This window comes from Channa argus, chromosome 16 (genome assembly GCF_033026475.1).
Source record: "Channa argus isolate prfri chromosome 16, Channa argus male v1.0, whole genome shotgun sequence".
NCBI lineage: Eukaryota > Metazoa > Chordata > Actinopteri > Anabantiformes > Channidae > Channa > Channa argus.
The window spans coordinates 1,783,339-1,850,002 of NC_090212.1; the positions used below are offsets into that span (position 1 = coordinate 1,783,339).

General features: G+C 41.0%; 1 protein-coding gene across 2 annotated transcripts; it reads right to left on the reverse strand.

The window, feature by feature from the left end:
- Positions 1-6,702: 6,702 nt before the first annotated feature.
- bcl11ba (BCL11 transcription factor B a) lies at positions 6,703-53,033 on the reverse strand. 2 transcript variants are annotated; one of them, XM_067479952.1, is made up of 3 exons: positions 50,548-53,033; positions 41,697-42,182; positions 6,703-12,279 (listed from the first exon to the last, which is right to left on the reverse strand). In XM_067479952.1, the coding sequence occupies exons 1-3, from the start codon at positions 50,600-50,602 to the stop codon at positions 10,277-10,279; spliced, it is 2,544 nt and encodes an 847-aa protein (XP_067336053.1). In that variant the 5' UTR covers positions 50,603-53,033; the 3' UTR covers positions 6,703-10,276. The 2 variants fall into 2 exon arrangements, with proteins under 2 accessions (XP_067336053.1, XP_067336054.1); XM_067479953.1 differs by having other exon boundaries at positions 41,697-42,179; positions 50,548-52,322.
- Between the last annotated feature and the right edge of the window lie 13,631 nt (positions 53,034-66,664).

Genomic DNA, 66,664 nt, shown 5'->3' on the forward strand with positions numbered 1-66,664 from the left:
TCTTCTCTCTCCTATTTCCAAAGCTTAACTTCATTGTCTCAAACCCCACTCCGCTTTCATCTTAAGACAAAGATTTATGTAAATCTTTGGGCCGGGCGTTAATGCGGAGCGCCGTGTGAGAAATAGCATCCCTAAATCATGGCATTGTTGTTGAAAATGACAAGGCAGGCCCGTTAATCCTACAATGCGATCATCCAAATGTGTCATAATGCCGTGTGTAGGCAGGCGAATCTGAATATCAAAAAGACGCCACGCACCTCTTATACAGCGCCTTCAGTACTTCCACCACTAACACACTACTTCCCTCTATCTCCCTCCGTCTCTTTTTAAAGAACTCACCCACCTTGTCACTTCACTTGTGTTTAAAAAAGGGAATAAAACACATAAAATGCCACAATCAGAAGTTTGTTGCAGAAGAGAAATCCCCATCGCATTTAGCTTTTCTTTATTAGCTTGTTGTCTCCTACATATGAAAGCTCTGATTCACTCAGAAAATAACAAACTACATCTGTATAATTGTCTAAGTGCCTGCGATTGTGAGTTGAAATAAATCGATGGGTTCTGCTTTGTCACAAAGATGTATTTATTTCAGAAACAGCAATAGGAGGCTTTGTGGTGGAACAATAGGAAAACAAAGGACTGTATCAACACGTTGAGTCAAGTCACTACATGTATGGAGCATTTAGTTAACAATCAGTTACCTTGTATTCCTTTATTTAGGATCTGAAGAGGAGGCAGAGCCGCTTCGCCCTCTTATTTGTGTGCAGCGCTGCACTTCAACTTGATCAAATTGAGCCCAGTAAAAGTCTGATGAGGATTCATTTGCTGGGGGAAATTGACAGTGGAAGTGAGGCTGTTACTGAGGAGCATGATAGCTGCCTTTTTTTTTTTTTGGAAAGAGCCATGAAACAGGCATGTCAATCAATTGGACAGGGACAAGGCTGGGAAATGATAATGTTACTAATTATCAAGCATGTCGAAGGACTTTTCCCCGATTAGCTCTGCCATAACTAAAGCTCGACCGCGGCCCATCCATCCTTTCCATTCCAGCTTCACCTCCACACACTACGACACTTCCTCATCTGACCCCTTCTTTCTTTCCCCTCTAAACCCCCATCCACCTTCCTGCTATCATTCCTCTGCCTTCCAGTCAGGGAGGAGCCCAGCGGGGGGATTTTGTCAGGGAGAATAGCGGCGTTGATCTTGAAGGTTTAAGACCCTACTGTACCTGTCAACAGTGTGGCTTTGGCGCTTACGACCAGCAGCTTAAGTCATTTGAAGTTGCTTTTTTTTAATGAGGAGAGGAGGAGGCGCAGCAAGCGCCTGACAGCCAGTCAGGGTCTTGAAATAATTCCATTCCTCTGAATAACCAGAGGTGTCTGTCTGACTTAATCCAACACACCCATCCCTCACACACACACACATACGTACACACACAGGTGGAAGAGAGGGGAACATCATTGTCCTGCCATGATGTGGTTCAGCTCTCGACTGACTCAAGGAATCAAGTGAACAAATATGCATTTCTTAATGTCCTTTTTTAAATATGGATTGCAATTCTCAATTGGTCTCAATTTAATGTCAGCACAATACTGCCACATGCTTTCGATGTTATCACACAATACACCAAGTATTATCTGTTGCTGTCACTAAACTGTAGATATGGGCCAGTAGGTCTCTGCTTCACATGCTACTGGCTCAGTAGATCATTTATATGTGACTTCATGCACCCTCTGTTGGTTTAAGCACAAAAATAACATGCTTATTATTTTGTTTGGGCACCAAAACAAGTGTAATGGGGCAGTGGTTCAACTCTTAATTCCTTCTGGCTACACGTCTACAAGTTTCCTTCAATGCAAACGTGATGCAACATGACCATTTATTGTTTTTCTTTACATTAAATGTCACTTTGGTCCACTACATCAACTAGATGTCTCCAATTTCTAACATATCTACAGTGGGGCAAAAAAGTATTTAGTCATTTAGTCCGATTGTGCACGTTCTCCCACTTAAAATAGTGACAGAGGTCTGTAATTTTCATCATAGGTAAACTTCAACTTTGAGAGACAGAATGTGGAAAAAAATGCACGAAATCACATTGTAGCATTTTTAGAAGAATTAAATTTTAAAGAAAATAAGTATTTGGTCAATAACAAAAGTTTGACTCAATACTTTGTAATTTAACCTTTGTTGACAATGACAGAGGTCAAACATTTCCTGTAGGTCTTCACCAGGTTGTCACACACTGTAGCTGGTATTTTGGCCCATTCTTCCATGCAGATCTCCTCTAGAGCAGTGATGTTTTGGGGCTGTTGCTGGGCAACACAGGCCTTCAATTCCGTCCACAGATTTTCTATAGGGTTGAGGTCTGGAGACTGGCTAGGCCACTCCAGGACCTTGAAATGCTGCTTAAGGAGCCACTCCTTCGTTGTCCGGGCGGTGTGTTTGGGATCATTGTCATGCTGGAAGACCCAGCCACGTCTCATCTTCAATGCTCTCGCTGAGGGAAGAAGGTTTTTGCTCAAAATCTCACGATACATGGCCCCATTCATTCTTTCCTTAACACGGATCAGTCGTCCTGTCCCCTTGGCAGAAAAACACGAGCATGATGTTTCCACTCCCATGCTTCACAGTGGGTATGGAGTTCTTGGGATGCAACTCAGCATTCTTCTTCCTCCAAACACGACGAGTTGAGTTGTTACCAAAAATTTCTATTTTGGTCTCATCTGACCACATGACATTCTCGCAATCCTCCTCTGGATCATCCACATGGTCACGGGCAAACTTTAGATGGCCGTGGACCTGTGCTGGCTTAAGCAGGGGGACACGTCTGGCACTGCAGGATTTGATTCCCTGTCGGCGTAGCGTGTTACGGATGGTAACCTTTGTTACTTTGGTCCCAGCTTCTGCAGGTCATTCACCAGGTCCCCGTGTAGTTCTGGGATTTTTGGTCATCGTTCTCATGATCAGTTTGACCCCATGGGATGAGATCTTGCTTGGGGCCCCAGATTGAGGGAGATCATCAATGACATTATAGGTCTTCCATTTTCTAATAATTGCTCCTACATTTGATTTATTCACCCCAAGCTGCTTGCCTATTGTAGATTCACTCTTCCCAGCCGTGTGCAGGACCACAATTTTGCTCCTGGTGTCCTCCGACAGCTTTTTGTTCTTGGCCATGGTGGAGTTTGGAGTCTGACTGTTTGAGGTTGTCTTTCATACAGATAAAAAGTTCAAACAGGGGCCATTAATACAGGTAAGGAGTGGAGGACAGAAGAGCTTCTTAAAGAAGAAGTTACAGGTTTGTGAGGGCTAGAAATCTTGCTTGTTTTTTATTGACCAAATACTTATTTTACGCAGGAATTTATGAATAAATTATTTTATAAATCCTACAATGTGATCTATCCCAGGTGTCATAGGGCAAGAGGCAGGGTCCACCCTGGTCAGGTCTCCACTCTGTGTTAGGGTCAACACAGAGATTATTCAATTACACACGTACAGGCAATTTAGATTCACCAATCAACCTAACATGCATGTGTTTGGACCGTGGTCGGAAACCGGAGTACCAGGAGGAAGCAAACACAAGCACGCGGAGAACATGCAAACTCCAGAAAGAAAGGCTGCAGCCACCAGGCAGATTTATGTGAGGCAGCAGCATTAACCACTCCACCACTGTGCCGCCCCCAGTCTGAGTTGACATCTTCAAATTTTATGTTTCATAAATGTTCAGCACGTTACTCTGAAACACTAACAGTACATTCATATCCAAAGCCAACTAAGGCTTTAAACAGCTGTTTGCTTAAAAACATGACTCAAAATGATTAGTTCCCTAAATTTTAAACTATTTTGACCTGGTCTAAATGAATAATTTGTGATTATTTTAGCTGTAATCTTAATGTTAATGTCACTGCTTTGTTACACTTAAACTTTTAGGGTGTTGCTTTACCTGTGATACCATGTGATTCATATTTTATCATTTCAGCAATATTCAAATGATTTGTCATTTTTAATCTCTCTTTTAAGTGAGGCTTCACTACTTGCTTTCTCCCTTTCACCCCCCCTTTCTAGGTCTCATTACTTCGCGCTCACTTTCTTTTTCTTGGCTGGGATAATCCCCCCTGTAGGGGACTTCAAAGTGCAGGCCAGCCAGGGAAAAGCCTTAATTACCCATTTGCCTTGAAACTCAAGCCAAATCACAACTCGACCTGGTCCGTCCGACGCCGCACTCCTGCCTCCCTTAGACTAATTGTGGGTCTGGATTTCATATTCAATTTTTTTTTTCTTTTCTTCTTCCTCTTCCACTGTGGAAATGGAAATATCAAATTAAATCAAAATCAGAGAGAGACAAAATCTGAACCGAAGCAGGTGATGACAGTGTTAAAAACCTAATTTTTGGGAGCTAATTTGCCTCAATGTGCAGTCTTTGTTAAATATGGCATTTCTTACTAGTGATACAAAGAATCATTATTTCATAGACGGAACTAGTATCAATGTAGATTTTTGAATTTTCATTGTAAATGTCGTCATTCACAGTCATAGAAGGTGCTTTGTGAGATAAAAACTATAAATGATATGTACTTGTCTGTTTGGTGTTGCTTTTAATAGAACTCAAAACTTCAGCTGACCAAAGATTCTATCTGTTTCTTTAGAATCAGCTTTAATTATAAAAAACGTGTCATTTATTCATTGTGGTCTTTGAAAAATATTGAGCCCCACTGATTGATGGCGAGGTTCAACATTTTAACAAGTAGCACTGCCACCTCTGAAGTTTTTGACAAGAGATGTCAATCAGAGCAGCAAACAAGAGAAAAGAGTGCTACTGTGGATGATAATTGTGTTCACAGTGATTTTAAATGAGCTGAATAAACTAGAGGGTTAGACATGTTTTCACTGAAGGTTGCAGATTTAATTATAGACTCTCAGAGCAAATTCAAATCTACTTAGTGTATATGTATGAAAGAATCTTTTCAGTGACTGCAGTGCAACACCAACGAAGTAACAGTGAATTCTGAAGTGTTTACTGTTCTTGTCAGAACTATCTGATATCTGAAATAAATATAGTGTTAGTAGAGCTTTCACTCACCGTTTCGATTTAATATAACCATAATGTACATAGAAAAGCAATTTGTTAGTGACATCACTGCAAACTGCAAATATTTAAAGTATTAAATGTGAAAGTTGACCATTAAAATGTGTAGGTCACTCATACTCCATACTCCAAAGTACACGTGTGCTCATTTTTACTATACAGAGCATGGTTCATAAACCAGCTTCCATTTCTATACAACTAAACTGGAAAAACAAATACACTGTGCGGGGAACATAAATGGATTACACTTTCTTTTGATACAATGAGGATATGTTGATAATTATTAGATAAGTGACAAACCTAACATAAGTTGATAATGAACATATTAGTAAAATGTTTTCTTTCAAAGTAGTCAAACTTGTAGTTTAACATCCAGTTTGTTGTTCAGATGTCCAGGTCACGGATTACTATTATTACGTTTTTGGTGCAGTTTAGTTGCAAAGAAACTTAATTTCTTGGACACATGAATGAATACATATAATGTTAACAGCTGAAATTTTCAGGTCTAATTATAGATGCTCAAAAGGTTATAAAACGTACCTCAAGTTGATGTATTATAGTATTCTGATATGTGTGTGTGTGTGTGACCTGAATTTAGTAGTAAACCAAAGTAACAGTGAATGGAAGGAACAACTGGAGTGTTACAAGTTGCTTCTGGTGATGGATTCATGTTAAATTGAGATGCTCCGAAAATAAAAACTACACTCGAGATTTATTTATAAGTTATATTCTGTTACTGACTACACTACATTCATTGGCTGCATTCCACTGACAAAGCAGCATAATAAACAGCAATACTGCACACTCCTAAAAGTCTCCAACTCAGCACTGACCCCTTTGCATTTAAATATTATTACATTTAACTTTTAAAGCATTTAGCATTTTTTACGTTTAAAAGTACATTTTCTGATACTTTAATGAATTAGTTCATTTTTCCTTTGCTTATGGGATCAGATCTGAATGGGCGCCAATTCTTTTTCGAAACCTAGCATCTACAAATTATGTTTCTATGCGACTAAACTTCAAACGATTATGATGATTATGTTTTGCAGGGAACGTAAAGTAACCTACTAAAGTAGGTGTTACATTCACTGTCAGAAAGGAAATCACAAGGACGTTTGATCAGCCTGGTTTAGAGAAGAAAACACATTTGTGAAGGTTAGAAAAGAGTGTGGTTTAGTTTATTAGTTAACGACTGCTGTTAATGCCTAGAAACAGCAATTAATTAAGTTAATTAATGCTTGGGTGTTGCACTGCACCATAATCTAGGAACAGTGTATTTGCATCTGTCTATTTACACTAATTGTCAATGTTTTCTTATTATTTTAATAGAAACGTTGCAATTACATTCCCTAAAAATCTTATTTGCAGTTGCATTTTATTTCTAAACGTAAATATTTTTTAGGAGACATGGCTCTTCTTCATCACTTCAACCCTACTTCTCATGATGTTGGGATTTGCATAAGCAGCAGCAGCAGTGTGTTGGTAGTTTATTTGTTGTTGTATTTTCTGTGTTTAAACCCTTTTAGAGTGACACTGTGTTTTATTGTGTCCATGGTTCGTGTATTTCGGACCAGCTCAAAGAACAAAATAAGACAAACAAGCAGAGGATGGAGAATTGTAACAGCTTGTATTTGTGCTCTGTTCTCATGCCGAGAAATATCAACGGGCGTAGGCATGTGCCTGAAAACTGACATGGAGGTCACAAAAGTCAAAAAGAAGATCCCACATCCCCAACACACAGGAAGTCACCGCCAGTGCCAGTTAGAAATCACAAACAAATGAAAAGAAAAAAAAAAAATTTCAAACAATCTGAAAACAGTGCAGTCATAGAAAACTATGTACAACCAGTGGAGCGGTAAACAAAACATCGACTTGTGTTTTTGTCACTAAAAGGCCGTCACACAACCTTTTCTCTTGATCGTCTTTTGTACAACAGATTCATTACAGTACAGATTCATCAGGTTCTGGTTCTCCCCGCCCAGCGAGAGGGAGAGTAGATTGTGGCAGCCTGTGAATTGTATGTTCACCATTGGAATGAAGCAACCCTCCCCCAGCACCCCCAGTATAAGAGTAAGATGTCCGCAGGTACTTGGAGTACCCTATTCACAAAGGATGCACACAGCCTGCTAGTTAAAAAAAAAAGACAGCAAGTGCCTACACATGTATTTCAAACCATACATGAAGAATAATCCATTCCAGAAGAAAAATAAAATATAGATACAAGTCAGGATACTCAGTGTGTTTGTTCCTGAAAAACAGAACCAGTGTTCTGTCACTTCTAAGGGAGAAAAGCTCCCTCTCTTTCGAGCACCCACAGAGTCCCCCCCCCACCACCCACCCACCCAACCAAAATGCAAGTGTGTAACAGGTCAGTCATTTTTTAATTCATTTATTTTTTTATTTCATTACACCCAAGGCAGAATAAAGTTACTAAACTTAAGACTTTTACAATTACAGTGACAAAAAACATTTTAAGGGACCCACAATTTAAATTGGACTGCAAAATAAAAAAATAAAAAACAACCTTTTTTTCTATTTTTGTAAAATGCCCAGGCATTCTCCAATATTACAAATACTGGTATACTTTTACAGTAAACAAGAAAAATGTAATATATATTCATATATATTTATATATATATACTAAAACCCCGTCACCAAAAAAAAAAAAAAGAAAAAAGAAAAGAAAAGTAAAATAAAAAAACAATATACACATCGCCACTACGGCATTCAGAGAAACTTTAGAAGCATAAACTGGGAAAAAAAATTATTCAAAACACACATACACACAATTATTATTTTACCCTTTTACTTGTTTCAATACTGTAAACGTATTTTAAGACAGAGTGCACTAAAATCTTTTTTTTTTCTTTTTTCTTTTTTTTAAGTTTCAGCTGTTCCTGATTTTCCTGTCTCTCCCTTGACTTTTTCTGTGGCTTATGTCCCCTCCTGGAATTTTTCTGTTGAGGGACTTGTGTCCTTATGAGTGAGAAATTTGATATATATCTATATATAGGTTTGTGCCTTTATATGTACATATGCATACATATATACACACACAGACACATGAGTATTGTGCTGGGTATTCCTAAACCTAAAGTCAGCATTGTTTCATTAGCACTATTAATTTAAATAATTCTGTTGAAATGTCAAATTACATGTTTATGTTAAACAATATTTTACAATTTTCTTTTCCATATTCAATTTGATGCTTCATAAAAACCGTTGCATTTGTCTGAGACAATAAATAGGAAGATCGTTATTCAAGGCACACGCATGTCAAATTCAATGGCAGTATAAAAACTGTCCCAAATATATATATATTTATATATCTTTTAATCATTTTATAGTGCCAGCATTGGGAAAGCCAAGCCTAACAACCCTGGGCACTTCAGCATCAGGAGATCACAAGCTCTAGACCCTTTAGTACCTTTTCTGTCCAGGTGTTTGTGTGTGTGTATGTGTGTCTGTGTCTGTGTGTGGTTGTGTGTGTGTCGGACGGAAAAATCATAAAGTGCGGGTCTGTTGTTAAGAGCTCTTAATTGACAGCATTCAAATCAGATCAGATTTCAAAATACAATCAAATAAAATAAGTGCCACTATGAAAGAAAACCATGATAGGATATTGGAAATAAACAGAGTATGGAGCAAAGTAATGTAGGCTGCTTTTCTTAAAATTAGTCAGCACACGCTGATACATTTATCCTCTTCTCCCACCAGCATTCCACAAATAACTGTGAAACCTGTGAAGGCCTCCTAAATATGGAGAAGTGACTTGATTAATCAGATTTTATGATACAAAACAATGACTACTTATCCCATTTCAACAAATTGTATTATATTTTAGCACAAATGCATAGGGATGTTGATTTTATTTGTTATAAATTTTGTAAATAAAAACTGAGAAGTACACTTTCTGCAGAAATCCAGTTAAAGTGTATGTAACCATACGTCTAATGCTCACTACATTAATTATCATAACTGAAGCTGTGCCTACTTGGAAATGAGAGTAAAGCCTGGACTATTGCCAGGTAGAGTGGGGCAGAGGGAAAGAAAGAATGCAGCCCAGGACACAGCCATCTCTAATTATTTAAACATATCATGAAATGGAAATGACTCGGGAACATAGGAATGAGTGGGTAAATAAAGAAAAAGTAGTTAAGCTCACCCTGAGATGTCCCTATGCTCACTCTCGTTTTGCCATCTCTTAATGCATACTTTTCTTGCATGGCTTCATGCTCAGCTTACCCCTAATAAATAATATACCGTAGATCATATGGCTTCATGCAAAATATAATACATAGATGTATGAATGTAGGTAAGATGGTAGTAAGTGGAGGATGAAATGAAGAAATAAAGAAATGAAGGACGGTTGTCATAGCGTTGTCAGAGCTTGGTACTAAATACCAGTCAGCAGCTGCCTTATCTAGAATCTGTTTCTTCTGGCTGGTTGTGATGTTCTCAGGAGGAGACAGGGTTTATGAACCTTGGGATCCTCTTTGATTTTACATTTACTGTCAAATATGACACTCAGTGCTACATATCCAATTATCTCGACATGTTTTAGAGTCAGTTCATGCTACAATGCCAAAGGATTGTTGTCCGCGTTTCATCATCATCTTTATCATCATCATCACACAAAATAGACTAATTCTAGCATTCTCAGTTAACGCCACGTTGAAATTGAAGATTGAATTCTGCGTCTCTTCAAGAAATCTCACATTTAGCTTAATATACAATTTCCTACAAGCAGCGGCCAAAAATGTTGACTTAAAATGGATGTTTTGTCTTCTAGAAAACTCTCAGGATATCATGTGGTTTACAAAACAAAACAAAACAAAAAAAACAGATTAACATAAAACAAATTTTAAAACAAAAAAAAAAATGCCTAAATAAAAATGTACCTGCACATGCCAAAATACAAAATCCAATAAATACAGAAATTATTGCACAGTTAAAGGCTCCACATATGTTATAACTTAACTGATTGCTTAAAAAAGAACACCAAAGGAGGCAGTTCAGACAGCTTCGATTGGTGTTAGGATCTCTGTTTTCACTTTTTTTTCTCAGTTGGCAGTTTCTTAGGCAAAAACAAAAAATTAACCCAAAATTAATATTTCAGGGAAAGAGTATCCAGCTACCCCATTTTGTTTATTTTGTAAGTCAAAGAGTTTTGCAGAGTAGACTTTAGGTTCTCTCTGCTTGTTCAATTTTGACCTCATTGGTCATCAAATGTTCTCCATGCCACTTTTTCATATGTTTTTCCAGAGTGCTGTACACGCTGAAGGGCATTTGGCAAATGTCACAGCGGTAGACCTCCTTACCAAGCTGGCCATGTGTCTTCATGTGCCGTGTGAGCTTGGAGCTCTGGGCACAGGCATAGTTGCACAGCTCACACTTGTAAGGTCTTTCGCCAGTGTGACTGCGCCGGTGCACTGTCAGGTTGCTACAGTTCTTGAACACTTTGCCGCAGTATTCACACGTGTCGCACCTCCTGCTATCCTTGGAGCTAGGCCGGCCCGGCCCGGGGCCTCCACCTAGATGGGGTGTGCTGCCCCCACTAGCAGTGCCACTGCGACCCGACAGACCACCATCCAGCAGGTCACCTGGAGGCGTTGAGAACCGCAGGCTGCCGTTCTCTGATGAGTGCTCAGAGGAGGTGGCGAATGGAGATTGTCTGGAGTCAGTGAAGCCTAGGAAAGGGTCTTTGATGAAATGACGTGATGCAGCGTAACCCACTAACCACTGGGAATACACGTTCTCAGAAGGGATGTGGGGAGCTGGGGGAATGTCCAAGTCTTTCTCAATTTTGATCCTTTTATTTGAGGAGTTGGACAGGCTAGGGCTGGTGATGGGGGTGGGCTTACGAGGGAACAGGCCTGAGAAAGAGTCACCAGAACCACAGTTCCGGCCATTAATGGTTGTCCTCTCTTCCTGCCGGTGGTGGTCTATTTCGCCAGCCACAGAGTCCTCATCCCCAGTGTCCCGCTGGCCATCAGAGCCCCTCTTGGAAAAAGGGATCCTTTTACGATTGTCAACAATCAGATTATTGTACTGTTGTATAGAGTTGAGTCCCGCACCTTCTACCATCTTCTCAAGGCCTATTGATGACTTCTCCTCTGATGGTGGTTTAGAACCATTCTCTCTGTTCCGATAGAACTCAGACTCCATGCTGAAGTTAGATTCTGGTCGACTCTCATTCTCAAGTTCCTCTTCTTCTTCCTCCTCTTCTTCCTCCTCATTCCCTTCCCCATGGAAGTCTCCATCTCTATTCTTCATGGCCTCACCTGTGACATCACTGGTTCCTGGTTCTGGGGAGCTTGTGGTAGACAATCCATCATCTGAGCGCCCTGTTAGGGATCCAGCCTTATGCATGTGAGTCTTCATGTGGCGCTTAAGCTTGCTTGCCTGAGAGCACGCATGGTCACACAGCTGGCACTTATATGGTTTTTCTCCAGTATGGCTGCGTCGATGCACCACCAAGTTGCTTTGAAACTTAAAGGTCTTACCGCAGAACTCACAGGACTTGACTTTGTTCTGTGTTTGGGGAGGGGTAGTGCTGTTTGGGGGCATTGGCGGTAAGGGTGGTGTGCTAAGAAAGGGAGATTTTGGCCCAGGTTGGAAGGGGTTGGGGTTTAGTAGTCGGTGCATAGGGTTGGCTCTGCTAGGTGACAGTGGTGGTGTGGAGCTGTTGGTGTTCCCTGCCAACTCGCGTAATCGCCTGGAGAAGTCCATGGACTGGGACTCCATGGCCATGGGTGTTAGCCGCATCACCCGTTCAAAGGCACTAGGGTGCTGGGAGATGAGGCCCATTTCTTCTGCACTAAGGCGTTCCAGTCGATGGGGATCCAGATGGTGTCGGGGAGGCGGGCTGACGAATGGAGGCGTGTTGGGAAGGCGGTTTTCCACAAACCCTGGGGGAGGCTCCCGAAGCAGGGGACCCGTCATACCCAAGAGATGAAAGGGGTTGTTATCACCAAGAAAGTTGGTGAGGGGTGACTGTGGAATGGAGTCATTGCCCATAGGTGGAGGCATAGTGATGCGTGGGGTGAGGGCTGTGCTGGAGGGATTGGACTCCAGGTAAATGCGGATGCCATGGATGTTCTGGGCATGCTGCAGCAGGAACCAGGCGCTGGGGAAGGGCTGCTTACACGTGGTACATATATAGCTGGAAGGCTCGTCCCTGCCACCTGCAACACACGAAGAAAAGGAATTTAATATTGCAGCTGAGACCTCCTCAATCTTACTCCGCTCTTGGCTGCTAAGTGTTACTGCAGTCAGGGATGGGATAAGCACGTCTGACATAACAAGCATTTGTCAACAACAAAATGAAACTCAAACCACAATTGAAATTTCAAATAACTGATTTTTAGATAAGCGTATATTTCCCCTGGCTGAAAAGCAGTGCAATGTGATAAGTGTTGTTTTATGCTCTGCCTAATGCTGGATAGGTCGAGGCTATTCATGTTGTCACATAAATGCTACGTACTTATCATGATTGTGACAAGTGCATTTTCACATTTGCACTCAATTGGCCAACACTGAATCCCCTTTTTAAGAGCTGCTTAATCTCTCACTTAGCACCGAGTGGATCATCCACTACGAACTTCGGAATGACTACAGCATGTGTATGACCATGCATGTGTCTGCATCTGGACTTACACGTACAATAAGCATGATGGTAGAAGTACAGCATGTGAGTGTGTGTGTGCACTTACGACTGAGTGAATGATTTCAAAAGCATGGGAATTGCTCCAAGGAGAGCGTCTGTAATGTTTGCTCAAGTTAGAGATGCCAAAGTAATATTGGTGAACATGGAGGATGTGCAGCCTCAAGAGTTATTTAAGGAAAATTAATTACACACTAGCAAATGTCTCAGCTTCTTGGATGGAATAAACGAAAATAAAAAAATCCGGTTTCAATAGGTGTTAGAAGGCAAATACAAATGGTGCAAAGTTATTAGCATTCGAAAGGTGCTTTTATCTGTGTTTTAAACTAAATGTATCAGTCCTCATTATTTTATAATGTGGGTTAAATACAACATTTAGAAAATGTGTTTATTACCCTCCCTAACTGCCCCCCCCCCCCCCCCCCCCCCCCAGAGCCACCAGAGCATTTATAAATTAACATATTTATTTAGGACCCTAACTGGTGTGTACATTTTATCAAAAACTTGCGGGGAGACCTGGTGACCTAAACAAATTAAGGTTTTACATAAGCTCTATCTGAATAGGTGAAGTTGTATTGAAGTAAAATCTTAATTAGATGCTGTAAACAAATCAATTGATACCACAAAATGCACCAATGATCACATACGGTGAACATAATACAGCTTCCTAATTTCCTAGAATTATAAATTTCCTAGAATTATAAATTCTAGGGAATTTAAAAAGTAATAATAATTCATAGTATATAAGAAGAAGATCTGCTCTCTCTCACACACACCCAGGGCAGAGCATATTAAAAGAAATACAATGCAATACAAAACAATAAGACGCAACCAAGCTTATTAATACAACTAAGGAAGACTGAAAAGACTGAGGAGCAAGTGGATTATTGGAGGGGTGGAGGGATAGATAATGGTAATTGTACTCTTGTTCTCGCACTCATATTTATTAAATGAAAGCTTGTAGTCGTGACCTACTACACTAATTTCACATACTAGGGAAAACATATGCTGCTGTAATTGTTACACTTAGTTATGTATGGTGTTTGTGTGTGTGTGTGTGTGTGTGGCTGTGGCTGTGTCTGGAAGCTACACAGCACACACTTAATAAAGGCATGTGGGCTGTATGTAAATGTTTTTAGTGGTTTAATTATAGATGTGATGTCTACAACAAGAATCAAAGTCTGTGTATTCACACATCTACAGTAAGTATACGCTCTTCTCTGCTTAAGTGCCTGTTTGATAAGAGAGGAATTTATTTGCATTCCAAATGGAAAAATAAAATTAATGATTATTAATAAGATGCATATTGCATTTTTAAAGCTTGATAGATTAAAATTTGTGTTTATATGCTATTTACTACAAAATGCTTTGGAAAAGCATAAAAAGACACAAATCTATAAATCTATGATATTTGAGCAATATTTAATCTTTTTGGCTTAAGAGTAAACGCAGCGGAAAATCAAAATGGTTCCCTTAATAATTCAGCAATTGATAATTTACATGGACATGAAACTTCCACAGTAACGTCCTCTCATGGAGACGCTCCCTCTCACTTGCCTGTGTGTGTGTGTTAAGGAGTGAGAGGCAGAACAGCTGTCCACCTTCACAGTCCTGTAAAGCCTTTGACTTAATTATAGTGGACAGCACACAAACACACACACACACATAAAACACACGCACAACGAAAATAACAGCTCCCCATGTTTCAGCTTTTGTCCGCACTGTTCTCCGTCCCTATGTTCACAGACATGCAGACATGTTTTACTGCTGAAGACTCCAGACACACTTGTTCCCTTTTTCTCTCTGTTCGCTTGACTCCTTGATCCATGAGTATAACACAACAACAGTTGTGTGTGTGTGTGGGTGTTTGTGTGTGTGAGAGAGCGAGAGCGAGAGAGGGAGCGAGCACGCTAGTGAGTATTTCTGTATTTCAATGTGCCATTTCTCTCTGGCCACAGTGGAAGGAACGGGTCATGGTATTTGTTTGGTGGAGTAGTGTGTGTGTGCGCGTGTGTGTGTGTGTGTGTGTGCGCAATCCCGGGGGAAGGGAGTCCAACGCAGATGGCAAATAAAGTATGCAGCCTGAGGCGAGAGCACATTATGCTAATTCTAATGTCAGCTGTACTTTAATATACGACTCTATTTAATCACCCCATTATTTCCTATTTCCATATGAAAAAACAGAGCGAGCGGGAGCTGCTCATCACTTTATTTGGTAGAATGCAGAGACCCATGTTTTATGGAGTGTTGTGTGTGTGTGTGTGTGTGTGTGTGTGTAGGTTGAGGAGGTTTTGTGGGGAGTGGGGGACGAATGAGAAAACACACTCCCTCCTCTGCATCTGCAAAGAATACTTTCCTCCTTTCTCTTCTCTCCGTGTGTTTGTGTTTCACACACATACAGTCTGAATTATAACCTACTGGATGTGCATTTACAGTAAGTGTGGGCTTCGTGCGTGTGTGTCTGAGAGAGAGAAAGAGACATCGATAGGGATGGGGAGGTGCTGAGGGGGGTTGTTTGGGGCTCTCCACAGTTCTGTAAAGGTTATATGAGTTCACTTTCTGTTCCACACATCCAGCTTTCTCTTTGTAGAAATGTTGAAACTAGAAGAGTCAGTGCTCTGCTTTAACATCCCAACAACTGCAAATAACTGCTGAAACAGTGCTGCAATGGAAACCATTATCTACCATGACATCAGGGCTTCGGTGGTAACTCTCAAATAAGTTCAGTCGCGGAAAGTAACTAAAGAGTCAAGTAAAAGTCGAGTACAGTAAAGGAATTTCTACTTTACTTGAGCTACTTAATACATAGACTTTATATCAGAGGCAAATATACATTCAGTCCACTGAATTAAATACAGACAAAAACTCACACAACGAAAAAGTTATGACAAAACTATGAAACTGTACAAAAACAAATTAAAACACGACTTCCCGTGCTACAGGAGAAAAGAATAAATGTAATGTAGAGTAAAATAAACCAAAACCATATCATTTTTTTACTGTATTTTTGCAGTAATTGTATAAATAATGGCCACAAATCACATTAGCAGTCTTTAAAGCTAAGGAAACACAATAAGGCTGCACATCGTCAATAACCAAACAAAAAAAATACTTATAGTATGTAGCTTAAAAAAAGAATATAAATGAAATATTTGTTATTAGCTACACAAAATTTTGTGCCCCCCCCCCACACACACACACCCCTCGCAACCAGTTTGGATTAGCATCCTGTGTCTTTACTATGGTATTTCTGTTTGTTTGTAGGCTCATGTTACAGCCACCCAGCTAAAAATGACAATGACATGTCATTCTGCATAATTAGTCAATTTGCTTTCAGTGCTTCAAGTATTATTTCAGGTACTAACTTAATGCACAACTTTTGCTATTAACAGTATATTTCTGCTCTGTGTTAATACTTACGTTGTTTTTTTTATTGTTGTTGTTTCTTGTGAAAACCTGCTCTGAAGCATCAACACTCAAAGCTGTCAGCTAAATGTAATATGTGTGAAGCTCGTTAGCCCCACATTTAGTCATATCAGATATTAATTTATGTTCTGTGCTGTACAGACCGTTGCCACAGCTGACACTCTGATACATCCCAGTTGTAATTAACATAATGCATCATGTCAGTGAGATATTACATTTAAAGATATAGATTGGGAACTCGATTGAATGGTGAATGAATAGATAGAATAAATAAAATGCAAGACGTGAATAATTGGGATGGAAAACAGGAAGGCATGAGGTGTTTAAAAATGTTTTGTCTTCTTTCAGGCAGTGGAGACAAACTGGAGGACAGCAGACCAAGACAGAGGAAGGAAGTTAATGCATAACTAGTATAGTTGACATGACAGTAATAAGATGCTATCATGGCTTAAATATTTCAAAACATGTTGGCAACGTACCGCATGAGTTCATGTAAAGCCAGCTAAAATGTAGCATCTCTAAAAGCTATTAAATCAAGCCACTGACACTGAGAGATAATTAGACTCATTAATGCGTTTATGTACCCTGATATCATGTGCTACAATACCATATCATTTATATGCTTAAAAAAAATCATTCAGAGTTAGTTTCAAATGCCCATTATTATTATTAACTCTTTGGATTTTTGTAATAATGCAACTAGTAAAAGAACATTTTTTACAACAAATTGCAAAATAAATTATAATAACTGCTAACAATTGCTTCCAAATTTACATAATTTCTTTGAGAGGACCACCAAACCTTCCACATACACAGGTGTCAAAGCGTTTAGATTTTCGGACACAAAAGCTAAGAATATAAGGAATAAAATCAGTGTCACAAATGTAAAACATACGGTGCTGGCAGACAGAAGTGACTTCAGTCTGTCAGCGAGACTCAAACCAAATCATTCTTTTACATATCGCTCCTGCTGTGTGTGTGTGTGTGTGTGTGTGTGTGTGTGGTGCTTTGTAAGCCTCTCTCTGTCAGTGGAAGTGCAGCTTGGCCCTTTGCCTGTGTTTTGTTTGGCTCTCTCTCTCTCTCACACACACACACACACACACACACAAACTCACAGTGATACAGAAAGTGAGGGAAAGGAAAATGTGTGCTGTCGAGGGTGATAAAAGTTGCATTCTATTTCCCCTCACATTTCTTTAAAAGAGCTGATCATTTTATGGACACACACACACACACACACACACACACACGAACACATATTTTGACAGCTGAAGTTGTGTCATTGCAGAGTAAAAAAAATGTGATAATGTGTAGTCACAGTGTGTGAGAATCTGACATTATAAATATAACTGTGATGTTCTGAAGTGTGTGTGTGTGTGTGTGTGTGTGTGTGTGTCCCCTCCAGCAGCAGCCATATGGAGGAGAAACATCCAAATAGAAACAATATACAGTGACATTCTTCAGTGGCTCTTGCCTCTGTGCTCCTCCTTCCCGCTTCACTTTCACACAGTATAAAACTCTCATTACTGACTGATTCCAGTTTTCACTATGATTCAATTTGCCATAATTACTGTGGCTGCTGCTAATAAAAAAAAAAAAAAAAAAGGAAAGCGAGAGAACGGCTAGAAATCCGGTGCGAAGGTCAACTGGCAGTTAGCGGCGTTCATTTTCATCTCAGTGTATTCATCTGGGGCGGCTAATGGCCCAATTTTCTCCCCCTCGCTTCTCAATAAATATTGCTGGAATTACAGGTTAAATAGCTAAATTAAATCACAGCTATTACAGAAGAGGGAGGGAGGAAGAGAAAAGGAGAAGAGAGAGAGGCAAATATGGACAATTACAGAAGAAGAGCAGAATGCCTCAAAGTGTGTGATTAGTGTAGTCAGAGGAGTGCTGTCTGATTATTGCTCAGATTATTACAGAGATCACTTTTCATGAGGAGAAGACCAGCACTAACTGAGGGGACTAAAATTCATCTTTAATGTCCCTCTTACATGGACTTATCCCAAAAGTGCTGTTGCTTAATTTTTCACCTCTATTCTCAAAGGCTTTCATTAGTTCTGGGCGACTGGTTGACGGGCCCCGGTATTTAACTTCAAACACGTCCTCCAACCTTTAGGCCCACAGAGGTCCTTCGTCCCTGCGTTCTCATAAGACCATCAGGACAGAGAGACCCCTAGGGAGGCAGGCATCTGTTCAAATGGAACCTTTTTGGCACTAGATACAAACATGGCACTATTGTTTACCTAAAAACATTAAAAAATAGTGCCACGAAGAAACACTGGATTACGACTTGTCAAATTTAGGGGTTTGGTTATGGTCAGACACAAAGAAATGGCTGGGCTCAGGAAAAGGGGGCAGGTTGTGTCACAAATCACGGCTTCTTTATTGTCACTTGAGATAAGCCACTTGACTCCTTTCAAACTTTTGAAGGCCTAAATACTATACTAATACTGCTATAAACAGGAATTTATACGTTTTGCTGCGACAAACAATGTATTTACTTATGCTGTATTTTCATTAACACCTCAAAAGGTGTTGGTTATGTGTGTGACTGTGTGTGTCATTAGGGTCACGTGACTCAAAAGCCAATTTCCCACAACGACTCCAGACATTGGCCAGAGTTTCACACACGTAGCACACAACAGGAGATTGTTCGTATGAGACAAGTTTGCACTTACTGCAATTGGCCCTGACATCCTATTTCCTCCTAAAGCAAAACTTTTTTTTAATTTTACAGACACTTGTACTATCAATGAATTGACTCTAGTCCTGCTTAGTGTCTGTTAGTGTGTGGTTTGGATTAGTTTATTCATCAGTGTGTCTGGATGATGTGTTTTAATCGTTTTTTTGGCAACCGCATGATGTCGGAGACAAACAAGATAATCCAAGTTACAGATTGACAAATGGGAGTAGAGATGATTAATTGTTGGTTTTAGTTTCTGTGTGGAGATTCTTGAAAATATGATTAATTTAGAAATTCAAGCTGTGATTTAGAAAGATGTCTTTCAGAGACTCTGGATGCTTCTCAGGGTCATTTTTGCAAATTTGTATAAGAATCACCTCAGGTGCTCTTGTTAGGATGCCTCCTTCATACTCTATAGATCATTTTTAATCACATAATTTCTTTAGCTGCAGTTGTGGAAGGTACATTTAATTAGGTACTTAGGTAATATTCAGGTATTTCTGCTTCAGTCTTTCCATTTTTCACTTCACACCTAGACTTCACTACATTTCATGCAAACATTGTGCTTTAACTCCACTACATTTATTTGATAACTATAATTAATACTTACTTTGTAGAATCAGATTAGTAATACTAAATACAATTTAATAAGATCTGGTGTGAAATTCACGAGATACCGAGCAGTGTGTAGGATAATGAAAGTAAATCATCATTGCAAATAGTGGTTCACAACTTGGATAATGGGCTTAATCTTATAAACTTAGGAAACAGGGTGAAATATAACTCAAATAGAGATGATATAATTTTCATTTTCACAATTATTTGCCAATTTGTTGCAAAGTACTAGATAGTGTTACCTCATCAGGAGTCCAGATGCAATAAAATATGAAAGTATCTGACAACACCTATTCTTACAAAGAGCAACTCTAATAAAGTCTAAAAAAGACAGAATGAGAAGAATAAGAAAATCATACGCAGAGATGTTGTGCAGCCAGGTATGAAACAAAGGATAACATATCCTGATCACCTTTTTCTTTGTCCCAGGTTAGTGTGGCAATGTTCACTCCACCTTCATCCCTCGACCAGGAAGATTTCCTGTGTTGTACAGCAGCTCACACTCCCTCCGTCCAATCAAAAGAGGAGTAGAGACCTGAGCACCAATGTCAGCGCTGAGGTATTTACATACAGAAAAAAGCTGACATGAGCCAGAGATACAGTGTGTGTGTGTGTGTGTAGGTGTGTTTGTGTGTGTGTGTCCCTCTTGGCCTTTCATTGCACTTGTAAAAAGTTTTTTGACATTTTTTTTTTTTTTGCATTATTAAGCTAGAAGCATCATTAGCATGTATGTGATCTTGAGGCGCCCCTCCCCCACACCCTACCTCCACCAAGACACACACACACACTCACATAAAGACACACACTCACATAAAGACACACACAAAGCCACAAAGAACCCTCACCTTGCATGACTAATGTCTTGTTTATCACTATCATAGCAGAGCAACAATTAAATGCAAATCAGTGTCTGTATGTTTGTGTGTGTTTCCGCCTCTGCAGGCACAACACACGCGCATACACACACACGCACACACACTCCTACATGTGTACACGCTGTATACATCCATGCTACGCTGACTAGAGGAATCTTTTTCTCATTTGTTTGGGGAAAGTGCAGAAGAGGTTTTTTATGTGTGTGTCTCTTCTTAATGAGAACATTTCACAAAGCTGAGCGCGTTTGGCGTCGACTTTTCTAGTATTCTTTAAGTAGCCTGTTAGTTTTGAATGAAGTGGTTTGAGTGCTGGGTTTTAACGTCGTCCAACTGGCTTTTTGAATTGGCTGTAATAGCTCGCAACTAAAATCACTACAGGACCACACAGCAGCCGCTTTAATTAAATCGGCCAAACTGTACAGGAACGAAAATCTCACACTTTTCCTCTTACGGCAGAGTCAGTACAGGCTTTATCTGCTGTGTCTGAGTGGATGATTCACTACAGCTACAGTGCTTCGCAGCTCCCGGAGCTCTGCTCGGCCAGACTACAAACTCCTTCTGGGAAAACTGAGTCATCTCGGAGCTCAGCTCACCGCAGATGCTGTTGGCTAAAGACCAAGAGGCAAACCCCAAACTCTTGCTGATCCACGGGCTTTTTCTGTCAGCCTACATGCCATGAACTGGATTTCCATCTACCATCTTTCCTTGTTCTGTATTTGCTTTTGAAGAATTTAATGCTCATTTACATTTACATTTACTGGCATGTAAGTCCAGAAATAATAATAAAAAAACATCCATAGTATTGTAATTTTATATCGAAAACTGATCTCATACCAAGCATGTGAGCCCTGTTCTCTATCTCCACCTAAATTTTACCAAAACATAAGTCATAAATATTTTGTTATATTTTAATATTTTGTAATACATTGTATTTATGTGTCACAAAAGTATGTGAATTTCTAGGATTTTCTGAAGAGGAAATTAAAATCATGTGTTTTAATTAATGAGATCACAATCAGGTGTTGAGTGTGAGAGGCCCTGTCTTGTAAGAGAAATCTGGGGCTTCACTATCACATTCTGATCTTGATGACATTGGTTTGGAAAACTAGAAAAAGAGTTGTTGCTCATCAGTCTGAAAAGAATTACAAAGGAGTTTCCAAGGACTTTTGACTCCATTAGTTGACTTTTAGGTAGAAAATGTACAAATGGAGAACATTCAGCCTCTGCTACCCTCCTCTGCAGGAGACAAACAAAGGTAACGCCAAATGCAAGGTGTGTAGTAGTTCAGGGGGCCACGAGGAACCCCAGGGTAACATCTAAGAAACCAAAGGCCTTTCTCACTGTGGCTAAAATCCATGTGTATGAGTCCACAATCAGGACAACATTAGAAAACAATTATTAGCACAGCAGAGCAGCACGGGGGAGACCACTGCTGTCCAACAAGTACATTACTGACTACAGTTTGTTTAAGTCCATCCAATTCAATTCAACTTCATTTCTATAGCGCCAATTAACCACAAAGTCATCTCAGGGCACTTTACATAATAACGATACTTGGATACTTGGATGGATAAAGATACGACTTATGAATGCTGAGTTGTACAAGAAAATTTCAGAAAGCAAAAGAAGATGCTCTGCTAAAGACTAACTTTAGCAACGAGCCTGAAGTTGGTGTGGACCATGTAAATGTTGGCATTAGTTATTGGAAGCAGGCTAGAAGTTCAGCCTTTTTTTTTTTTTCTTTTAATGCAGCTGACTGACACATGCTCAACTCAACACTTTACTTTTAGCAGCATCTCAAAAGTTTTCATGAAACTGTCTTGACAGTTGGGTGGAAACAAAGCCAGTGCTGGCATCCAGCAGAGCTGGTTGATCTCACCAGGACAAACCTAGAAAGAAAAAAGTTACCAGGTATCACCAAAAGAATCAACATGAGTTGCATTTATTTTTACTCTCTGTCCTTTACTCTGCTTCCTTCAGGATCGACGCAACTTTCTTTCATCCCAGCATGTGTTGAACTTTAGCGTTAGCCTCATCTTCTCTGCATGTTATCAAGCCAACAAAGGATTATCAGTGTGTGTGTGTGTGTGTGTGTGAGCCCTGAAAGATGTGGAAAGACAAGGTAGGGGAGGAAGGAGGGGGCTTTGACATTCTTACTGTATGTGATGAATTTTAAAGGAAGGCTTAGCTGATCATAGCCACATTAGAATGTATTTAGCTCATTAGGGGATGAGGAAAAACAGCAGGAAGAGGAAGCAGAGACTCTCTGTCCCTCAAGCCACATGACAAGTAGAGCTGTAGCCAAAATTAGGAGAGTGACATGCAATCCAAAACAAACTACTGTAGCGTGTGTGTGTCTCCCTGTCTCTGTGCCCTGTTAACAAATTAGAGGGATTACCAGAAGAGAGAGCCAGAGCATAGCAGCTAATCCCATACACTGGCCTGCACCACCGCACCTGGGAAGTGTGTATGTGTAAGGGGTGTGGTGACAGGAAGGGCTCTGTGGGGCTCATCCTCCCCCAAAGCACCCCCTTCCTCCCTGCTGCTTTCAGTGGTTCCCTAATCCTTGACAGACACACACACACAAGTTGCACAAGATGCTGTGTGTGTGTGTGTGTGTGTGTGTGTGCGCGTGTGTGTGTGTGTGTGTGTGTGTGTGTGTGTGTGTGTGTGTGTGTGTGTGTGTGTGTGTGTGTGTGTGTTGATAAATCTGAAGGGGCCCATGTTACAGAATGTGCACTGATGCCTGATGCATGTGAATACACATCTGTATAATTTGAACAACATGTGAAGACAATAATTCATATATATTCTGCAAAAAGTCTCAGGCTCAATGTTTACAGTAATTTAATTTTATTTCTGTGTATTTTCATGTTATGGTGAGAAGTCATGTGACTCATTTAAAGTAAGTGGAACCAAGCACACACAGCCAGCAGAGACCAAAGCATTTGGAGGAATAAACGGCATATGGAAGACGAGCTGTGCCACCTTATTGTCATTTGTTTCAATAGCACAATGTATAAGACGCTCCTTCCTTGCTGGGTGCACTCAGGACACCTGCCTCAGAGTGTTTTCGTCTTCTGAGGTTTTAGTCATTGACATCTTGTCAGGTGAAGCATTGGCTTGGTCTCTGTAGCCACAATAGAGAAACTCTGCCATGAGCCTGAGTTGACTGGGACAGCAGTCCAACACATTTTTGGATACTTCTCTTGGTCCTCTATGTCTCCCTGTCGCCTGTCCCATCCAAATCCCCCCTCCCCTTCCCTCCCCTTTTATATAAAGCTTGTCCAAATTGCATGCTGCCAAATGGGAGTCTCCTGGAACATGTACGTTCACACACAGACACACACACAGTGTACACACTGGTGTTGCAGTGCCCTCCTGTCTGAGTAAGACATATTACAGCGCTGCCTGACAGCACCATCAAGAAGAAAATATCTCTCTCTCTCTCTCTCTCTGTCTCTCTCTCTCTTTTTCACTCTACCAATGAAGCACACAGAGTTGAGTGTAATCCCAGGTTTATGAATTCAACATTATGCCCTCTGATCAGATTCACCTTTTCAACATTCAGACGGAAGCAGAAAGCTTTCTTGGTAAATGTAACCTTTAGCAGCTATTTAAATCTATTCCTCCTGATCAAACGGACAGAGTAAAAGAAGTCATATTAGAGTTGTCTAACTTCACCTGCAGAGACACGAGCAGAGTGGAGCAGTTTGCTGAGGTGAAAAAGAAGGGATGTGAAGCAGGGAGGAGGAGTGGGGGGTGAGAATGAATGAGTGGAGCTTTGGGGTCTGAGTGTTATGGTCAGACTCCACTTGTTTATACAGAAATGGCAGCGAGAAGTACGAGCTGAAGGGAGTGTGTGTGTGTGCGTGTGTGTGTTTGAGTGTGTGTGAGGTGGGTTGGGGGGAGGTCGAGGACAAGAGCAGATCCAGACCAGATGGAGGTTAGAGGAGGGCATGGATGGAGGGATGGAGGGAGGGATGAAGGGACAGGTCTGTGCTGGAGGCCCTTATAAGGCTCGGACGACTGGAGAGTTTGGAAAGGCTGCAGTCACTGCAGAAAAATATACCTGCAGCCAGGGAGATGGAGCAGTGGGGGGGGGGGGGGGGGGGTCAGGATAAAGTCACTTTAACATCTGAATTTGGTTTGCTCGTTTCTTTCTGTACAATGTCACATATTATACCATGGTCATCCTGAAGTTTGTTTATATGTGTTTTCAGTGCTTTCCTGCTGAGGTAAAATGCTTCACATACATGGTAGAGCTCCTAGCTGCCTGGCCTGCTTTGTAATACTCGGGCTTTAGGCTCTTGGCTTGAAATTCTAACTTGGGTGTAACGTTTGAGTAGTATGGGCCATAATGATATAAATATGGTGGTCACAAATCTGTTGCTTGTGTTAAATTACACCGCGAGTCCAGCACACCCACCACATTATAAGCCATGTTCGTCAAAAAGTGGCCACGACAAGTCCACTCAATAGTCCGAGTGACAATTCATATTCAGCAGGAAACCAAAGCTGACACACAGGCCAAATCACCTGTGCAATGCAGTCAGTCAGCAGCAGGTTCAATACAACGTTCACATGGCTTTTAGGTGGCAATGTCATCAATCACTTGACTGGGTTGTTTGTCCTACAGCTCTTGACTTCTTTTTAACAATAGAAATAACTATTGTCGGCCATAATTTCAACAATAAGTCCCGAATTGCCCAATTCAACTGTGTTGGTGCATATTTTGCCCACTGGACATGGTGTACAACTCTATGTTTAAAAGCCTCAGATCCTATGTGTCTAAGTTTCTGTTATTGATGAGCAATCAATAAAGTGTTTATCCAATAAATACTTAAAAAAATTTTTTATAAATAACAACATTTAAGTCCCCATATGTGTGCTATACATGTATTTGTGTATAATAGACTATATACATATATTCCCAAACAATTCTGAAGATATGACTTGGCCCTTATTATGGCCAAGTTAAAAGCGTCACATCCGTGAAGGTATATTGTGTTCAGATGTGTAACATCAAAGGGATCTAATCATAAGCTAAAATGTTCCACTGTCACATTGACTGCTTTAAGTTTGTTTCTAGAAAGAGCAACTTGCTACAGCCTTTCTTCATCAGCAGTATCGTTTTGGCAACCGTCTATGCCTGCACCTCAAATTTTAGAGGATTTTTTTGTTTTATTGAAATGATCGTTACAGACATCAACTGGTTTTTCTTTTCCAATTCAACTCTAAAGTCTTTAAAGAAATGCATAGACGATGGTTTTCAGATAAGATTAACCAGGCGTGTTCAGACAACTACAACTCTATAGCCAGTCACTCAGACGATAATCCAGTTCCTATACATACGTATCACAGAAACGACTGAAACAACATGTCTTGCTAAACCATACTGGACCCTTCAATGGCATCCCATAATATGCTGGATCAAACAAGAATTGTAACGGTTCAAATTTTTAAAAAAGGCTGGTAATTAAGAGGTGAGAAGGAGCAAGTTTGAAGGGTCTAAAAAAAAGGAGCAAGACAAACTGGAAAAGCCTCTTTGTCATGTGAGCACATGTCTCTCAGAGAGGTCTAAAAGGACGAGGTCTAAAAAGAGCTCACACTGCTGAGATGAAGCTAAACATGACAAAAAGTGGCGAAAGGCTGGTGATGAAAGTAAAGAGAGCTTTTAACTCATCTCTACACAACACAGTTACAAACACAGTGTTCTGGTTAAAACAAAAAAGGCCAATTTACACAGGAAAGTTCTTAGCATCACTCTTCCTCAGCAACTAAGATCAAGTGAAGTGAAGTGTCTGTGAGGGAATTGTGAATTGTGAATTGCATTTTCACAGCACAGCCAAAGCCCTGGGAAGATCAGGCAAATTAGCTGCCTGGCATTAAAAGGGCAAAAGCTGACCATGTTTTAATTTAAATTCTTCCTTCTGAAAAAAAAAAAAAAGGCAGCAGAGTTCATTAAAAGATTGCTGGTCCCTGGGAAAGGATCCTGCAGTGGAAACAAGCCTAAATTAGGCTTAACTGGCCTTTAAGGTCACCTCTCTTTGTCATTGGACGAACCTTTTTAGGAGTTTGTAAATGTGATTTGTGTTCCTGGGCCACCGTTCTTGACCACAATACAACATGAATCTACAGAACCTGCATGGTGGAAAAAACTCCCTTAAGCTTTGTCCAAAACCAGAAGAAGCTTTGATTCTCAAGTAAGTTCACTGTTCTGCCATGTTCCCGGTAACCCACCTGTCCCACTAAGGTTTAAAGTACTGTAGTTCCTGCCCCACAAACCAGACCTGAGACAAGGATTTCCATAGTTACCATGCTGATCACCACAAACACAAACTACAAGGATGCAAGTACTGTGCATGTTTTGCATTTATTTAGACAGTGAATAATGTTATTAGCAGCGATGAGAATAGTCTACAAACAAAAGTGAAACTTGACATTTGCTCAAAGATTCAAAAGGAAACCAAAAACTGGTCTTAGACACAGATAATCCTGGCTTTTCCGATATGCATGTTACCTGTCTGACATTTCAGTGTATGAAGACCTCAGCACTAACTTGAACCTCACAGATGAAAACACCTCAGTTTCATTTCAAAAATTGCTTTAAATCCTTCTATTCTTTGGTTTCTTTTTGATACACCTAAATTTTACTTTCTTTTTTTTTCTTCTTCAGATTAGATGAAATAACAAAAGGGATTTAGTTCAGAGTCCTTAGTGTGTGTGTGTGTGCGTGTGTGTTTGTTGATAAAACTGAGGGGCCCACACACAGTGTCACATGGACAGATTGTATCCTACCTTACTTTTACTCTCTTTACTAGCATACATATATAACATGTCTCTCTCTCACACACACACACACACACACTCACTGAGCCACTGCTCATTAGACTCAAGTACAGACCATTTAGAACGAGACCAACAATGCTGAATCCACTCTCCTCATCTCTTTGTAAATGTGCGTTAAAGCTTTGTCTTGCTGATGTGGTCAAGCTCACATCAAGCTGCTCAAGATGCACTGATCTGATTCCATTCGCCTGTGAGACCCCTCACCACAGCCAGGCAAATGCCAGCGCTTTCCAGGCAGCCATAGTCCACAGAGTCCTGCTTATGGCCAATTGTGCCATATCCACTGACCGATAACAGCTTGGTTAGAGTGAGAAAAAAAGTCTTTGTTTTTGTGGCTGCTGTGAATGCCTGCATGGGTGGTCGTATAGTGCTGCAGTGTACCCAAGCATCCTGATGACATAATAATGTGCTGTGGGGCCGAGGGAGCAAAAACAATGGAGAAGCCCTCTTGTGAGCAACCAGCCTTGGATCGGCAGAGAGAAAACAGTGCGCCCACCAACCTGCAATTTCCTCCCAGGTATGCCTTTTATCTGCAAGCCTTCAAGTGGTGCCAAAGGGGCAGTTCAAATGAAGCTGTGTGTCATGCACATGTAGAAATGTGTGTGCAGACCCTGCAGCGCACAAGCATTCTTAGTCAGGGACACCCGAGAGCATATAAGGGGGCTTTGGAAATTAACAGTAATCCACCGAATCAACATTTAATATGTTTTGAGTAATGTAACACATAAAGTAAGCAAGTTATGAGCAGCTTTTTATTTGAAAACTCTCACTCCAGGAGAGTAAAATGAGAGAGTGGGTCCGCCTGGTTCTAATCACAGGGGTTGTTCTTCCCGATGTTGGCCGTCGTCCAGCATTGTTTGCTTGGCCAAACCCCAACCTTGCTCCGAATGGCAAATTACACCAGCGATGAGCAATTTTCGCCTAACCAACAGGTATAAAAGACTGTTCCCACATGGGTAGCCCCCCTGATCCATACACACATGCTCTAACTACCTAAATAGCAAAGTAGATATAATTTAAATGCATTATTTGCTTTCCTGGGAAACAGGACACAGGTTGCTTTCTCAAGAGAAAAAACTATGCATGTTATTGATTTATTTACAGATGAAAAAAGTGAGACAGCAGCAGCCCAGCTCCTCTCCTCCGGCCCTCTTTTTGTTATCTGTGATGTTGCCCAGAGAAATCAATAGAACAACTGTAGATAGCAAGCTTTGTTTATCTTTTGCTCTAAATGAATAATTCAGGGGTGTCAGCGGGGGTGAGGCGAAGCTTTGATACAAACGAAAGGGTTTGTTGTTCGGGGGGAAATCTATCCCCCTCCTTATCCCAGTCTTCTTCCCCCGAAAGTCCAGAGGAGATGAGAGATGCTGAAAGCAGTTAGAAATCTGTTTCGAGGTGAAAGACGGACATTCCTGTCGGCAGCGTTGTGAAACCAGAGCAGCAGCTTCTTACTGAATAAATAGATAAATATAGATGCTGAAGAAAGCAACATCTGTGAAGTATTGGGAGAAAAGGTAAGCAAGTAAAAGTTTGGCTGGACTACCATGGTGGAACGGTAGGTGCTAAGTGGTTGGAGGAGGAGGTAAAGGGCTTCAAGCAGTGCTAAGAGATACTACAGCATTGCATGGGGCAGCAAATGGTTCTACCGTGTGCTAAGAGTTTGTTGTGAAGAAGCTAAAGGAGCTGAAAAAGGGGTATGCTAGAGGACAGATTACAGGCTCGAAAGGTCTTCCAAACATATCTTTTTAAATGGGGTAAAGGGTGGTACAGACCGGGTGGGGTTTTATTGTTAATAAAGGGTCTATGAGGGGTTTTAAAGGATGGGAACTGCAGTGGACAACGTGAGACCGAACCATCTGCCTTTTCCATAATATGACGCAAACAGGAAGGCTTTAAATTGCTCTTGTGTCATAAGCTTTGATTGTAAGTCACCCATCCTTGTGTGTTAGTGTTACTATGTGAAACTAGGGAGACTTAAACCCTCCTAAACAAGGGGATCAACATGTATTTGTCAGGCTATGCCACCCTCGGCTGCATGCACATACATACATAGACACGACAAGGCAGCAAACATTTCCAGCAAAGTCGCTAAACCTCAGTGTCCCACCTTCACCGTGGACACACAAAAGCCTTCAGGCCCTTGTAATTGAGGTTTAAATCCTTTCTTCGTAACCCCCCCCCAACACGCACACATATCCCTCACTCTTCTCCAAACATGGATTGCGCCGACACAGGGCCCCTAATCCTTCCTAGTTTAACCAAGTGAGAAATTAGCTTTTGTTAAGTGGTGAGTTGGCCGGTGCCAAACGCCAACAGGCCATTGAAGAGGATAGAGGCAACATGAGTCCCTCCAACACAGCAAAATACTGTGGTAATCCCATCTTGACCGTGCGGCCAGGCTGGAGCTGCCTGCTTCTGTGCAGTGACAATATAAAGTTATTTTTAGTCCGGAGCTATGTATCTTTGTATCTGTTTTGTCTAGAGCATCACCTGTTCCTGAGGTATTATGTGTGTTTTGCAGCATCTACACCCTTCTCAGACATCCCCTCCCCCCCCCCCCCGACTTTGCAAAATCAAATCTTGTATTCAGACTTGTGATGAAAGGCAACACAAGAAACAACAACAGCAGATTTAGATCCTCAAGGCCAGAGACAAGACGAAGCACAGCAGGGAGAAAACTGCCACAGGAAATCAATGGGATTTGGTCTCAGCCCGAACAACACCAAGGAGTGAATTCAGAGAATTCTACAATTGCAGAAGAAGAAAAAAAAAGAAGAAGAAAATGTCCAGAAGACCAAAAACTGCTACAGAGAGAATTGGTGTTGACCTGCATGCCCAACATTTTGTTTATGGCCAGTCCCAGGACAGACTGTCAAGTTTATTCTCCCGCTGTGGTAGATGAAGACCACAGTTCTACTGAACATGGAGGTACGACACAGGGAGTATGTCTTCATGTGGAGCCCCAACAACATATATCCTGTATTTGGCAAGAATAGGAAAAACATTTGTTTTCAAAATTAAAGTGACTGGTCTCGTCAATTCATAAACACTAAGCATTGTTAAGAGGTGATTCAACACAGTGGTGAACTGAAATATGTGGCTGGAATTAAAGTCAAACTGAAAAATAACTTTCAAAGAATAATAAAATTTCCCGGTTTTAAGATTTGATTGGTTGTCTTTGAACCATTTTACAATCAGAATTCTCAATGTATTGTAACATATGTTTTCTCATAACCACTTCTGGAAGTCACATACACATATGGATATTTGAGTCCATGGACAATTTACTGGCTACAGGTCCATTTCCGAAGCTCAGAAGACTTACAACAAGGGTGAAGGTGAATAATGTAAGTGTGTGAATAATGAATAATGTAAGTGAAGGATTGGAAATAGTACAAGTTGACTTTTTTGGGCGACTGTGGCGCAGGAAGGTAGAGCGGTTGTCCACCAATCTCACAATTGTTGGTTCAATCCCTGGCTCCTCCGGTCACATGTTGAAGTGTCCTTGAGCAAGACACTGAACCCCAACCCGGTGAGTGTTGGCCAGCTGCATTAGTGTATGAGTGTGTGTGTGTGTGTGATTGTGAGTGTGAATGGGTGAATAAGAAGCAGTGTAAAGTGCTTTGAGTGCCAATAGGTAGAAAAGTGCTATATAAGTGCAGAACATTTACTTTAATAGGTTAAAATTACACAAATAAGCCTAAATCTAATATTTTACCTGTCTAATAAGTGTCCAAAAATTCTTACTCCTACTTGACTTTTTGTATTAATTATTAAGTGCATATTTAATTTTTTTAATGTCAATATTATAAATTATCAATTTAGGTACATTTTCTAGATATGGTATGTGACACTCACCTTAATTCTCTAAAATAAAACTTGAGTGTGCGCATAACTGATCATATGAAGCCCTGAAATGTTCACAAACAAACCCACCTGGGACAGAAGAATACACTACATTTTTACAAGCATACACACACTTACAGGCATTTAACATTTTCAACTTATAGTTTAAACGCGTGCACAAATTGGCTGACAAACTGCTCCCACAAACACAGAAATTATGCATCTGCTCAGAGAAAAATTGCAGTGTAAACACAACCATGTTCCAGACTGACACAAAAATAAAGGTGTATACACACAAAGGCAAGTGGAATCAGTTTCTCTGAACACACATGTACACACACACACTGCATACAATAAAGTGTACAAAGGAATTCAGTGAGCTTGAGGTGCAGCCTTCGCTGCAGGCTCTGGATACTGAAATATCATCAGCAGTGAGTCCAGATGAATGCAGAGGGAAGTATACCTTTGCATCCAGCCATTGTCACCTCCACAAAGCTCCTCAATCAGCCTCCCTCTGCCTTTCTCCTCGCGCGATTCACTTTCACAGACTACCTGCCTGACAGCACCTCCTTACTCCAGCACACAATTGAAAACAAACTACACCTCATGTTTTATTGCCTGATCTGATCGCTCAGAGTCACAAAAGCAAGCACACTGTATGAAAGCCTCCCCCATCCACAGAGGGATAACTGACCAAGGAACCTATATTTTATTCAGAGATTGCATTTCTCTCACAGCGATGATTTTAGCTCCGATGCTGAACTGAATGGTGTTGTTCTCTTGTGACCCAATGCAGGTTTTGCAGGATTTTACAGACATAATTTCAAAAAATTGTGACTTAATATACTTTGTTTTATCTTTTTACTAAATAAAAATGTGTGTTTTGTTATCTTTAAAGGTCAAGTATATGATTAGACAAGATTCCGAGACCTCAACTTTTGACTTTTAAATCAAAAACTTGACAATTTGTTTTTTTTTTTTTACCAAATTTCTGAATACAGTTTACTAATTACATTATTACATTTAGCTTTTATGCAAATAAACTGCAGTCACAAATCTATTTATTTAGGGATTGTAATTAGGACCAGATTAATATTATCTTAATGAGGATATAATGACGATTAAGCTAAAATGACAAGCTGCCAGTACCTCGATACTGACTTAGGTGGAACATTTTTCCCTTTTTAGGTTGTTTCTTTTCTTCTAAATTATCCAATTTTGCAGCAAAACATCCAGCTTGTCCACATAAGTGTTTTGTGGGTATATTCAGGATTTGCAGCACTTGGTTACGGTAGAAACACTTTCTGGCAGTTCTAAAGCTGCAATATGCGACTTTTGGAAATCCAGATACTTGTGGCAATATCAATCCATCCAATCAAATACTGACACCGCAGAGATACACACGATGTTTGCATGCACAGAGTCTGCACAAATTCAAATTTATAGCAGAAAACAACAAATTGTTGCTTGTTCAGATAAAATGAAGAGAGGAAGAGTTTGGCTATCACAACTGAATTGACAGAAACAAGTGCCAGGTACTGTACAGAACCTGCAGGTGATGGACGTGCACAACAGAACACTAAACTCTCGTGAGCTCTTGCCACTAAAAATGGACAGTAAACAAACAAATTTGGAGGAATCTTCAAACCCTTATCTGATTCATGTCCGTGCTGTTAGATATGAATCTACGCTGGCCAATGCCTCGGACTCTTCATGCTGCTAATAGCTTCTGGCTTTAATTCTGTCATCGTGTTTAGATGAATCAGAGACCACCAAGAAAAACACATATTTTCTTCCTTTTCACCAGGGCTGTGAGTCACTTGATTTTTGCAGATTTAGGGGAAACACACGAAACATACATTAAAATTCCTTTGCCCCAAATCACAAGCAAAAGGCCAAGAAATATTCTACGAAAAAACGAAATCTGGAGGGAGTGTGAAGATACTCTCTAACTGGTTTTAGCAGGAGGTTTGTTAAACCTGATGGTCCCTGTGAGGAATTCAAATGAGCTCGGCCTTGAGGGAAAAGCTTTAAATAAATGGAAAGCTTCTACAATCAACCTTTGCTCACTTAGATGCCATTTTCATCAAAGAAAAGCTGATTTTCCAAAGCTATTAAAGGCCAAACAGCAAAGTAGACATCACATCTCAGTAGCTGGTAAACCAAGTGGTTTACAAAGTGGGGTCCAGGGACCTCTGAGGGTCCTCCAGAGGGACAATAAATCCAGTATAAATCAGAAAGCTCTATAGATATTTACATGTAGCTGTGTTTAGAGCGTTATATCAAAAAATACCAAAGGGATCTATGTAATCAAACTCCACTACAACACACAAACAAAAAAGGATTCTCAGAAGTTATATACTTATTGGAACCTAATGACCATCTTTAAAATGCTGTGAATATCATCCAATCTCCATGTGAGAGCAAAATAAAGTCTGTTTGAAATGAAGAACTGAGAGTAAACAATGGCTTCACAAATGGCTACCTGCCAGCCACTGTTTGTGCATGCATGTGTGTGTGTGTGTGTGTCTGTCTGTGTGGATGTGTGTGGGTGGGTGTATGTGTTGTGTTGACAAAATGAAAAGGATTCTGACTGAAAATCTTCTTCGGTTACTCTCAGCAATTAAAGGAGATTTCATAAAAGTTGTGGACAGACATTGAAAGAGAGAATCATCGCTTGAAAGAAACAACAACAAAAAAACACACCACACCAATCTGCCATCTATTCTGCTTCAATAACACTGCAACCCCCTCAACCCACAACCACCCACCCTAGTCGCCCCTTCATCATCTCCACCCTGTCTTCATCCTCACTCGCTCTCTCTCTCTCACACACACACACACACACACACACACACATACACACATACACACAGCCTCTTCCACCAATCTCATCCCTGATGCCAGGACATCAATTTTCGCAAGTCGCCGAAAATTACCATGCATGAATGCAAAAAAGGCTGATCAGGAGTAATTAACACGGCTTCATATGCAAATTTTATTAATGCAGAACTACAAAGTCATTATGGAAATGAGGGTTTCGTCAAGCCTCTTGACAAATACTCCCAGCTCCAGCCATCTAGCAGCCAGGATGGATGACAAGTCTGTTCGCTTCGTTTGGACTGGAGGGATGATTGTGTGTTGTAGTCTAGTTAGCAGATTAGCACTGGTTAGCGCTGGTGGCTAGTACTCTCTGTGTATGTGTGTGTGTGTGTGTGTGTGTGTGTGTGTGTCTGTGTGTGTGCTCACACGGAAGCTTCTCTGTGTGTGTGTGTGTGTGTGTGTGTGTGTGTAAACTGTGTGATTAGGGAAGTGGCTAATGGCTGCATGGCAGAGTAATGAACCTGAGATGCAGGGGATGGAGGGATGAAGGGGCGGGGGGGGGGGGGGTGATATGAATATGCATGATGCTCACTGGCTTTGATGATTAAAGAAAATTTTAATATTTAAATGAGTGCATGCAAAGTGATTAACGCGGCAGAGAGAGACGACGAGGCGAAAATCACAAAGAGGGATTTTGCTAAGAAGCACATGAGATGCTGCTTTGCCTTTTTATGCTCTATTAATGGTTTTATGCTCCCTCTCTTTCTCTCTCTCTCTTTCTCTCTCTCTCTTTCTCTCTCTCTCTTTCTCTCTCTCCACTTCTTCTTGTTTTTCTTCTTGTGTCTCATTATGTCTCTCTACCCTACTCGCTCTGCATTTTCCAGGCCTCATGTCTTGCTTGTTTTCACCCCTCTGTGTCTGGTTTGTGTCCAAGATGCTGGATTTAAACACCCCCCTTGCACACACACACATACACATGTACGCGCACACACACTCTCTATAGATCATTCTGCATATAGAGTACTTTTACTATTGTACTTTTATTTTAGAAATGGTTGGAGGATATGGTAATAGTATTTCTAGACCTTAGTACTGACACGTTTGGTGTGTACATTCAGGTTTAGCTCACCACTGTAAAGGCTACATTCAGGATAATGGGAGGATGTTTACATAACTGTACAGACGCTCAAAACCTCCAAACCATAAGTCGACTTCCACATATGAAATAAACTAGCACTGACACAATACCTGAATAAACGTGTTTCTTCACAGAGCCAAAAGGTTCTCAAATGCTCATTTTTAGTCAGTGCACAAAAAGTATAAATGTGTGATACCTGACCTGCATACACGACACAGAGATGGCAGCAGCCATGTTTGAAGGAGCACAAAGCAGAAATTACCACACAAATATTAAGATATAAAGTAACAAGCATGAGGTACTAAGTAAATACATTTAGTTACCTGTTTAAGGGCAATTTTGAGCTTTGATGCTGATGTATTATTATAGATGAAGCAACCTCCAGTACATTAAGTGGTTAAATTCAGCTCCACTTTTACATTTTGCTGTTTTGGGTCCAGGCCAAACCTCTATGGTAACTCACATCTTAGTACTTTTCGTTTTCACCATTGGAACTAGACTGGAAGTAGACTGCAGCATTAAATCAGCAGTGTTTACTTTTCTTCTTAATGGAATACTCATGCGATACTTTTATACTCTAAGTACATCTTAGAGCATGTACTTGAGTTTAGAAATATAAGGTGTGCTTCCTTGGGTAATGGAGTACTTTTATAGGCAGTTACTTACACTTTTACATGAGTATTTAGTGTGTGTACTTTTGCCACTTCACTTGTTACCAGAGGTGTTAGTTGTAGTAGTCAAGGAACAAGTCATGTAACTCATTAAATTTTTCAAGTAACTTGCCAAAACATATTTAAGACTAAAATAGATTTTTTTTTAATTTCTTGATGTGTGTGCATGTGTGTGTGTTTATGTATGTGTGCGTGGGTCTACATCCTTTCAGGCCTATTAAAAAGGAGTCTGGACTGTACCATATGTACACACACACAGTCACACACACACACACAAGTGAAACTAGCCAAAAGCACACAGGATACAGAGGTAGCGAGAGAGGGAGCAGCGATACAAAACCAGAGTAATTACCACTTCAAAAAGCCCGGCGCTCCATCCGAGAGGCCTCCCAGCTTTATTGAAACAACGCAGAAAAACAAGAGCAGCGGGCGCCGTAATGCCTCTAAAGTACAGGCTGTTATATCAAACACACAGACACATACACACACACACACTAATACACACACTGTGCCGTAGCTCTTTGTTAAGTCTTTGTGCGGTTTCATTTGAAAGATAAATAAGCATATGGTAAATATTTTAAGGACACACCACTGTGCTCAGTCATTATTTATTAAAGACGTGTGTGTGTGCGTGTGTATGTCCATATGAATAATGTTTACATAAGATTCAAATATGCACTGCTGAAAATGTGAATTTTTTTTTGTTTCTTGTGTGTGTGTGTGTGTGTGTGTGTGTGTGTGTATGTTTGTGTGACTGTTTGCATCTCTTGCTCTGCATATTGTACATCCTCTTTGAAATAATAGGTATTAATTATTTTGCGCATGTGTGTAAGAGAGAAAATAGTGCTTCTCCACCCGTGTGAGTGTGTGTGCGCGCATGTGTGTGTGAGAGCATGAGACGCAGAAAGACGGAGAAAGAATTGGAACTAAGACAAAAAAAAAGTCAGCTGGGACACAAACGACAGAAGAAGTGAGTGTGAAAGCAGAGGCAGAGCTAGACAGCTGGCATACACACTCTCTCACACACACACGCGCGCACACACACACATGCACTCAGCCTGTCAAATGGCTCTTACAGATTAAGAAGGTGTCATCATGTTTGAGTTTGTCGAAACTAACTGCACCTTTATACATGTGTGCGTTTGTGTGTGTGTGTGTGTTGCTCTCCACTCCAAGTAGACTTAGTTAAATGTCTGAATTAAACCCTGGTTGACAAGGCTTTAAGGGCTGCACAGCACTGTGTCAGCCAGTGTTAAACACTCCTCAGTGATGTGTGTACCCTGTATGGATGTGTGTGTGGATGTGCCTCACAGTTAAAACTGATATGTTTCTTTCCTTCCTTTCTTTTGACCAAGGTGCATATATGAACACAACCCAGAAAAACCTTCGTCCTAATGTTGACTACCATTAAGCTAGATTTCTGCTTGATAAAAATATTAGTTAAAGGCTAGTGGGAGATATTATGTTTCTTCTCAACGCGCATTGCAGACGCATGCATACACACATACAGTAGTGGCCCACCCACAACTCTGATGACTGAGGTTGGTGTGAAGGAAACTAAATGCTAGAAGAGGAAGAGGACAAACAACTGTCACTGAATTCTGTCCTATAAAAAAAATCAGTTTAACTAAGATAAAATGCTCAGATTAAACAGTAAAACATGATGAAAAAAGTAAAACATGATGCGAAAAAGAAGTCCACAAAAGTTAAAATAGTCATTAATTCATTACTGCAAGTCCAGGATAAATAAATATTAAATAACTACTGTTGGTTAAAAATATGTACTTGTAGTAAATAGGTCAACCTCAGTCTATAGTTTTCCCTAACTGTATGAGCACATGAGCAAGGTTTACTTCAACTGTACGAAGGACACAATGAATATTGAATAGGATTTTATTTATCTAACAATTTGAATTTTATTTGCATTTTCTTACACACTATAAAAAATGTATTTCATCAATTATTTCATTCACTGAATATTGGAAACTTAAAACAGAATGTTTTTTTCAGAGACAGTTTTTTAGGAAAAGAAAATTCTGACTTCTGAAAGGAATTTAATTGTAATGCTTCGCTCACTTGTAGATTTCTCATGGAGGACTGGTGATAGTGATATCACAACTAGTTGACCTCAAAAATCGGTTTAATGCCCATCCTTAAAACATATACACACACACTTACTCTTAAGGATACGGTCCAATTTATTCTGGTCTTATTGTCAAGAGGCGGTGACTGACGGAGATATTCACTTGCTCTTCTAACCAATCAGACAATTTCATCAATTTCTGCTGGATAAGTACATTTTAGAGATTTTTATTTTTATTTATTTTTTTTTTTGGACTTAAGCGCTGGTCACTGTGTAGCATAGCAGAGAGAGGGAGGGCTGGATGAAAAATATTGGACTGATGATCAGCTGCAGCATGTGATGTATGAGTGAGATTGACAGGACAAACCAACACAAGCTGATGCTTGTCCTGCGATACATAAAATGCTAATAAACCACCAGCAACAAATTAAAAATATGTCCTTTTTTACAGCCTCTGCTGTGCTACCTGCAGACGGATAGGGAGAACAGAAAAAACACTTGGAGAGCAAGAACACCTCTTCTAATTTAGGAGTAAAAAAAAAAAAAAATTACGTGATGCACACGTGAGTGCGTGCATGTGTGTGTGTTCCATTTCACACGGAGAACAAATGGAAGTGAAAAAGCTGGAGAATAAAGGAGTGGTTTGACCTGCTGGGAGCCAATTACGAAGCGTCGTCGTCAGTCCTGTTCTGAGCTGACATTCAAACTCCCTGATCACTTTTCTCCTCTCTCTCTCTCTCTCTCTTTCTTTCTGTCCCCTGTTTCCTCCTCTATGGCTCTGACTCTTTTTTTCCCTCTTTCACCAGGTAATGAAAGGTGTAAAAATGTACCGGAGGAAAAGCTCAGTCTGAGTTACAAAGAGAAAATTCCACCTGCCATATTTCAATCCCCCGGTGATTATGAGCAGGGCTGAGCGTGTTCTCTCCAAATTAAACTCCGGCTCCATTAATAAACCCTTCTGTCCTCCTCTCGTGTTAATAAGGTGCTAGTTGGACATATTTCATGTGAAAATTGAGAAATACCGAGGGTAATTTTGAAACATAAAAATGTTATTGCAGCAATATAGTTTACAGTTGCTGCAGTGCACGTCCAATTGAGCCGCTAATATGTTTTTGCTTTTAATGTGAAAATTATTGCTCGTTCTGTTATGAAGAAATATTGTGCAATTACAATCTGAAGCCTTCCAACGTGGCACTCGTGGAGCTGATTTCACCGGAGAATTAGAGTTAGATATATTGCAAACATTTAAACGCAGTGGGAAAAAATATACTTGTGCACATAAATATGAATAACGTCGACCTAATAACGTGACCAACACCAATCAATTAGTGCACATGCCTGAGTGCACCTCTGCAAACATTCACTGCAGACTATATTACAGCCATTTGCACCATTCTAAATGTAGAGCCGCGGCAAAGTTGCAGAGCTAAGTGGTCGTGCTTTCAGGGGGTTCAAGTGGCTGTGCACGCTCCACAGTAGCACTGTAGAACGAGCTGCCTGGCACAGCTGTAACAGCCTGGTAAAATATTGATGAAGTTCAGGGCCAGACACAGTGTTTTACAGCGCAGGCTAAACCACAGAGTGACACGCTCCGAGGAACTGGGCCCTGCTTCAACGCTCTAAGTGGGGAAACGGAGTCCAGAGAGTTACCTGTGAGTTATCCTTTTTAGTGGAGCTACTTCATGTACATGTTTTCTCATCATTTTTGTTTTCCTAATAATGCTCATACGGTGTTTCACACAAGGATACATGCTGATTTAGGCAGAAGTCACCCAAATAATGTATATCCAGAATACTCCAAAATACTCCTCTTCTACTGCAACACTACAACAAATTACAAGACAGTAAGGGTTTCTATGCATGACTATATAGAACCAAAACTACCATATGTAGCATCCTCTATATTTCATTGTGTTTTTATTAAATGTGTGGCAATTGACTCTGTAGCTAATTTAACTCTGCTTTTTCTGCAGAGCACCGTGAAATGTTCAAGTATGTGTTAAGCAAAATGTTGGCTTCTATATTCCACCATGAGACAAAAAAGGATCATGAGAGTGTCTAAAAGTCCCATGATACCTTTCCAGGATGAATTTGATGTGACCCTGAAACTATAAGATTGTCCGTCACATCCACACTGGTCTTCTGGTTATGGGTCAGAGCCAATCCAAACACTTATGCAGCTGGGTGTCTAATGTCATATGCGACACATCTCACGTCAGCCTGGACAATTCTGCATTCATCTTTGAGAAGCTCTTTGTTAAGCTTAAGTTGACTTGTTGGTAAATGTAGCACCTGATGGATTAGTGAGGGCTGAGCTCCAGACTTGTAGTTGTGCTAACAGTGACCTGTGGGAAGGCAGGACAGCTGACAGTGGAGTGGTGGAGGCTCACTGAAGAGTCTGCTCTTCCCCTCTGGAGTCTTTTTGAGCATCTTGACTGGTCTAAGAGATAACTGCTGGTGCCCACCCCCCCACCCCCCCACCCCCCCACCCCCAACCAACACCTGCTTTCCAGCAAAACTGCCTCTTTACTAAACTGAGGGAGAAACTTGCCTCTTTTCTTTGCCATCACCCCCCACCCGCCCTCTTCCTTCTCCCTCATAGTATTTTTCCTCCGTTGCTTATTTGAATTTTAATGAGCTTTTCACCTTTTATAAGCAGATGGTTTATGCTGGATTTCTTCATGAAAGTCGGGTTGAATCTCTCTGTCACGTTTTGCACAATTTGTTTCAACTAGCCGAGTCCTTGAGGGGGTACAGGGCTTTGAGTGGGTAATGTGCCTGTCTCTCTCTTCTTTTTCCTCAATCTCTTTGTCTCCCTTTAATGAAATGAGCATCGCTTTCTTTTTTCTCTGTTTCCTCTTTATGTCATGACAGGATGCTTTCACAAAGGCTGACGAGGTACAGTCGTGTCTGTTCAAATATTTGGACAAAATCTCTGTCCCAAACAAACACCATTCCTTCTAGGTCCTAGTCCCCTAATAGAACAATTTAGGGACTACAGTTTCAGTGTGGGGATTTAGAGATGAGACCTGATGCTGTCTTAAACAGGCCCTTACACACTGATTAATATGTTTTGTCTTTGTATAGAACAATAATGAAACTAGCATAAACTCAGTCAATCCATGGTGTTCTATCCTGCCTCTACCTCTACACACCTTGACAGGCTCGTTTAGGGCTGCGCAATATATCGTTTCAGTATCGTCAGAGGGGAGATATCAAGGCACATGAATGATGCTGTGTCACTCAAAGCTGTTAAAAGCTAATACATCTGTACTGCTGCCAGTTCTTTTCAATTAATCTGGATCACAAAAGGCAATAAAGGCATCTCTCCACAATAAGATCCAATATTTAAAAAAATACTTACATACTGCAGCTTTAACTATGAAAGCTCCACAGTTTTAGGTGGACTATAGAGGAGAGATGCAGGAAGTACTTATTTGGGCCCTGTGACTGTGTAAATCATCTTTAAGGCTAATTGCTACACAAATGTTGCCAGGTTTGATAACACATGCCCACTGACAGTATCCAGCAACCTGGACTTCAGCTGGAGTCGCTGCACTAAGGGAGTAGAGGTGAGAAATACAGTTCTCCGGACTCTCCTATGATGTTGTGGAAACTTGGGTGGCCTAAAGGTGTAAAACCACGTTTAACGCTTTTATCTTAGATATAAAAGATGTCTAAGATTGCAACAATGTGCTTGCCTGATTACATCTGATGAGACACTACAGTCATTTTCAGAGTAATGCAGAAAAAATGGTGCAGATTGGGTTTCTCCAAGCAGGGTTAACCACTCTACAACTGTTTTATGCTAAGCTAGGCTAACCATGCACTGACTCCAGCTCCATGCTTCTTCTCATCCAGCCTTTATGATTATTGGAAAATAGGCTTATTTTCATATTTTCAAGCGTGTCCTTCATGCCTACCTGTTGGTGTGTTCTCCTGCTTCGGGCAAATCCCTTTGGTGGGTGTCCTCTCTCTTCTTCCATCTCTCTGCCTTCTTCCTCCCACCTCCTCTTCCTCCTCTGGTGTCACCTGGACGCCGATCTCCACTGGTTCCACTACCTTTCTCAGCTCTACCCGCTGGTGATGAAGACCCTGCAGAGTGGGACTCCCTCCTCCGCCTCCTCCCCGGTCAGTCATCTTGTCATAGCAGCCATTGGCCAGCAGCGGTGTTTGGCACTGTTTCTTCTTGTGCTCGATGAAGAGAAGGATGTCGCCCAGTGGGAAGGTCATCTGGCACTGGCCGCATGTCAGCAGGTCATGATCGGCGTGGAGGCCAGGTGGCAGGGCATGGGCCAGACTGGGTTCCAGCGGGTGGGGTGGTAGGTCAAGCGGGTGGGAGGGCAGGCCGTGCACGTGGGGGGGTAAGGAGTCGGAGACCAGGCCGCCATCTGGATGCTCAACCTCTGCTGTCCAAAAAGATAAACCGACAAGACATGTCAGATTATTTAACAGTATGTTTTTACAATTAGACTTGACACACGTGTATGTTTCTTGTGCTGAAGAAGTGAATTTTGCCTATTGCAGGAATTCAAACCAGCATCTAAGTGGAAAACCGATGACAATGATAGAGACACTTTACTAACTCGCCAAAGGACTTGGTTTTTCCTAACCAGTCGCCAAACAGAATATAAACTCTGCCAAATATCTTGACCACCAGAAGCTTTAATCTAAAGACTTCCTAACAGAGGGTAGCTGTGTCTGACTTCGAAAACCATTCGCCAATCCTGCCATCAGATGTGGACGTTTCAAGTGAGGGCAGGGTTTGAACTCCTTGTCGAGCTCTTTTTTTTTTCCTCACACAACTACTCCCGGAAATTTTTGTATGCACAACCGAATGCAACGCCACGGACGCTTTCAAGGAGACATTGTCCGAACGTTTACACCCTTATCCCCATTTGCATGATTCACCATGTTCTGCCCTTCTCTGCAGTGTCAGTATTTTCAGGACTGTGGATGGTCAAAACAGGCCTGAACACTTTGGCTTTAGAAAACACTTTGAACAACCCCGTTCATTTGAACTGTGCTAAGACTTTTATTCATTTTATATCTGCATGTCGTTCTGCAGATGTTAAAAGGTTGCTACCAATTCAACCAAACCAAAGAGTTATTGTCCTTCCCTTGCGTCCTAAAGTAAAAAAAAACAACAGAGGTACATCTGGAAAGATAATTTTGTAAAGCAAAAATCACTTTAAGCAAATTCAAGTAACTTGTTGCTGCAAAAGTGTCTATAGTGATACAGTGGTCCATCCAAATGTTGACACTGCTAACAGGTCAAGATCACAACACATTTATTGACGGTATTATTCCTTCTTTAAACCAATGGAGCTTTTTTTGTCATAAAGATATTATTCCATAACTAAGGTAAGGTAAGAAGTATTGCTAGGAAACAGGGTTCAGAGAACAGAAAGTGTTCAGAAAGCTTTTATCAACAGGCTACGAGAGAGGATTGGGTTTAGATCTTTACCTGTGAAGGAGTGACAAGATATAGGAGAAGCTGCATGGGGAAACTAAGGGACCCACAGTCGTACACAGAGAAAAAAGAGAGAAGCCATCTTCATCATCATCACCTCTCTCTCTTTCTAATACAAACTGATGGATTAGCAGCAGGTTGGCCATTTGTTGCAGCCTCTACATTAGAAATGCAAACAGATTTGGGACATCAAATGCAGATGAAGGCTCCAGATGGAGCAGCCCACCTCAGTGCATACCTGATTTACGTAGGTCTGCTTTTAAATACACCACTAATAAACCCTGTAGTTTTTTCGTACTGCACACACATTAGCATTTTACTAACAGGGTTTTTTCTCAATTTTTATATATTTTTCTTTCTCAAACCAGTGGTGAGTCATGAGCCTTTTGGCTTTTGACCTTTAAATGCGTAACCTACAAACTAAGTGGCATGATGCTTAATTATGCTGCAGTTTATACATGCATGTACTTAAAATAATCCATTTTATATTTTTTTGTTACTGCAGCTACAGCTAGACATGCGTGTGTTTGTGTGTGTGTGTGTGTGTGACAGAGAGCAGGTGTACAGTGTGTGTACTCTGTAGTTGTGTTGTTGTTTGTACTGCATGCATCGTATGCCGTATCATGTTTGTATGTGCATGTGTACCTTATGTGTACACATGCACATACTGTAATCATTATGTATGTATATATGTGTATGTATTTGTGTGTTTGTGTGTGTGTGTGTGTGGCCTCCAGGCTTCAGCCATCTGTCCTCTGCTACTGAAATAAACAGCCATGAACAGTAGATTGTGTTTCTCCAGTCAAAAACATTCTAAAGAATAAAGGCGAGCGGAGCTGACCTGGAACTAACACACGGCACAGATACGCTGAGCCCCACAAACATGACTTTCGTGGCGAAATTAACAACGGCATGTGTGTGTCTGTGTAATGACTGGTTAGCTATAACATAATCTGTCTTTTCTGCCCCCACAGAACTATTCATCCATTTCTATACACATGTATGTTTCTTTTGCTGAAAATACCATCCTGTCCACATTAGTCTGAGCCACTTTCAGGACATAGTCAAAGACCGTGAAAGAACAAAATTTGATCGTGGTTCCTTCTCACATATCTAATGCACACCAATGAAGCTGAGAAGGAAGAAGTGTCACTTTGGCCTGATTTACCAAATAAGGCTCAGGTGAGTCATGCAAGTGCACTAATGGGATTTTAGCGAACCAGGGAAGAAGAAGAAGAAAAAAAGAAAGAAAATCTAAGAAATTGGAACATTTAAATATTCATGGTTCAAAAATAGCCTTCTTTACAAACCATCTATACAATATCTGCAGTTTAAAGCAACAGGTAAATTATAGACTTTTGTTCGTGTCATGGCTGAAAAAAAAAAGTGCTGCTTTCAATTCCTGTTGTCAGGGAAAAGTTTGCTCCAAGCAGGCCACTGTCTCCAGGGTTTGGCCTCCTCTGTTTACCGCCTATCACTGTAAATGTGCTGTTAATCCATCTAGACCCTTCACGCTCTCCACACAAGCGTCATGTTATATTCACCGACACTAATGGGATGATACATTAGTGGCAAGCTGTTTTTCAAGCATTTGTTTACCTCACTCTTTTTTTGTGTGTGTGTATTTTAAACCCAGGTTTATACTAAAATTACAACCTAGTGCATTTTTACTAACAGATATCTGGACATTCTGCACATAAGACCAATAATAATTATTATAATAATAATGGGTGTGTCTGTTTGTGTGTGTGTGTGTGTGTGTGTGTGTGTGTGTGTGTGTGATCGGACTCAATGAATTTAACAACATGATAAAAACTAGACTTTACTAAGCTGCTTTTTGCTCTTTCCACTACACACACACACACACACACACTATGTTTAAAATCAAGATTAAATATCTGTGGGTAAGACTGCACACCACTCTCACACACACATGCACACACATTATATTAGACCAGAACTGTCACACATTTGTAGCATACACATACACACACGCATGCACGCACACACACACACACACACACCTGCAGCTTCACCCTTCACAGTCATTCGTTGCTTGCTAAGCTACAGCCACATCTCAACATTGCTCCAAACCTGAAGAAACTGACAGTTACAACATACTGTACCCCCACACACATACACATGCACGCACGCACACACACACTAGGCCACTGAAGTCTGTCTCACCACCTGTGACTCGGAGGTGAAAACTCCTCTGTTGGCAACTTTTATCTTTAGATCCCGAATCTGGTTTCTAATTGGCTACAGAAATCATCCAAATGCTTCAAAATAAGAGCACACACACACAGACGATGATACTGTACACAAGGTGCATCCTACACCATGGTGTGATTGGACGTGTGTAGGTTGAATTGATATGATACCACAGAGAGACGGTTAATGTCAAGACTTTTTCATCATCTTATAAACAGGAAGTGGTTTTTCATCCCAACTCAGTGAGGAAAATCTCAAAATAGGAGGAAGAAACTCTAATAACTAATAAATATTGATTTGTTGAGAATTTGAAGTGATTTTATTTTTATAGTTTCATTTTGAAGAGGTACAGAACTGGGGCCAATACTATACAAACAAACCTCACTCGGAAATTTGTGGTGCACCCTTGTTTACAGTATGTGTACATTGTAGAGCGGTGTTAGTCTTTTTTACACATCCTCTCTTTACTTTGCTCTCATTTCCTGTCCCCTCTTAGCCATCAAAATGACTCAAGCACATTTAACAGCATCAGTTTCACTTCACCTACAATCACATTTATTGTTTTACAAAATGCAACTGAACTTTAAAGGAAATATAATTTACATCTCTAAACCACAAGTGACACAATTATTTGATTAGTAAGGAAAAGGAAAGAAAAAATAAAAATAAAAGTTTCTAGTGCGTTGTATAAATGAACTACACACACCTAAACACACACTTATACTGCTGTTCTAGATGTCAGTCAGGCACTGTCATGAATTTACAGTACACGCTGTAAATTAAAGTGTGACAGAGAGACAGACAGTCAAGTACAGAGTGTGCAGGTGTTGACAGTTAAGAGGTTGTGGAAGAGGAATGTGGTCTTTCGGCGCTGATGTCATCTGATTAACAGACACACACACACACACACACACACACACACACACACCCACACAGTGTATGTTCACACTCTGCTACCTCCTCATTGGCAGATCGAGCACAGCACTGACAGCCTGAGAGCTCCCCCTAGCCGGAAGAGAGAGAGAGAGAGAGTGATGTAGAGACAGAGAGAGAGAGAGAGAGACTTAGAGAATAAGGGGGGGGGGGGGGGGGGGGGGGTTCATCCTGCCTGTTCAGCCTATGGCAGACTGTGTGTGTATAGTGCAAGAGACAGAGAGAGAGAGAGAGAGAGAGAGAGATGTGTGTGTGTGTGTGTGTGTGTGTGTGTGTGTGTGTGTGTGTGTGTGTGTGTGCAGCTTAGTGATCATGAATATGTTTTTTTAGGCATGCTCTTTGGGAACTGGTAACCCTTGTAATGTGGAATGGTGGACACACTCGCACTCACACACACACACATACATACTCACACAAACACACACACGCTCTTATGGAAACATTCATTTTATGTTACATTCAAACACAATTTTTTTCCAAAAATACTAATAACGTAACGTGCCGTGTAAACGCCCGTCCGCCTTATTTACAAAACTAATAAACCTTTTCACAGGGAGCAGAATTTTGATTTGCTACCTTCAGTTTCAGTGAAAACACAATTAGTTAATTAGTACAAATCGAGCCTTTAAGTTTTACCAGTCCAGACTCTATTTGTGAAAAGGAAACTGGTTAAAAAATGGAATAGTTTAACTATTAGGAATGTTACTGTACACTCATTCCAATCAGCTGTGACACTTCCAAAATAAGACAGTGCATTTTCATTCCTGGGATTTCAAAAACACTTCATCCACAGAAAAGCTTCAGTGCATGGAAAAGAAGGAGTTGCTAGCTTCTCTCTCTCTCTTTCTAACAAAGACTTAGCCCCAGCAGGGTGCACAGCTATTTGACAAGCCAAAGGGAAACATGCATCTCAAGTGGGCGACTGCAATTTACACGCACCCCCCCACCCATCCCTCCCTCGGTGTGTGTGTGTGTGTGTGTGTGCCCGTGTGTGTGCAGATACAATGGGAGCTCTCGTCCTGTTTGCGTCTCTTCACACTAAATCGGGCTCTCGGAGGAAAGCTGGGGTTATTTGCAGTGAATGAGAAGCAGAAGGCATGTCTGCACCTTCGGGTGTAAACTGTCTGGCGCGGCGATGCCAAACACACACACACACACACACAGACACACACACGCGGAATCTACTCTGACAAACAAATAAATATAGATTTTCACTGATTAATCTTTCCCAAATGTATCTCTAAAGGGTGAAATGACACCAAATTCTGGTGTAGATTTCCCAGTCAGCGCGGTTTGTTTTATTTCAGTGTTCAACATAGCAGGAAATGAGTGTGAGTTAGTAGAGAAGCGTACAGTGGTGGATTTGTTGCAGTATCAGACATGTTTTCAGCAGGAGAGAAGACAATAAACATGCAAATTGTTATTCAATATTCATGTGGTGCACTGAATAGTTGATTGAAGGTCAAAACTTTCGTTTCTTATTGACTTTTTTAAAATAATCTGTAGCAATCACACTAAAACAGATGGAAACAAAGGGTAGCAGATGAAATAGAGGACACTTGTTAGGCTTTGGGGCAACACTACAAGACTGAGATTGCACACACTAAAATGAATAAATAAAAATGGCGGCTACTGGTGAGGAAGATGACTCTATTTTTTCAGCACTCATAAGTGAGCCCAAACTCCAATTTAAAAAAAAATCAGCAATTTAACCTCCAATACTTCCTCGTGAATCCATGCAGAATGGGATTTTATTTTGGTGTGCTGCATCATGTTGCACAATCTAAATTATAAATGCTCCCATTAAAACACAGGTCAGATGGATTTTATGACTTGACAGCTTGAAAAGGATTATTTAAAATTTAGAAAAGGGGGGGGGGGGGGGAGGGTTCACGTGTGTGCATTTGCATATAGGCGCATGCTGATGTCCATGCAAGCCTACATACATATTTAAGTGTGTGTGCACATGTGTGTGCTCAAGCATAGTAAATCAGGGAGCATCTCTTACACATACATTATGAAATGTACAGCACTGTGCTGCAGCCTGAACAGCGATAAATTAGACAGAATGACAGACAGACAGACAGGTCAAACCTGATCTGAGGACACAACTACCAAACTGTATTTTGCACTTCTCATACTCAAAATGGGCAAACAGGAAGCTCCTATACGAGTCTCCATCTGCCTGTTCACTTGTGCTCCTACATGTCTTACAGTAACATTCTACCTGTTAGTACGTTTGTGTGTGTTCTCGGCTCCTTGCTGCAAAAGCTGAAGTCACAGCAGTGCATGCAGTGTGCACAACATGACCCATTTCTGAAGGAGTCCACACTGCAGGCCTGTGCACGAGCTGCCACACACACATTGTAACTTGGTTAAGCAATCGTAGCTTTACTTGTCAGAGGGCGATTTGACGTCTATGTCACATGCAGTCTTTTATTGTGTGCATGTGTGTGTGTGTGTGTGTGTGTGTGTTTTAAACTGTGTGGGATGGCAGTGTGTCGCCGTTAAGCCAGGCCACACAGAGTAAAAGAGAAAGCTTATAGACAGCCAGGTAGCATGGCCCAAACCCTGGAAACGGATGCTCAGCGTAGTGCCTTGCTGAGTTCCTCTAAATAATGGTGTTACATTATACACAGTGAAGCCTCACTAATACACTGTAGTGTAAGTGATCTGATTTGGTAGGTGTCACAGGAGACAAGTCTCCTCATACAACCTCAAGCTGGACTAATATTTAGCACCTCTTCATAGCTGCATTTTAAAAATCCTCCATATTTGCAACTATTGAATGGCTTTGTCACTAAATATCCCTGACTGATATTTAGTGCTTTCAGTAGTTAAAAGCTCTTCACGAGGATCTGATGCTGCTGTCTGGGAGAAAAATCGTGTCAACTGCTTAATAGTTGAGCTGCAAATGTGTCAAGTACAAAACGAAAGAGAAATATGGAGTTTAATTAAGAAACAAACGTTAACTCTGTGCGTAATTTAGATTTGATTTTACGAGGTTGTTTTTCTTTGCAAAAAAATATAATGTATATTTTATTTACTATTAATAAATCCATCGCATGTGCTGTTAAACCCTCACACAGATACTTATTGTACTTGTAATGTTCCGTGAGGCAAAGATTTTTCACCGGGACTGTGAGCAGCTAAAAAAAAAAAAAATCAAAATCCAGCATTAATAATATAACCAGAGTATAAGAAGAAGTTTGTGCAGCCATGCAGCAGAAAACACCATGAACCGGACTCCCTGATTAAACTAACTACAGAGAAGCTAGAATGTGTCTATTAAAGATTCAATAAGCTGTAGAAAGAAGAAAATAAATGTGTCCAACCTGAAGCACCCCGTGTCTTCTTTAAAGAGCGGATGGGCAGAAAATCAGTTTGATTTAATTCATGGGTCTTTTATTTTCTGCCGCAGCTCTAAAGAGAATCGAGTTTAACAGTTGTCTGACGCTTTGAAATCAAGTATCGGCCTCAGTATTGATGTGAAAGATGAAGACAATTTGTACAAATTAAATCCTCGAAATCAAAGTGACTTGTATGTGTGTTTTTTCACCCAATAAGAAAATAACAGCTGCTGTAATATGTGTGATATATAATATGTGAATCGTTATCTATTTATGAAAGCGCGTTAGAAAGTAATTTCAACTGGACGAATTACAATTATGTTTTATTATCTGTAGAAAAAAGTGTCATTCTCTACTCGATCAAAGCGTTGGTTATAATTTCATGAAAATAGTGCTTTTAATAAGTGTAAGAATGTAAAAATAAAGGAGCCATATCTGGGTGAACTACTGAGACGGTCTCCGACTTCTCCGTGAGCTGCGTTTTACAGTAAAAGTCAAACACACTCTGTGTGCAACATGTGTAAAATGGGTCCATATAACTCACAGAATGAGCTGAAAGGACAAAAAATGTATAGACCGTAATAACCAGATAAGGAAATTAGGTACTTTATCTAATTTTGTCTATAAACCGGAAAAGAAAAAAAATGGCCTTCGGGACAAACTTCGGCAAAACTTTTGTTGCAAGTCTAAAAATGTTCATTTTACGCACCGACCATCAAATCCTTAGACTGACGTGGAGAGGGAGAGAAAAAAAAGAATGTGATCCTGAGCTGCGATGCTGTGAATTTTTGGAGGTGTACTTACGTGTTATTTCTCTCTGGGACAGGTGCTGCGGGTTCCCCTGCTTGCGTCGGGACATCGCCCTGGCATTTACACTGGCATCGCCCGGAGAGCGGCGCTGGAAGGGTCGGCTCTCCTCCACCTCCTCCTCCTGCTGCCGCCGCTGCCGCCGCCGCTGCTGCTGCTCCTGTATACCGACCGCAAACTGGCCCCAAACTGACCGCTCACTACTGGCCCCAAATGATGTGGCCTTCGAACTGACCTCTCCGCAACCGACCTCCCTCCAGCGGGCAGCGACTCCTGCGCTCTGCGGTGACCGGCCGTGGCGCAGCGCTGGGCGGCCGGGCGCTCGGTCTGAGTTTGGTGCCAAAGTAATAGTGCGCCTCCCTTCTTTGCTTGCGACGCTGGTGATGAGAGGCGGACAGTCCGGCTCTGCCTTCCGCTGCTTTCACACCATCTGTCAGAGGAGCGCGGAGAAGGAGCCGGAGTTGAGGGCAGACGCTGCAAGACGCGGGAGGTCGGCGGTCAGCTCCTGATGGCCACTCACTGCCAGTGTCCACTCTCCGGCCACCCTGGACACCGCGCGTCCCTGTCCGGTAAAAGCAGGTAAAAGGACGCCAATTAAGGTTGGAAAGAGTGTAAAATAGGAATCCAATTTTCTTCTCGCTACTTCTCGGTGTGTCGCCAAGTGGTGGACACTTCTTCTGCTGCACTGGCAGTGCCAGCCAGGCGGGCGGGTGAGACTTTAACTCTTCAAGTCAAAGCCCAGCGCTGGTTTGAGGACAGACTGCCACCGTCTCTTTTCTCTTTGTGCTAGCTGCAGAGTCCCGCATCCCCGGGCTGTGTGCGGCTCTGTGTGGCTCTGTGCGGCTCTCTGGCTTCTACAATGGGAGAAAACTCAAGTTCAAGTGCGGACGTGACGTTCAGTCTGCGGTGAGAAGGGAGAGTGGAGACTGAAGAGCACTGGGGGCGACTAGTGGTGGCTTTCACACAGACTGACTGACACACACACACACACATACACACACACACACACACACGCCACACTCACACCCCTCGCAGACACTCTCGGGCGTGTGGCGCGCGCACGGCAGCAGTGGTCAGAGTCTATCCCGTAGTCCCCGCCGTTGTCCCATCACTATTTGATTAGAGGATTTATTAGTTGTTAAGTGTAACCTGATGAGGTTTCCGCAGCCAGTCCACACCACGCTGGCTGGACACTGCACGAGCTTGTGTTCACATTTAAAATGCACGCGGGCTTGTAGTAAGTCATTATGCGCCGCTTAATGACTTACTACACACTTCTCTCATTTGCGCGAGTAAATTTCCCTGAGTAATATCGTTGCAACAGAACGTGTATTAACATTTGACCTTTTTTTTTGTTCCATGTGCGCCTGCAGACACCTTTGCCACAACGAGGCTCCGGTATTCTCCGCACTTCGCTCATACACATACATTGATTTGAACGGATGCTGTTTTACAATAAAATGCGCAAACATTGTTACTTCAAATATTGATTATGAAAATGATTATTTTAATGGATTTTATTTAGATTTCTATAAGTTGACCACACATGTCTCATTAAATCTTCAAGTCAGAATTGGCTGTGTGTTTTATACGAGTTGGAGTCAGATTAAGGCGTCGTCGTAGTCTCGATATGCGCGCAAACGTACAGATCACACACACATTTCACTCATAATCACTCATTCAGATAATTTTCATAAGAACCTGTTTGTAGCTTTCTGAAAACGCATGATTGTATCTTATTCACTCACATTAATAATTAGGCTTTCATTATTAGGTGAGTGAAATGGAAATCAGAGAAGTTAAATCGTGCAGGCCTTGAGTGGGATGTGCTGTGACCTTACGGTGACCTTAGTATATTATATTGGAAAGGCTTAAACTGAACTGTGGTTTCACGTTAGTTGAAATGATGTTTATCAAGAAATGTGCTGTATTTTTTAAAAATGAAATGGCAATCAACACACAACATCAGAGAAAGCTGTCACACACGCGCGCACAAACACACACAGACTTCTATCACATCATTAAATGTAGGTGATACACCTGTGTCCTGGTTGTGCACAGTGTGTGTGCTTATGAAAGTGTGAAGAAAGCGTGTGTTAGTCCGTGGATGCGGGACTGATGATGGATAACTGGTTCGGTGGCAGAAAGTTGCGTCTCTGCGCGCAGGCTGCTGCAGCACCCAGAGCCAGGTACAGTGAGGAGCGTCTGATTTGCATCCTCACGCGTCCCCGCAGGGATGAGGAGGAGACTCTCAAAAACAAAACAAAAAAAGTGGAATTGGTGTCTTGGAAAAGAAGTGTGTGTGTGTGTGTGTGTGTGTTAGAAGGTCTAAGTTGTGGCGGCTGAGTGGTGGCACGTCTGTGATGAAACCACACCTAGCTCAGATTTAGATTAGAGGAACATCAGTGGTTTAAAAAAAAAAAAAAAAAAAAGAGAGAGGTTTGAACCAGCGGCACCAAAAACTCAAGCTGCCAACCCCTTTATCCCCGCAGCGCCGCATCTGAGCTGGATTAGCTGCTATCACATTCCAAAACCCGCTTCTTCTTCTTCTTCATCTGCATGTCTGAGTTTCAACTTCGTGGCTCCGAGAAGTGGTGGTGTGGGGAGAAAAGGCGGTCGATGTAGGCCTCAGGGTTCTTTTTATCCCTCCATACCTCGCATCTAGACAAGCCTGTAGTTTGTTCCTGGGCCAGGTGTTGTCAGAGCGGTGGATCATCCAGCGGGAATGCCGTTCCCTCATCCCTCATCCCTCATCCACCACCACCCGGCTTTGTGCTAGGACTTCTCCTTACTTTTTGTTTTTATTATTATTCCTGCATCGCCTCGAGTGATCGCCTCTCTCCTCTCTTCCTCGGTCTTCCCCCCCCCCCATCTCTCTCTCTCTCTTTCTTTCTGTTTACCTTCACCGCGTCTCGCCTGCTCAGGCTGTCTCCCAATAAGCCAAAAAAGCCTCTCCTTATTTCACCACTGTACTGTAGGAGGACATAAATAGATTTGCCATGCTCATTTACAAGAAAAAAGAAGAGGATGGCAGGTTCGTCCAAATGTCTTTGTCGCGCACATAACAGAACACCCACTTTCATTTGGGAGGGATACATGCCGCACTTTGTCACAATAACAGCCGACAGAGAGCATTATGTTGAAATGTAAATCATTGTCATTTTTAAGGCGCAACTCAGTGCCAGTTTTTTATGAAGATATGGGATTAAAGCTGCTTTGAGCAGCTCGGCGGATGGACTCATATTGTCACTCATATTCAACACACATACACACACACACACACACACTCACTGCAAGGATGCCTGGATGCCTCTAAACTCTATCTCCAGGTCCACACTGTTAGAGGCCTGCTCATGTTTGAACAAGTTGTAAATCTTCTCGCAGTTTCTTCTTAAGGTGGAACGTTGCTTCTCTCGCACATACACATTTATTTATTTATGTTTTTAGCAATTTATTTATTGGGCCACTTTTGCTGTGAAATCCTCGCTGCTGTGCAATCAGTGTGAAGAAGTGACACTCCAGGCCATCCTCACTACCCGGATGTGCTCCTTGTCCTTGCAACCTGATTGGCTCATTAGTCAGATGGGCGACAGGTGCATCATTCCCTCTTTCTTATTGGGCATTTTTTGAAGGCGATTTCTCACTTAAAAGCCATCAGTGTGAGTTATGGTGGCTGGCTCCCGGCATCCTGGTTGTGCCCTTCCTTCATTTGCATATATATATATATATATATATACGCGGCTGTTTGTTTTATGTTAATGCTAAATAAGCCCCTCTTTTCCTGCTCCCCCCCACCTGCTATTGCCCATCGCCTCGGCAGGGTGGTTAAGTTTTAATTAGAGGGACGTGGAGGTGTCCTTTCCAGTTTTAAGATCACTTTGCCAACAAATGTTCACCACTAAACTGTTAATATTGATGTTTATGTGTTCAGATGCGTGCTGGGAGATAAAGCAGGGTGTGGAGAGAAACAAATCTGTGCAAGGCAATTCATAACATTACAGGAGGAGCCATGATGGTAGTCGACATGTGGCCTTTTTTTTAGCATACTAAGGAAGAACATGACAGGTTGGGGAAATCTGTGGGACTGAAACACAGGATTAAGTTTAGCTGAGCTTCAATGTTCATTCTTGACCTTGGAAACTGTCCCACATTTAGTGGCTGTTCCACAGCTTTAATCAAATCAGCAGCTGGTTTTTTCCCCGTTATTGCTGATATGTGGAAGTTTAAATTTAGACACTTGTTTAGACCACTGTACATCTTGTCCATGTGTAAAGGTTAAAGCTCGGGGATAATTCTTCACCATGCAGTTGTTTTTATTTTTATTTTTTTAATTTCTCTCCAGTTCTGAGTGATGAAAAGCCAGTTTCAAAAATGCAGGTGATGATGTGATGAACTCTGCTGCTCGCTCTCAGCCAGTGACCCTGTGTTCTGACACACGCAATGCAACACCACCCTCTATTGGTCAGCCCCTGCTACATGCAAACAACAAGCCCCTACGTGAATGCTCTTTACATTATCGTGTGTGTGTGTGTGTGTGTGTGTGTGTGTGTGTGTGTGTGTGTGTGTGTGTGTGTGTGTGTAGAGAGAAAGAGAATGTGCCGTGCAGTGGGCTAAAAGACCTTTCGCTTGTGGGTGTCTGAGCTTGTTTGTAAGTGTGTGTGTGTATGTGTGTTAGAGATGATTGATCACTCCCAGCATCTGCTCTGCTGTGTGCTCAGAGTATCTGCACACACTCTACAAACCTACTGTACTGTTGTACAGTAGGCTGATGCCAACGCTTTATTAAAACTAGTATTCACTGAGGCTCATTATTACAGCCTTTGAGTGAAGTGTTAAGTGAATAAAACACTGCTGTGATAGTCTCTGCATGGGCTGAAGAGTGAGCATTTGAGGGCTAGCGGAGGAGAGCAGAAGCCCTTAAGCACAATTATGGATATCAAAGTTGAAATTATTCCTTTTAAAGGAGAAATGCTAATCATAGATGTATTTAGAGCAAGTTAGCAGCAGCACTGAACTCTCATTACCAGCACACACACTCAGACACACACACACACTTTCACTTCAAGACCTTATACTCTCTCACTCTCTTTTTTCTTTTCCTCCTCTCTTTTCAAAGAGATTTATTTTCAGAATCATTAATTCTACCACAATTATAGCAGTGTTTAATGTATATGTTGGTCATTATTCAGAGTCTCATATAATGAGGCAGAGAGCAGAATAAAAAATAAAAAAAACAGGATGTGTTCTCAACTTAAAGTGTAGCCTCCTAATTAGCTTTGCCTTCAATTACAGACTATATAGATGAGCAGGCCGCCCCACACTGGCTTCATGTTAGTTTTAATAAAAGCTGGAGCCACAGTTAAGTGCTATTTTCCAAAATGCTTGAGATGTAAAGTCTGAAAAGGGAACAGTAAAATAGTCAGAGTTTGTTCTTTAAACATAAAATCAATGTAAATGCAAAGAAAGAAAATTTGATTTTTAAATTGTTCCCATCTAAACAAGCCGATCTCAATTTTAAATCTTTTGAAAATTTTAGTAAAATAGAATTTTTGACACACAGACAGCGTATAAGTAGTAGTTTTTATATTTTTTATGGCAGATATTTTATAATTGTTAAAACAACTACGTACAGTTGATAGGAGAAACAAACCATAAAATAGAGATCAGTAAACAGCTGACAAGGATTTTAAAACTCAAATTATTACCTAACCTTTTAAATCAACTAATTAATCTAAATCAACCAAACTAAGACAATATTTTTCACAATATGTAATATTGAATCAACATTTAGTTGTATCAGAAGAATAAAACTGACTCAACATAAAATTTAAGCCCCAGCCCCATCCTTCCTGTTTTAGGTTGAAATAATAAGTTATGTTTTAGAGAGCATTTGCACACTGATGCAAGTAGTTAAATTACTTTTTTTTTTAATTATCATAACTCCTGAAATTACAGACTTTTCTGTAGTTTCAGGAGAAGCTGCTTATGAGAGGTCTTTTGAGGACAGAAGAAACCAGAGAGGTGGGTTGAAGTCTCAGGGGTACTCCAAAAAGTTGGATCGTTATCTATTGTTTTTTTTTTTTATGTTTTGTATTGGGATGTGTATATTTTCATATCAGTAATAAGTATCTGATTATTGCTAATTTGTATCAAATGGGTAGAGAAGTTGTTGCACACATAAAAATGAGAGGGTTGAGGCAGGAAAAGCATCTGGGATAATAACTTGCCAAATCAATGTGCTGTGCTGTGGAGACAAACTGGAAGCCGATGATCTTTGACTTTCTGTATGAGCCAGAAAAAGTGGCACTAATCCAATTAAATCATGAGCGCTAGGAGCTTGTGTGTACATTAAAATAAAATTAATTACAATATTTTATAAGTTGGAAGTTATTACAGTTTTCTGTGGTGAGATGACATCTTTTAAAAACACCTCACAGATAAACACACATGATAAATAAAAGGAAGACGTGAATAAATGAATGGTGTCCTATGGATGACACTGTTCCCACCCATAAGACACTAAATGCTTTCGTAAGTATGATGTGAATCATATGCTATGATGTTCAGCCTGTTATACACCTATGGATCATTTTCTCTCCTCCACCATCATCAAAACACGAAATGAGGAAACATCTTTCGAAAAAATGCTGTTCTATCCCTCCAGTACAGTTCCAGACTTGTAGAACCAATGCCAAGGCAAACGGAAGTTGTTCTGCTGGCAAAAACTCACTGAGACACTTTATGTTGGTTTTCACTTTAATTTGTCATTAGTCAGACAGGATGAAATTGAGGATGTGTTGGGGATGACTTTTAGTCCATACATGCTGCGTGTGAGCAGCATGTGGGCTTTGAGTCTATAGAGTGTGTGTGTATGTTCATGGTGTTCAAAATCAGAGAAGATATATAAGAAGTAGATATCACTACAAGATAATGTACTTTACTACTTTACTGTAAAATCTAATGGCAGCAGACGGGTGATGTTGGTGACCACTACTTATTATTACTGTATTAACTTTCACCACCTCACTGACAGAGGAAAGGCACAAAGGTGTGGAGCTCATCAGTGCTAAATAGAGCAGTAATGGGAAGCTCTGTCAGAAACATTGATGTCCAACCTTTCAAATGCACACACAGACACACACACAAGCATCTCAATCACTGATTCCTGCCATGAGCAGCAATGTTTGCCTGCAGGCTCAATGAGATCTAAACCAGACTATCCACCCGGACCAGTTTAGGACCCCTGAGCACAGTGATGGCCGGCCACCGACCACCAGCCACCAGCCAGCAGGCCAAACACAATTGTTTTGCTAAAGAAAAAATGGCATCCGAGTGTGACTAAATCAGGTTTGCTTGGCAGCCGGACGGCAGGCCTATTTCCACTGGAGTCCCTGGAGGAATGGAGAGAGTGAGCAAACAAACGAGTGAGGGAATGCACAGCTCAGAAGACACACACACACACACACACAAGCAGGCGCTGGCATCTGATTGAGGAACGTAGCGCTGCCAAAGCTCTGTATTCACCACAATTAGCTCTGTCCTCAGACACTCTCAGTCTAAAGCCAGTGGTGCTGAGCCAAGTCCACACTTTTGTTTTAAAGAAGCTCTCATGTCCTTTTGCTTTCCCTGCGGTGACGTGACTTTTGGCCGCCTAACCCAGAACTTCCTCCTCTTGTGGACACAAAACAACAGGAGCCAAATAACACAAACATGTCCTCCTATTTTGTGTTTCAGAGAAGCTTTAATGAGCTTGATTAGTGAACGGAAATGATAACATGACATGAATTGGCTGTCAAAAGGGTCCGTTACACCCAAAGCTAATATGGAAACATATAGAATCGGATTCCTTTGAGTCTGGAGAGCTAGAATCTCACAGTTGTGACATATTTTTTCAAGGGAAAATTGAAATGCAATATCCACAGATCCCATTTCGGCAAAGGAAACAGCACAGTTTAAATTGTTGTATCTGCACTGCAGGAGCTTGGGGTTCAATTTTAGAAAACATAATATAACATAATTTGACTATGAACAAGGGAAGACATGCAGACAAACACAGCAGCAAGATAAAGTCAAGGTGAGAGACGTTGCTGTCACAAATAGGAGCAGAAATGAACAAATCTGGAGAAAGGGAGCAGTTAAAACACACACACACACACAGCCACACACACTGAAGCAGGGGTTCAGTTCTTATCAGTCTAAGCTGAGGCTGACTCCTGTCAGGGCAGCAAGAGATGGAGCCGAGCTTATCCGTCCCTGACACAGGGAGAATTTTTGTTTTTCAAAACTCTTTATTTACACAGTAAGTCTTCAAACAAGCTCAGATCAGCTGCTCTGGCCACGCATTCACAAAATAAAATGTGAGGATTCTGCAGAGGGCGAGCGTCTTCATCACTGAGGGTCCCAGTCTATCAGTGCAATAAAAAATAAATCCAGTCTGTTAACTTTTGCCGAACCACTTCTACCTTAAGAAGGACGTAAGAGCTGTGAGGAATGCAAATTGAAGTGCACACAGAGGGTGTGTCTCAATGATGCCTCTTTGAGCTGGGTTCATGCTCAGCAGTTGCCTTTTCGATTGGATTCAAAAGTTCATTTCAAGCCCTGGCTCTTACCTGATAGGCTGATGGTTTTCTGTACCTGTAACTCATATGAAAGTTGATTTTTTTTTTTTTTTTCATTTCAGTATTTGATGCTTGGTGCCAAATATGGCGTCAAAAGAAATAGTGTCCATTTCCCTATTTCCTTTCAGCCAAAGCTATACGTGGAGGAGCCAGAAAAGAACTGGTCTCACACTGGACAATGTGAAGTCTCTTATTATTTTATTATTATTATTATTTTCTCATAGTTTTTTCATCACATAGTGCCATTATGTATTTGTGCATATGTTGCATGTGTGAAATAAAGGAATTCTGACAGTACATCCGTCTCGGTCTCTCTCTTGCAGCCTCAGTTAATCGAGCCGCTCTGCTTCATTAACTGTCCTCCACTGCCCTCTCCTGGTCAATCTGTCCTCATGTTGGACACTTGGGCATGTACTACAGCCTCTCACTTTTTTACAGTGGCCCCTGCACACCAATACAAATCTACTTAAAGATTGTATCTTGTGTTTTCATTGTTTTGGTTTGTTTTACACATCAACCTGTAGCTGTGTTACCTCAGCTTTAGGCTACAGTGAAAGTGGTTTGATGTGTTTGTGGTCTTCTCATTGTGTGTTTGTCTTTGCTCATAGCTGTTCACTTTCAGTGTTTTGAATTAGCTTAATACATCTAAAATATAGTCATTTTGAAATAATGTGTGTTGTACTCTGGTCTCTGGTGGCTCTAAAAACAATTGATTGCTGATATGTTTTTAATACTCTTTTTATCTCCTTAAAAGATTTTATATTTTATTGTCTTGGCTTGGTAAACCTTTCTTCAACTTTCAGTCATCTGTAAAGAACTTTGAATCAAGAAGTTTTAATTAATTGATTAATTGACAGTAGCTGTTCTGTCTTTAGCAAAATTTCGATCTCAGTAATTTAACCAAATTATGAAATAAACCACATTCACTCTATTTAACTCACCCCAACATTATTGTAACCAGTTGGTAAATTTGCTTTCAGTCCATGGGTCAAACCCCTGGGCCGGTCCCTCGGCGGCTCATTCAATCATTTACCCATGCATCCTACTACTCCCAAAATAACTTAATAACTTAGTAAAAACAGTGTGCGTGAGACACTCCTGTCTTGGAGGGATCTCCTTTTTTTTTTTTTTTTTTTCATCACAGCTTATGTATCTTCTGTCTTTTTCTCTATCTCCTCTATTCAGATATTTGGTCTGACAGTCAGGCTGCTGGGCAGGAGAGCCCACTGTGCCAGAAGCCATCATGTCATACACAAACTCTCTGTCCACCTGAGCAGCCAGGCCACACATACAGCAATCATGGATGTGGTCAGCACACACACAGAGATACACACACATGCAGGGAGCTGGGGTGGCAGGTCTGGAGGATTCTGGGTCAGGGCTGGGAGGTCTGATGAAGATGAGGTGGGACACCGACACTGGGCCTCTTTACCGCTCACTGGTCAGCACACCGCTGTCCCTGGGCGCACGTGTGTGTTAGGGGATCAGGTCTGATCTGAAATGATTTTGTCGGCCCTCTCAGCTGCATCTCCTGACAGGCCATCACACCATATACAAGAGAAAGACCAGAGAGACAGAGCTGGAGGTTCGGATGTGGGGGGCTAGAGGGTCAGGAAGGATAGAAAGTATCAGGTTGAAAGAAGTGGAAGTCACTCTGTGCATTTCTTTAACCTCAAACCATTCTTTAAGTAGTGTTCACAATAGATTGGAATTGTAACATAGAAGCTTAGTTGCAGTAGAAAAATGTATTCAACATGAAGAAGTTACAGCAACAGATGTTGAAAGTTTTTTTAAAAGTAATCAGTTAAATTCATTTCATTGATAAATTTCATTCATTTAAGTCATTGTTTTCAAGTTAAAAGACTTGAAGTCAGACACCTAATGTACAAACACCAGTTAACTTAATGTATAAAACTCAGATCAAAAAAATATTTTTTCATGACTAACCACAATAAACTACTTTTACAGAAAAGGGAGAAGCAGGAAAAACACAAGCAATGAGAAGATGTTCCAGTTTTAACATGACCCCAGCGATTCCAGATCCATACCTCCTTTCAATGCCATAAATACACTTTTTGACACTTGTTCTTGTACACACATCAAAGAACCAATTTACCCTCATTAGCTTTAGGGCCATGACACAGCAACTTCCGGCAATAAGGACAAACTGCTGTGTCGCCAGTCAACACGCTAGCTTTTGTCTGGGCTCGCAAGCACTTGAACTCACCGTAGCGATGACAAAAGATGAACATGTAGGATGCATGTTCTGGGCTCACTCAAGAGGCAGAGAAAGTGTAACCTGAACAGCCAATCAGAATTGAAAAATACTGAAAATAAAATCTAATAAATTCTATCTCTCTGATGGTATTTAATTCGATCCAACGTTTAAATTGTAAAGCTTCCAATGGAGGTCTGACTAGCGCAGACAGTGCGGGATACAAAGACAAGATTGAAAAATGGTAGGTTGGCGTGTCATAGAGATGCACAGACGAGTTGTTGTCATGTCCCACTGTGTTCAGTTTTTATGCTTAGATAAGCTAATCACACCCTGACACCAGTTCAATGCATCAACATGAGAATATTACCTCACTCCAAAAAATTGAACAATTGTTGAACTGCTTAGGTAAAAATTAGCCTATAATCCCAGTAGACCACTGTAACAATCGTAAGAATCTATTTTGCACATCTGTAGAACAATGTGGAAGTAGCTGGTATGTGCACATGACAAGAAGGAGTGCCTATGGCTTCCATCACCAGCACCCCACCAGATCCATCAAGCAGAGAGTGTCTGACACATGCAAAGCAAGGACACCACCTTTATGTATGTGTGTGTGTGTTTGAGTAACACACAGATGTCCTCCAGTGCACATGTACCTGGTTAAGGGTATTAGAGATCAAGTATGTGATTGATGTACATGGCAGGTTTACTAAATGGTACTTTTGTCCACATGTCAGTTTAATTGTGTGCATGTGTTTGAGATTTATTCTTCAGGAGTAAGAATATTTTGTCCCTTAAAATAAGGTCCCATGTTATCTTAATTTGCACATTGTGGCTTCACTTAAAAAGAGAAAGTGAAAATTTGCATTTCTAATTCCTACGAATTAAAGTGACGCACCAAAAACATCACTGCTGTAAGAAGTCGCGCAGTTTTTTACATGGAAATTACCTGAGTGCACTGAATGTGTTAAAAGTGATACAAGTTATGTAGTATGAATGCACTTGTACTTAGAAGCTAGAAGCTAGTATTACTGTACTTGTATAATGGTTTTCTCTGTCACTGGGCTTTTTAAAAGTTTTATGGGAGAGTGACAAAAAGAGAGAAGAGTGGGGGAAAAACTGCAATGGGGCAGATGTTTAACAGATTGAGACATATCCACACAGGGTCACACAGGTGTGGAAACTGTTTCCAAATGTGCATCTACTAAATCAGGGATGGCCAGTTCACTAACCGCTATCTTCCAGCTTCCAACTCTGTGAACACACCTGATACACGTAATCAGATGAGGGCAGTGCAGGGGTAGAAAACAGGAGTTTGCCTGTACTAAATACTGACTAGAAGTGGGGACAGTACTTATTAAATTGCTCATCTAACATTTTATATATGTTTTAATGAATTTAGATCGTTTTCACATTGATATGAAAGAGAATTTCTTTCTGTTGATCGGTGTCAGAACAGCCAGATTAAATCGACCATGATTCAAAGTTCAAAAAGAGCAAGCATGAAAATTTCCAAGTGTAGTGAGTTCATTTTAAAGGAACCGAAGCTGATGTAAGATAGTGCACAGCAAAGTGGCCATGGTTACAGTTTTTAGAACAACTAGCATCTAAACGTATACACAGAATATTTAACTTGCTTTACATTTAAATTCCTGAACCTGGAGTTGGCCTATGCTAACTGTGAGGCAACATGCATCGCTATCTGGCTAAATTCTATTCGAGGAAGAAGCACGGCTACATATTACCACTTTATGAGCTTTAAATACTATTACTTGCACTTGGGTACCTTCACTTTTACTCAATAAGGAGTTAGCCAGTGTACTTATGTCACCTTTTGTTAAACATTTCTCTCTATAATCAAACATAAAGTTGAACAGCAGTTTCTTTAGTAATTGCTGTGCAGTGCTGTGTGTATGTGTGTGCAGTGTTACCCGCGGTGTAGGCGTCACCACTGATCGTGACTCCATCGCAGTAAAGTGTGGATGAGGCTGTTGGTCAACACCGTGACCTGACCATGCTGCACAAACTACCCAGGGCAGGGCGTTATTTGGAACAACCATCAGCTCGAACTAAAAAATGAGCTTCTCTGCTGGGCAGGGGCTTGTACCTCCTCCACCTCATCTTCTTCTTCTCCTGAGTGAGAAATGATCCTAGAAGGGGTTAACCCCACCCCCACTCCACTACTGTCCCCACTCTCCTCCTCCTCTATCCTCCTCTTCCATTTCAGCTGCCGCTGACTTTGCTTGCCTGCAACCTGCCACCTCACCCACCCTATGCTCCATCTTCCCCCACCCCGCATCCATTTGCAAATGATGTGGCTTGTCTGCATATTGTCAGTTGCAGCCGGCCCGGCCATTCATCACCTGTCGGCGACTCCCAGCGCCCTCCACACTTAATTGTTCCCTCTCTGACCTGCAGAATAGAGAATGATGTTCCCTCTCACTGAGAGCAGGGCTGGAGAAAGGAAAGGAGGGGAAATGAAAGAAAGAAAGAAAGAAAGAAAGAAAGAAAGAAAGAAAGAAAGAAAGAAAGAAAGAAAGAAAGAAAGAAAGAAAGAAAGAAAGAGCCTATTAGATTTAAATCAGCTGCTTTCCAGTGGCTATGCTGCTCTCTCCTCTTCAGTTTCCCTTTCTTTCTTTCTCTTTCCATCTTTTTTGTGCTTCTAGGTCAGAATAGGAGATGAGAGAAGAAAAACGAAAATATCTGCCAGTCTATTTTTCCAGCCCTGGACCATGTCTTCTTTTATTTAGTTTTATATCTTCATCTATACTTTGTCTCTTCTTTCTTAGAATGTTATAAGATTATTATATGTCATGCATTTATGATGTGTTTCACTAAATATTTAAGTGGTACAGTCATTTTCAAAAGTTAGTACTTAGGTTATTTTGGGTAAAAACATAATAGAAATCACCTGATAATAACGGATGTTAATATTAGTAAAATACAAACTCAGACACACAGTGACAAAAAACTGTTTTCAGAAAAAAAACATGTGGGCAATACTTAGTACAGCCAGGTGATGTTAATCATCAGCCCTTGACTGACCCATCATCAGCAGGTTTGCAGACCCCTAAAGAAGAGGATGTTTTGGCACTTTTCTGGTTCGGAACATTCAGGTGCGTGTTAACACGAAGCCAGGAGGGAAAGACGCTAGTAATGAGCTAAGACAATTGTCAGTGTTCCCAAAATACTCACCCCATGGTTACACTGAGCAATGCCCAGTGAAATAGAAAAAAACCCAGAGGAAATGCAGGGTCTACAGACCTCACTGAAGATGTTAAATGTTAAGGTCCATGACAACACAATTAGAAAAAGACAAAAAAACAAGTTTGTTAGTAAGGGTTGTTAGGAGAAAGTCTCTTCAGTCTAAAAAACATGAAAGCATGATCAAGGTTCACCAAACTGCATCTGAACAAATCACAAGACTTCTGTAACGATGTCTTATGGACAGATGAGACCAAAGTGGAGTTGTTTAGTCTTAATACCCAGCACCGTTTTTAATGAAAACCGAACACACAAAACACTCAAAATCTGTGTGTCAAGATTCTTTGCATCTGCTTTAGTTTTATAAGCCAGATGTGTTTTACAAAACTAAAGCATGGATTGCTAAAAACAGGTCGTGCAGGTTTTGACCCAGGGGGGTTATTATGAGGTTATTATAAATCAGCACCTATCTGTAGACAGTTAAGATGGTGTTAAACGTTCCAAGGTGAAATGCATAACCCTGTAATGATCCAGTGATGCGGAAGCAGCATAGTGAGCTGCAGCAGTCAAAATAACCAGCGCTGAATGGATATTTTAAACTTCTAAAGCTCTTGCGCTTTTTTTTTTCTTTTTTTTTTTAGGTTATACAACTCGCAGACATAAACATATAAACACCAGCAACTGTTTAACATGTAACCTCAGACTTTGGGTATCTCTGAATAATTGCTTTTGTTGAGAACCAACAGAGAAATTTTAAATACTTGGCCTATTTACAGTATTTACTAGAGGTCACTTACTGTAGCTAGATAAGAATTTTAGTATCAAACCTGGGTTGGACAACTGACACCTAGTGGCAACGTGATCATAAAGCTATATTTTAGGAAATGTCTAGAAATAAGTTTAATTTCATCCCGTTCAGTTTAGATTACAGCAACAAAATAAAATGATTTGAATTGAGATGATCAGTATCAAATATTATTCGTGGACATGCCAATGCACTGACTTTAAAAGTTGTCAAATAACAGCATTTAAAAATAGCTACAAAAAGACTTCATTGTCTTCATGACGACATGTCAAGTTAAACTTGTGTGACAGCAGAGTTAATTCTGTGCTGTCTGTGTTGGATTTGCGCTGAATCCGAGTTCTTCCAGATTCCGTCGTCCACCTGCCTGGGCGACCACTACATACTGACTGTCCTTTGCTGGGACGAGCCCACTGACCTGCTGCTGGGCAGTTTCATTTGTGAGCAATCCACAGCGCACTACCAGGTTGCAATTAGGGATGTCAAGGCCTTCTTCAGCCACGGTGGTGAAGACCAGGAGTTTGACAGTACCCTGCCAGTAATTGCGAATTGTGTCTTCCTGCTAATGCTACAAGGAAACTATGCAAAAAAAAAAAAAAGTTAAATCTACCAACTTGAAGCATTACCATATAGAATGTCCTAATGAGTTGACTTTAGCTTTCAGATGAATATTTTTTTAAATCACACCTGTCATGTAACAGATTCCATTGCAAGCCCCAGTAAGGAAGGCCGCCTAGATGTCAGCTTCTTGTAACACTCTGTTGTTGAGCACCCAGTTATTTAGGCAGTGAATGCTTTTACAGGTTTTACTGAAGAGGATGCTCCTTGACTACACAAAACAGTTTTTGCAGAATGCCCTCAAGTTTGGCCATTTCCACCTGATTCTCTGTATAACAACAACAGCAGTACTTCCTGAAAATGTAATTGTGACCAAGAACTTAAATTAAAATCATGCACATATCAGAACAGTATTCCCACTATGAAAAAGACCTAGCAGGAAGATTTCAATCAATGGCTCTGTAAGACATTACGTTGTAGAAAGCCTCTAGTGGCAGTAAGCGTCCATCATTTGCTGGGTGTCATTGATGAGCAAGGCACTGTTGTACTTTCTGAGGTGATTTACACATCTCCTGATTCAAGAAATTTAAGGTATGCCTTAGCCTGTGGTCTGGTCTCTAGGTGACTTTTGGCTACAGTCATAGCAGCGCGAGTCTTTCCACCTCCTGTCAACAGCTAGATAATTGTTGTCGTATAGATCCATCCTCCGCTTTG

Bases quoted from the DNA above. Each gene is read 5' to 3' on its own strand.
- bcl11ba (XM_067479952.1), bottom strand. From the start codon at position 50,602: ATGTCCCGACGCAAGCAGGGGAACCCGCAGCACCTGTCCCAGAGAGAA. The intron at 42,183-50,547 runs GTAAGTACACCT...CTTTTTGGACAG, and splicing joins GTCCCAGAGAGAAATAACAC to CAGAGGTTGAGCATCCAGAT. The intron at 12,280-41,696 runs GTAGGCATGAAG...CGTGTGTTGCAG, and splicing joins GCAGGAGAACACACCAACAG to GTGGCAGGGACGAGCCTTCC.